The 72,089-nt window shown below is 44.6% G+C and overlaps 4 protein-coding genes across 4 annotated transcripts; 2 read left to right on the top strand and 2 right to left on the bottom strand.

Moving 5' to 3' along the window:
- Window positions 1–44,254: 44,254 nt before the first annotated feature.
- On the bottom strand, window positions 44,255–46,178 carry LOC124677151 (reticulon-like protein B8). Its single transcript, XM_047213155.1, has 6 exons — window positions 46,019–46,178; window positions 45,437–45,628; window positions 45,144–45,324; window positions 44,885–45,026; window positions 44,728–44,797; window positions 44,255–44,626 (listed from the first exon to the last, which is right to left on the bottom strand). Exons 2-6 carry the CDS (start codon window positions 45,615–45,617, stop codon window positions 44,457–44,459), a joined length of 744 nt encoding a protein of 247 aa, XP_047069111.1. The 5' UTR covers window positions 45,618–45,628; window positions 46,019–46,178; the 3' UTR covers window positions 44,255–44,456.
- Window positions 46,179–46,905: 727 nt separating this feature from the next.
- On the bottom strand, window positions 46,906–51,866 carry LOC124674590 (U4/U6 small nuclear ribonucleoprotein Prp31 homolog). The gene is made up of 9 exons (XM_047210630.1): window positions 51,674–51,866; window positions 51,093–51,148; window positions 50,929–50,991; window positions 50,703–50,840; window positions 49,217–50,109; window positions 49,008–49,078; window positions 48,817–48,919; window positions 48,125–48,200; window positions 46,906–47,630 (listed from the first exon to the last, which is right to left on the bottom strand). Exons 2-9 carry the CDS (start codon window positions 51,093–51,095, stop codon window positions 47,523–47,525), a joined length of 1,455 nt encoding a protein of 484 aa, XP_047066586.1. The 5' UTR covers window positions 51,096–51,148; window positions 51,674–51,866; the 3' UTR covers window positions 46,906–47,522.
- A 1,015-nt stretch (window positions 51,867–52,881) lies between these two features.
- Window positions 52,882–56,234, top strand: LOC124672382. Its single transcript, XM_047208619.1, has 3 exons — window positions 52,882–53,069; window positions 54,920–55,061; window positions 55,638–56,234. The coding sequence occupies exons 1-3, from the start codon at window positions 52,882–52,884 to the stop codon at window positions 56,232–56,234; spliced, it is 927 nt and encodes a 308-aa protein (XP_047064575.1).
- A 7,170-nt stretch (window positions 56,235–63,404) lies between these two features.
- LOC124670144 (oxygen-evolving enhancer protein 2, chloroplastic-like) lies at window positions 63,405–64,583 on the top strand. The gene is made up of 3 exons (XM_047206644.1): window positions 63,405–63,669; window positions 63,757–64,040; window positions 64,139–64,583. The coding sequence occupies exons 1-3, from the start codon at window positions 63,432–63,434 to the stop codon at window positions 64,397–64,399; spliced, it is 783 nt and encodes a 260-aa protein (XP_047062600.1). The 5' UTR covers window positions 63,405–63,431; the 3' UTR covers window positions 64,400–64,583.
- Window positions 64,584–72,089: the final 7,506 nt, after the last annotated feature.

The raw sequence follows: 72,089 nt of genomic DNA, 5'->3' as shown, positions 1-72,089 counted from the left end.
CTTATTGGGCTGTTAGAAACTAAATAAAGATCCTAAACTAGCCGGTAATAAGAGGTTGCTGCAATTAAGTTCTCTAGATGAATGGAGAAGTGAAGCTTATGAAAATGCTAAACTCTTTAAAGAGAAAGTTAAGAAATGGCATGATAGAAGGATCATCAAAAGAGAGTTTAATATTGGGGATAAAGTCCTATTGTATCGGTCTCGTCTCAGACTCTTTCAGGGAAATTACTCTCGAAATGGGAAGGACCATATGTTGTTGAGGAGGTGTATCATTCAGGAGCAATTAAAATTAGCTCTCTCCAAGGCAATGCTACGCAAGTGGTGAATGGACAAAGACTCAAGCATTATATCTCGGGTGATTCTTATAATGTTGATGTTGATATTATTCAAGTGGAAACACCGGAGGCTTTCATCAAAGGACAAATTGACAGTCCGCCAGAACTCGACTTTGAATAGGTAACAATACTGGTAATGAAAAGTTCGCAATTTACTTTCCGAACAATGTTTTTGCTGTTTTTGGAAAATATGAAAAATTACGAGATCGAAACGGAGTGGAGGAGACGCACGAGGGCGTGCCCCCATAGGCCGGCGCGGCCCCCGCCTGGCCGCGCCGACCTATGAGGACACCGCCTCGTCGCCCCTTTCCGACTCTGGTTCGACCTGGTACTTTCCGTTTGTTCTAGAAATTTTTACTATATAATCCCCCGAACCCCTGGAGGTCCGTATATCGTTTTCTCGACGTGTTTTGTTTCGAGCTGTTTCTGCCAGGATCTATTTTCAATCTAGGAGCACCATGGCCTCCGACAACAAAGGCAAAGGGCCTTCGAAGGAAGAAGTGAAAAGGGTGTCGTCAAAACAAGAGCAACAAGCTGTTGGGAGTAAGCAAGTCTTGGTGGGATGCGTTGATACTCGACGTTCTTTCTCTCACAACTTGCAGTGGACCCTTACCACCTGCTCTTGGCCTCGACTCTTTCCCTGTGCTCTGGAAGAAGCTCTACGGACTACCGATGAGTTTTGTGGTCAATACCGGGCTCTAAGAAGAGAAGTGGAGATACTCAGGGAGGAGAATTACCGACTCCGTAGAATGTTGGGATATTACTTGATGCCCGTCACAGGGTCGCCATCGCCGACTTCAGATAACAATGAATCTCTTCGAGACTTAGTGCAGATTTGCCAAGCTGAGAAGCTGAAGCTGAAGGAGATCTGTAAGAAGCGCATGAGGAATTCATCACCACCACCGCCAAAGGAGTAATCCATCATCGGTATTGGCATCCCCTTGGTTTGTTCCAAGCTTGGGGGAGTGCCGCGGTATCACATCATCACTACCTTTTACTTTTTACTATCAAGTAGTGTCATATCATGAGTAGGGAAGTTATCGTATAAGATGGGTTGCAGTGTGGAAGTATCTCTCCTTTAGTTTGTCTATGTATCCCTTGGTGTGAGTTATCGTTATGAAATATTAATGAGAAGTCTTATCATTTACATATTGCACACTTTATTTTAGTTTGCAATTTCTACTATATGATTGATCTTGATTTTAGTATTGGTACCACTTTGGGAGCATTGAGTAAATCTATTTGGTTTTGGCAAACTTAGCAATGGTCAATAGTAACAACACTTTGAGTTCAAGAAGAATAGAGGAAATACATGTAGAAGATGTTATTATCTTTCTTATCAGTTCTTAGCTTAGTATTCTGAAGTTAAAACTGTTTGTGCTTACAAGTAAGATGCATGATTGTTTCTATCACATGTATATTTGTTTGTTTCCCTCAACTCTTATTCTTGCTATTTAACCTTGCTAGCCAAAGACCTCGTACCGAGAGGGAATACTTCTCGTGCATCCAAACCTTAGCCCAAACCTATGTCATTTGTGTCCACCATATCTACCTATCGCATGGTATTTTCTGCCATTCCAAGTAAATACTTCATGTGCTACCTTTAAACAATTCAAAACTTATTACTCTTTATTTGTGTCAATGTTTTATAGCTCATGAGGAAGTATGTGGTGTTTTATCTTTCAGTCTTGTTAGGCAGCCTCCACTAATGGACTAGTGGATTCATCCACTTATCCTATAATTTTGCAATAAGAGCTGGCAACGGGGTTCCCAGCCCCAATTAATCAACTTTCATTAATAATTATCTTCACGTGTTTTGCTCTGATTCATCAGTAAGCAACTTAATTTTGCAATAGACACTCCTCCATGGTATGAGATTGTTGGAAGGCACCCGAGGATTCGGTTAGCCATGGCTTGTGTAAGCAAAGGTTGGGGGGAGTGTCATCCTTAAATAAACTAAAGTACATGTGTAAACAAAAGAGAAGAGGGATGATATACCTTGCTGGTAGAGATAACGTCCTTCATGGGAGCCGCTCTTTGGAGGTCTGTTTGGCAAGGGGGTTAGAGTACCCGCTACCATTCGTTGACAACAACAAACACCTCTTAAAATACTACTTTTATTCTCTTTATATGATTTCAAAACTGAAAAAGCTCTAGCACATGATTTAATCCCTGCTTCCCTCTGCGAAGGGCCTGTCTTTTACTTTATGTTGAGTCAGTAAACCTATTTCCCTCCATCTCAAGCAAGCATTTGAGTTGTTGTGATCAAACCATTATATTGTGATTTGCTTCATCATGTCTTTACTCTTTCTTGTTTAGTACAAGTTTTACCTGAATGAATAAAGCTTTGCAAGTTATCAATGATCATTATGATTGAGTTTGCAAGATAAGCCACATAAGCTTTAATATGAGAGCGCTGCTCAATAGATAAGTATAATCTGTTAACTGTTCTCTGACCAAGAACAAAGTTTGCCATCACCAATTATGATTTCTTATGCACCTTTATTTGTGATTACCTTATACTTGTTTCAAGTTGAGTTATATGAGGAAATTGTTTACTATAATGTCTTGTGTGAATGAATGTGATGCTTCTTGTCCGTATTTTATTTATCGACTCTTCACTCCATAAACATGTGGTCCTGTTTACCGAGTTCAGTTTCGCTTGGGGACAAGCGAAGTCTAAGCTTGGGGGGAGTTGATACGTCCAATTTGCATCACTATTTTATATCATAATTTGCTCGTTATTCATTGATATATTTCATATTGGGGCACAATACTTATGTTATTTCATCTATTTTGCATGTTTCATGATTATTTGGAGATCGCGCACCGGAGCCAGGATTCTGCTGGAAAAAGCACCGTCAGGATGCAATATTTCGGAAGATCAACTGTGGAAGGAAATTACACCAAAAATCCTATTTTTCCAGATGACGGAGAAGGCCAGAAGGGGGAGCCGAGAAGACCCAAGGTGGGGCCAGACCACAGGCCGGCGCGGCCCATGGCCTGGCCGCGCCACCTTGTGGTGTGGGGGCCCCACAGCCCCTTTCGCCTCCTTTTCTTCGCGAAACCCTTCGTCCCGAAAACCTAAGCTCCAGAGGGTACGTCGCGAAGAGTCACAGCCGCCTCTGGTGGGGCGGAGAACACCGAGAGAAAAGAGCTCTCCGGCGGGCAGGAATCCGCCGGAGAAATTCCCTCCCGGAGGGGGAAATCGACGCCATCGTCACCGCCATCGAGCTGGACATCATCTCCATCGCCATCACCATCATCTTCATCATCATCACCGCCATCTCCACCGCAGCACCTCGTCGCCGCTGTAACAATTTGGGTTTGATCTTGATTGTTTGATAGGGGAAACTCTCCCGGTGTTGATTTCTACTTGTTATTGATGCTATTGAGTGAAACCGTTGAACCAAGGTTTATGTTCAGATTGTTGTTCGTTATCATATCACCTCTCGATCATGTTCCATATGATGTCTCGTGAGTAGTTCGTTTAGTTCTTGAGGACATGGGTGAAGTCTAAATGTTAGTAGTGAATTATGGTTGAGTAATATTCAATGTTATGATATTTAAGTTGTGGTGTCATTCTTCTAGTGGTGTCGTGTGAACGTAGACTACACGATACTTAACCATTTATGGGCCTAGGGGAATGCATCTTGTACTCGTTTGCCAATTGCGGGGTTGCCGGAGTGACAGAAACCTAAACCCCCGTTGGTATATCGATGCAGGAGGGATAGCAGGATCTCGCAGTTTAAGGTCGTGGTTAGATTTATCTTAATTACTTTCTTGTATTTGCGGATGCTTGCAAGGGGTTTAATCACAAGTATGTATTAGTCCTAGGAAGGGCGGTGCATTAGCATAGGTTCACCCACACAACACTTATCAAAACAATGAAGATTGATCAGTCGTATGTAGCGAAAGCACTAGACTAAAATCCCGTGTGTCCTCGAGAACGTTTGGTCATTATAAGTAAACAAACCGGCTTGTCCTTTGTGCTAAAAAGGATTGGGCCACTTGCTGCAATTATTTCTCTCGCATTTTACTTACTTGTACTTTGTTCATCTGTTACATCAAAACCCCCTGAATACTTGTCTGTGAGCATTTACAGTGAATCCTTCATCGAAACTGCTTGTCAACACCTTCTGCTCCTCGTTGGGATCGACATTCTTACTTATCGAAGATACTACGATACACCCCCTATACTTGTGGGTCATCACGCGTCAAGGGTAAAAATCTCACCCCTATGTACCTAGGTTTTTTTGTGGGTCTAGATCACCAAGTCTGTCGCGATACCTACACTACAAGAAAAGTTCTGATAGACAACGTCTCAAAATCGTCCGCTAAGGGGTATTTTTCGTCGCCTATGGGCCTAACCCGACGATATGGGTTCTGTTTGGAAACTGCGTCAGGCAAAGTCCAACGACGTTTTTTTCGGTCCGTCGCGCTTGGGCGCCCTTCCGCCACGGAAAATCGGACCGTTGCGCAAGTGTTTCCGGGAGCCCGTTGACCGCCGACGTCATGCAAGCCGACACGTGGCGGACGCCGTTAACCGGCGCTAACGGCGTTAACCGGCTGAAACCCCGCGGTAGATGGTAGGCCCACACGAGGCCTCGCCACGTCTTAAGCGGGCCGGGCCAGCCGACATAGTTTGACCGGTCAACTATATAGCTGGGCTGGTCCATTAGTTACGTGGGCCGGCCTAACCTCTAAGGTTGACTGGTCAAAACTTAAATGGGCCGGCCCATTTAACATGTGGGGTCCACCTTACAGCAACTGGGCCGGCCCAAGAAGCAAGTGGGCCGGGCCAAAACACAGGTGGGTCCCACTTTCCTGTTAAAGGGCCGGTCCATTTAGTGTGTGGGGTCCACCGTATAGCATGTGGGCCGGGCCAAAAACATAGGTGGGTCCCACTTTCCAGTTAAAGGGTCGGCCCATTTAGTATGTGGGGTCCACCATATAGCAAGTGGGCCGGCCCAACAAGATAGTGGGCCGGGCCAAAAACACAGGTGGGTCCCACTTTCCTGTTAAAGGGCCGGCCCATTTGGTGTGTGGGGTCCACCATATAGCAAGTGGGCCGGCCCAACAAGATAGTGGGCCGGGCCAAAAGCACAGGTGGGTCCCACCTTCCTGTTAAAAGGCCGGCCCATTTAGTATGTGGGGTCCACCATATAGCAAGTGGGCCGGACCAACAAGATAGTGGGCCGGGCCAAAAACACAGGTGGGTCCCACTTTCCAGTTAAAAGGCCGGCCCATTTAGTATGTGGGGTCCACCATATAGCAAGTGGGCCGGCCCAACGAGATAGTGGGCCGGGCCAAAAACACATGTGGGTCCCACCTTCCTGTTAAAGGGCCGGCCCATTTACCATGTGGGACCACCATATAGCAAATGGGCTGGCCCAACAAGATAGTGGGCCGGCCCAATAAGCATGTGGATCCCACTATCGTGTAACCGGGCCGGCCTACTAAAGAAGTGGGCCGGCCCAAAATGAAAGTGGGTCCCACACTACTGTAAGTGGGCCGGCCCAATCTGTTGTAGTGCCCTACTTGTTTGACTAGTCAACTTGCATTAAATTTCATGAGCCTAAAATCTGATATCAATGATACACACAATTACATACACAAATAAAACTAGTAGGAAAATTACAAGGCAATTCATGTGCCCAAATAAAAAAATTACATAGAATCATTGAGGACTTCTATTAGCATCATCAATAACACGTTGACATTTGGCAATCGCCTTGATTGAATCTTGTGTACTCTTTGTCAACATATCGACTACGGATCTTAAAGCAGCAATACCATGTCTTTTATAAAGTACGACCTTGAGATATTTACTCGTTTGATGAAAGAAATGGTCTAGGTTGACGGCTATGAGAAGATGCATCGAAGAAATATCGAAGTTTTTGTGGGCCTCACTTCTAATGAAGATTGCTTCATCACAACCGCATTCCGATAATAATGCAAAAAGAGTTAAACGATGAACTATGCAAACATTTATTATGCAATGTAGATATAAGATAATAACAAGTTGCATAAATAAGACAATGTATGGAACTTGTACTAAGCACAAACTTACATCATAATGTTGCACGAGGTCGCTACGGATCTTTTTTTGGCGACTATCTTCTAATGATGACTCGCTTCATTAAAACCGCATTCTGGTAACATTGCAAACATAGTTACAACAATTAACTATTCAAACATGTATTACGCAATGTAGAGATCAGATAACAGCATGTAGCAGAAATAAGCACAAGATAAGATAAGATGCATGTACTAAGCACATACTGGCTCGCTGCAGGTCCTTCTCCTGCGTGCACTAGTCGTGGTCAACATGCCTGTCATTTTAGGTTCAGCCATCAAGTGAAATGCTAATCCTCCTGCTCCATTGTCCTTAATCTGTGTTTAGATATCACATTTAACACCAAGTCAGCTGGTTTCAAATAACAAAAAACTTGAGCTGCCAAATGAATAAGCCAGTATTTACCAGATATCAGATTAAAACCAACTAGATGTTGCTTTGCATGAGATACGAATTTCAGACATTCAGATTTAGAGTAGGGTAATGCCAAGGTTTTCCACATAAAGTAAACTGGCATTAAGAATGACCAAATGTCGGGTTCAAATCACCTTCGCAGTTTCTCCAAGACAAGCATATCAAATAGGCAGAAACATAGTAAAGCATGAATGGCATTGCTATGGCAGGGTTCCAAGTGTTAATCTCTTGCATAAGGAACAATGCATATAGGTTACAGATAATAACGGAAGTAAACTGCCAAAATTACCAACCAAGAACTCAGATTCCAACCTTCCCTAGGGTCCCCGCTGTTAATGTTGGATGTTCTAATAAGTGGTTCGCATGATCAATCCCTAGGAAAAATAACATTGACAAGTCAGTCTACGATAATACAAAGACCAGACATGCACGCAGCAATAACTATATAAGCTAAAGACGAGGTATAAGAGCAAGCAGATTGGAAATGCACATAGCATGATTATAAAAGCGGTGTGAGAATAGCAGACACGAGAAAACAACTAGCAGCCTAGCGTGAGCTAATGACGTGGTATAAGAACAAGCAGATTGGAAATGCCCATAGCATGACTATAAAAGCAAGTGCGACAATAGCATGCAGTACAAAAACAATTGGCAAGCAAATGAATGGGTATAAGGCTATAAATATGTGGATGCACACAGGTGTCGATAGAATGAACAGGATGGTAGCGACCGGATAATGCTTTTGTACTCGTACAATATTTAAACAAACTTCATGCGAAGCAACACATCAAGAAAGTTAACGGCATATGAGATCCGCAAATAACTACACAAAACATGGCTAAAGAAACACCGCGATCTAACGGGCCAGCGTACTAACCAAGCTGCGGCGGGGTGGACGGGGCGGCAACTTGCATTCCAGGCGGCGGCGAACGCGGGAGACGATGAATCGCCCCTGTTTCAGTAGAAGCGGGCGTTAGTGAAGCAGATCTGGTTGGCTGGCAAGGGATTCGGTGAAGTTGATATAGCCGCTGCACCGAGGTAGTCGGTGGCGAGGTCGGCGGTGAAGCAGATCCGTCGGTGGTGAGGTCGGCGGTGAAGCAGATCCGTCGGTGGCGAGGTCGGCGGTGAAGCAGATCCGTCGGTGACGAGGGCGGCGGGGAGTGGATCAGGTGGGTGGACAGCCAACACGATCAAGGCTACGCCGTGGAGGAGTATGCCGGCGGCGAGCGCATCTAGTACCGTAGAGAGTCGAGCTTTGGCGTGTGAGAGTATTTTTGAGCTAATGGGGCGAATGGTTGGTGGGTGGGTGTGGGCTCGTGGGGAGGGTTCGGGATCTAGGCAAGATATTTCATTGTTACCGAATGAGCCCTCCATGGTCGGTGGGTTGTAGCTTCCGGACCGGGGTTAAAACGGTAAAACTGGTCACGGGATTTTCGAATGGATGCGGCGGGATGATTTGGCGCGCGGCCGAAATTTTCAGCTTCAAGCTGCAGCGTAACGACAAAAATAATGTTCTTCCCCGGGGAGCTCTCATTTCTTCCTCTTCTCTTTCTCTCTCGAGTCTCTCCCACTCCCCGGCTCCTCTCCCCCTTCTCTCCGGCGGCCTCGCCGGCCGGAGACGAGGCCGACTTCTCTCTCGTATATTGTACACCCTCCGAACTAAATTAATTGATTCAACTTTCCTTAGACGTGTATGTATCTAGAGTAAAAACATGTGTGGATACATCCATATTTAGATAAGCAAAGTTGAGTCAGCCTAATTTGGATCCGAGGGAGTTAGTGTTGTTGTAAGCTTAGATCCAGGTGTTTCCCATGAGCGAGAATGGCGCAATGGAGTCGGGGATCTCGTCATCGGCTTCGGATCTCGCCTATGGTGAATCCGGCGGATCTTGCCGGCCAAACCCCGATCCGGTGCCATCAATGTGATGGCGCTAACGGTGAGGCTTGCTTTGGTCGATGCTTCGGATCCGGCCAATGGGGAAGTCAAGCCGCTAAAGTTCACAAGCTCGGGGCATACGAAGGCGTCATCCGTCTTGCCCGTGCACATCTTGGCCTTTCAGCGGCCCTTCTCAGAGCCAATATGCCGTTGCTGAGGCCCTTCTTCTCCTTCGTCCTGGCGACTACCCGCGACTCCGTCCCAAGTGGTGCGTCCCCAGCGACGGAGTTGCTGGAAAGGATGCGGAGCAGAGATCTGATGTGCGGTCGAGAAGGACTCGATTGATTTTCTTCTATATGTTTTGGGGTCCTTTTTGTAAAGTTGCAGGTTCTATTAGTTATTGTCTAGTACTTTTGGTCCTCTATGTAATTGTTTGGACTAGTTTCCATTGGCACTGATAAACTTGAATTTTGACAAGTTCACAGGGAAAAAATTCCTTTGCACATATGGCCTATCATGTATAAACATTCTTGAGATTTAAACTATATGTAATGTGCCATGCATTAACCCTAAACCATATATATGTAACTAACCCTAGCTGATCAAACCCTACTTAATTAAAACAAATAACCCTAAACTATACGCATGCACTTTATGCGCAAAGGCGCGAGTGCCTCTAATAATGTGTGTGCGCACTCGATCGATGATCCCTAAACCTTATACAACCCTGAAACCCTAATCCCTAATCCCTAAACCCTAAACACCCTAAACACTAAACCCTATACCCTAAACCCTAACCCTAACCCTAACCCTAAACCTAAACCCTAATTAAACCCTATATATAGGCCAACGACACTTAATTGTGCATCAAGCAGGCCAGGGGTGCCTCGCGGTCCTCTAATTAAATTAAATGTGCCATGCATTAACCCTAAACCATATATATGTAACTAACCATAGCTAATCAACCCTACTTAATGAAAACACATAACCCTAAAGTATACTAGCTATAACCCGATCTAATAAAAACATGCTCTATATATAGCAGCTAGCTAGCAAACCTTAGATTAACACCAATTAATATATACATGGCCTATATCGATCATGTTGTATAACATATACCTGAGATTCATTAATTATTTATATAATTATCGTGATAAATTAATTAACTCTAATTTTGACAAGTTCTCTCGAATGAAAACACATTTGATTAAGTTGCCTCATAATATATATATATAATTAGTGTGCATGCATGTCCTACCATGCATTCGTGCATATATTTTCATGTATATTTGAACATATTCTTGGGGATTTCAATCTCTCTCTCTCGATCATCTATATATCGTTGGTGGCCAAAAAACACACATATATATGCATGCAATTTATGCGTAAAGGCGCGGGTGCCTCTAATAATTTGTGTGTGCACTCGATCGATGATCCCTAAACCTTAAACAACCCTAAAACCTTAAATCTATAATCCCTAATCCCTAAACCTAAACACCCTAAACACTAAACCCTAAACCCTAGACCCTAAACCCTAACCCTAACCCTAACCCTAAACCCTAGCTAACCCTAAACCCTAATTAAACCCTATGTATAGGCCAACGACACTTAATTGTGCATCGAGCAGGCCAGGGGTGCCTCTCGCGGTCCTCTAATTAAATTAAATGTGCCATGCATTAATCCTAAACCATATATATGTAACTAACCCTAGCTAATCAACCCTACTTAATTAAAACACATAACCCTAAACTATACTAGCTAGCTATAACCCGATCTAATAAAAACATGCTCTATATATAGCAGCTAGCTAGCAAACCGTAGATTAACACGAATTAAAATATACATGGCCTATATCGATCATGTTGTATAACATATCCCTGAGATTCATTAATTAATTATATAATTATCGTGATAAATTAATTAACTTGAATTTTGACAAGTTCTCTCGAATGAAAACACATTTGATTAAGTTGCCTCATAATATATATATAATTAGTGTGCATGCATGGCCTACAATGCATTCGTGCATATATTTTAATGTATATTTGAACATATTCTTGGGGATTTCAATCTCTCTCTCGATCATCTATATATCGTTGGTGGCCCAAAAAACACACATATATACGCATGCACTTTATGCGTAAAGGCGCGGGTGCCTCGATCTAATAATGTGTGTGTGCACTCGATCGATGATCCCTAAACCTTAAACAACCCTAAAACCCTAAATCCCTAATCCCTAAACCCTAAACACCCTAAACACTAAACCCTAGAACCTAGACCCTAAACCCTAACCCTAACCCTAACCCTCTGCCCTAGCTAACCCTAAACCCTAATTAAACCCTATGTATAGGCCAACGACACTTAATTGTGCATCGAGCAGCCCAGGGGTGCCTCGCGGTCCTCTAATTAAATTAATTAAATGCGCCATGCATTAACCCTAAACCATATATATGTAACTAACCCTAGCTAATCAACCCTACTTAATTAAAACACATAACCCTAAACTATACTAGATATAACCCGATCTAATAAAAACATGATCTATATATAACAACTAGCTAGCAAACCGTAGATTAACACCAATTAAAATATACATGGCCTATATCGATCATGTTGTATAACATATCCCTGAGATTCATTAATTAATTATATAATTATCGTGATAAATTAATTAACTTGAATTTTGACAAGTTCTCTCGAATGAAAACACATTTGATTAAGTTGCCTCATAATATATATATAATTAGTGTGCATGCTTTGATTCTTAGAAATAGATCGATCTATATGCTCTAAATCCATAATACTTTAAATGGATAAAAGAGATACGAATCTTCCGCTCAGCTCAAATTGTAATTGTATCCTTTTCCTTCTGCTTGGACAAGAAGAGATATGAAATATTTGACTAAGACTAGATTTCATTCCACTTTCCTATTTCTCAACAACAACTTCTCTCATCAGCTATTTCGAATCATTGCTATTTGACTCGGACCTGTTCTGAAAAAGTCGAGGTATTTCGAATTGTTTGTTGACACGGACAAAGTAAGGGAAAACCTCTGAAAGAATTTCCATATTGACCGGCCTACAATGCATTCGTGCATATATTTTAATGTATATTTGAACATATATATTCTTGGGGATTTCAATCTCGATCTCTCTCTCTCGATCATCTATATATCGTTGGTGGCCCAAAAAACACACATATATACGCATGCACTTTATGCGTAAAGGCGCGCGCGGGTGCCTCTAATAATGTGTGTGCGCACTCGATCGATGATCCCTAAACCTTAAACAACCCCTAAAACCCTAATCCCTAATAATCCCTAATCCCTAATCCCTAAACCCTAAACACCCTAAACACTAAACCCTAAACCCTAAACCCTAACCCTAACCCTAACCCTAAACCCTAGCTAACCCTAAACCCTAAACCCTAGACCCTAAACCCTAGACCCTAAACCCTAACCCTAACCCTAGACCCTAACGCTAACCCTAACCCTAAACCCTAGCTAACCCTAAAACCCTAATTAAACCCTATGTATAGGCCAACGACACTTAATTGTGCATCGAGCAGGCCAGGGGGTGCCTCGCGGTCCTCTAATTAAATTAAATGTGCCATGCATTAACCCTAAACAATATATATGTAACTAACCCTAGCTAGCTAATCAACCCTACTTAATTAAAACACATAACCCTAAACTATACTAGCTAGCTATAACCCGATCTAATAAAAACATGCTCTATATGTAGCAGCTAGCTAGCAAACCGTAGATTAACACCAATTAAAATATACATGGCATATATCGATCATGTTGTATAACATATCCCTGAGATTCATTAATTAATTATATAATTATCGTGATAAATTAATTAACTTGAATTTTGACAAGTTCTCTCGAATGAAAACACATTTGATTAAGTTGCCTCATAATATATATATATATATATATATATATAATTAGTGTGCATGCATGGCCTACAATGCATTCGTGCATATATTTTAATGTATATTTGAACATATATATTCTTGGGGATTTCAATCTCGATCTCTCTCTCGATCATCTATATATCGTTGGTGGCCCAAAAAACACACATATATATGCATGCACTTTATGCGTAAAGGCGCGCGCGGGTGCCTCTAATAATGTGTGTGCGCACTCGATCGATGATCCCTAAACCTTAAACAACCCCTAAAACCTGAAATCCCTAATCCCTAATAATCCCTAATCCCTAATCCCTAAACCCTAAACACCCTAAACACTAAACCCTAAACCCTAAACCCTAACCCTAACCCTAACCCTAACCCTAAACCCTAGCTAACCCTAAACCCTAAACCCTAGACCCTAAACCCTAGACCCTAAACCCTAACCCTAACCCTAGACCATAACCCTAACCCTAACCCTAAACCCTAGCTAACCCTAAAACCCTAATTAAACCCTATGTATAGGCCAACGACACTTAATTGTGCATCGAGCAGGCCAGGGGGTGCCTCGCGGTCCTCTAATTAAATTAAATGTGCCATGCATTAACCCTAAACAATATATATGTAACTAACCCTAGCTAGCTAATCAACCCTACTTAATTAAAACACATAACCCTAAACTATACTAGCTAGCTATAACCCGATCTAATAAAAACATGCTCTATATGTAGCAGCTAGCTAGCAAACCGTAGATTAACACCAATTAAAATATACATGGCCTATATCGATCATGTTGTATAACATATCCCTGAGATTCATTAATTAATTATATAATTATCGTGATAAATTAATTAACTTGAATTTTGACAAGTTCTCTCGAATGAAAACACATTTGATTAAGTTGCCTCATAATATATATATAAATAATTAGTGTGCATGCATGGCCTACAATGCATTCGTGCATATATTTTAATGTATATTTGAACATATATATTCTTGGGGATTTCAATCTCGATCTCTCTCTCTCGATCATCTATATATCGTTGGTGGCCCAAAAAACACACATATATACGCATGCACTTTATGCGTAAAGGCGCGCGCGGGTGCCTCTAATAATGTGTGTGCACACTCGATCGATGATCCCTAAACCTTAAACAACCCTAAAACCTTAAATCTCTATGAAATTGTGGTGTGTTAGTACCTCCAATGAATGCTCACAGTGACAGCGTGGGGTGTTCATTAGTACTTGGGAATACATCTTTAAGGTTTGCTTTTGCATCCCTACACGGTGAATTAGTGTTCGTTATCCTGCCAGAGAGTAATTCAGAATAGCATAGTGAAGTGCTTATATTTATATTCCTTTATGATAACATTGTTGAGAGTGTCCACTAGTGAAAGTATGATCCCTAGGCCTTGTTTTCAAATATCGAATCACCGTTTATTTACTGTTCTACTGCATGTTTACTTGCTGCCATATTTATTTCAGATTGTTATTACCACTCATATTCATCAATATCACTTGTATCTTACTATCTCTTCGCTGAACTAGTGCACCTATACATCTGACAAGTGTATTAGGTGTGTTGGGACACAAGAGACTTCTTGTATCGTAATTGCAGGGTTGCTTGAGAGGGATATCTTTGACCTCTACCTCCCTGAGTTCGATAAACCTTGGGTGATTCACTTAAGGGAAACTTGCTGCTGTTCTACAAACCTCTGCTTTTGGAGGACCAACACTGTCTACAGGAATAGAAGCGTGCGTAGACATCATCTTTCTTCGAGATAGGGCCGATGATTAGAATGTTTGGTCACCGTACACTCTAGGGTGGCGTAAGTGAGCCTGGTAAGATAGCACAAATATCAATCTCTTGTGCATCGGACTTGGACTCGCGTAGGCCATCCCTGAGTGTTAATATTTGTTTTGACCAACAATGTATGAGACATTTATTTATTATATCCTAGTTGGCTCTTATTTGTATTGGCCTTCTTCATTCATTTTGGTCTTCCTTCCATTTTAGCCACTACTACTCGCGGGCGGTGCAAGCGAGCCTAGCTAGCGGGTGAGAGGAGGGAGTAGAGGTCAAGTTGTCCCAGGCTATTCTATTGACACGATCTGATCTACGGCCTGAGTTGGTTCGTTCCTTTGCCGCCTTGTGTAGATCCCGAGTTCAAATCCCATAGGTGGTAAATTAAGCCCACCTTTTGCTTTGTTTGCCCAGCATCATCAGCGAGATGGGCCTCATCCCGCACCGTCAACCACGGCGCGACTTCAACTTCGTCGACCATGGCAACTTTATCTTGTAGTGATATTAAGTGAATGATATGATCATGTCCTCAAATTGTATATGTGCTCTTTACATGACGTGATATTAATACTATATCGACATACTGATGAATCGTATATAATATGTTATATATGTATGTATTATCTATTTTGCTACGATAACCCGTCACGTGTGCGTTCCCACAGGCGCCGCGCATAGGACGATCTACCTTCTTCCGCCGCCCCTACCTCATTTCTCTCCCTCGCTGGCGTCGACGCTATGCCCGTGGCGCGCGAGGCCACGGCGCCAAAGTGCATCGGGGTTGTTGGAGGCGGCGACTGAGCTATGGCGCGCCACGGAGCGATCCTTCGGCTTCAGCATGCTCGGAGATCTAGGGCGGCACCGCCCGGATGCGCGGCGGCGGATCCTGCACCTACGGCCTGCGGCGATGGATGAGCGGTGGCGCCGCTACTAGATGCTGGTGCCCGCCGAGATCCATCGTCGGCTTCTGCCGACGGCGCGAGGAAGGGGGCGACGATGTGCGCGGACGAGGATGGTGTGGTTGCGGCTTCCGCCGTCCACCGAATTCTCCTTCGTCATCGTTGGTTAGCGGATGGCGGTGTGGGGGCCTGGTTCGTCCGCTTCGGGTTTGAAGGTGGTGGTCCTAGGGTTCTTCTTCTCGCGACGATGAAGACCTACCGGATGTTGATCCTCTTCATCTAGCCGGAGTGTTGAGTTCCGGAAGGCTCAGTCGGCGAATGCAACAGCGCATCTTTTGCATGTAGTTTGATGGATCGGGTGGTATTCGGTCGCGCGCACCCATGCTTTTATTCCGACCGTTTGGTTCGAAGGGAGCGACGTAAAGCTCTTTTTCTGTGTTGACATCAAGTGACTATGGATCCATGATGAAAGTCGAAGAAGAGAATTTCATGAAGGCCGGATGGGAGGACTAGCTAAGGGAGGTTCAACTCTCCGCGCTGTTGAGGGACTTGCTTGGTGTTCCGGGCTTCACAGCAGCGGTATGAAAGTGGGGGCGACAACACAGGTGAAGTTCAGACTTTAGAGCCCTAACTTTCAGGGTGAAAACCCAAGATCTGGACTTAACTGGTTGTGCCTGGCAATGACCTTGTTAGAGGTATTGTTTTGAGAGTGTGGACTATCTTCAGGGTGAAAACCTAAGATCTTTGATCGGACGACAACGGTGCTAGAGCATTGTTCCCTTCTTGAAGGCGTCTGTATTTCAGGTGTTGTCTTAGTGGTGCATGTATTGCCGTTGTTAGGCCCGAGATACTGTAGCGGGACTTTTATTTCTTAGTTTTCTTTTCTATTCTTTGGTTGTGTGCATCCGTAGTGCCATTAGGGTAGTGCGTTGTTGCAAAGGCTGCGTGTAATTGGTATCTTTTGATATTAATATATTCCCTTTATCGAAAAAATTTATTATCTTTTACTACAATCGCGTGTGAGTCCACGAGTTTGAGCACCACTTCCCTTCGATCAGGCCACTGAACAAGCTAACTTAGAGCATCTCTAATCGCACCCCTAAAAAGACATAGAGGAGTTTTTTTTCCTTAACAAGCTAAAATGGACTGGAGCCGAAACCCTAAAAAGGCATAGGAGACTATATAAGTAAATATAAGAGACCGGTGATAAAAACTTTCCCCACTTCTCCTATATTCGAGCGGCCGCCGACCGATGATAAACACTTTTTCCATCGCGCCGCTGCCCACCGCATCAGCTCCGCCCACCGCCAAATCACCCACCGCCACCGCGTTCGCGCCGGAGATGGCCGGATCTTCCCACCGCCGCTCTCCACCACCCATCCGTAGCGCTAGCCGCAGCAGGGGCAGCTTGCGTCGCCGATCTACCGCCCCCACAGACCTCCGGTCGCCACCGTCACTACTAGGAAAAGGCCTAGCCGTAAGACTGCCAGCAGTGGCGCACCATGACTGTCGTGCGCCACTACTACTTAGCAGTGGCGCACCACAAAACGGTGGGCCACTGTTACAAAAGTAGTAGTGGCGCACCTCGATTGTGGTGCGCCATAAGTAAGTGGTGACGGGAGGCCAGCTCCTCCCCAACCTAGTAGTGGCGCACGTCTCCGGGGTGCGCCATCGCTACATTCCTTACCTATGGCGCACGTTGGAGAGGTGCGCCACTGCTAGGAGGTGTCCAGAGCCCGTTTAGAGATGATAGGCTTAGCAATGGCGCACTGCTGTGGTGCGCCACTGCTACATAGGTTACCTATGGCGCATGTCATTAGGTGCGCCACCGCTAGGGGGTGGCCAGAGCCCCTTTAGAGATGAGAGGCGTAGCAGTGGCGCACCACTTAGCAGTGCGCCATTGCTATGTCACCCTAGCAGTGGCGCACGGCTATGTGGTGCGCCACCGCTAACTCTGGGACCATTTCCCGCTTTTCACCCTCCACTCACATGTGCCACCCACTTTCCCCAAACACTCTTCCACCACCACCTCCCACCAAATCTGGATCTGGTCGTGTTGCCCCTCCTTCCCACCTCATTTTCACCTCTTCATTCACCAAAATTAAGTTGGTAAACTTAATTTTCTTCATAGGTAAGTAATGGTGAAGCTTTCTTAGCTCAATACCCTACTCAATCTCAACTTTTGACCTCATCCAACACTCTAGGTCTCGCCGTATCGGTAACTTTGTTGGTTTTATGCTTTGTGTGTGACCGGTTCCGATCGTCTTGCACACACGTGTGTGTGCACATATATATGTTATGCGAAGCTCATGTGTTGTGCGCATGCTCGAAAAGCGTCTCGATCACGTGCATGTGTGTTGTATGCGAATCCTCCACATGTGTTGTATATGCAAAGCCTCCGATCCACACATGTGTTGCATGTGTTTGTTTGCAGGGATTTGAAATGCGATGGAGTTGCCAATATTTTGCCGAAACATTGATTCATTTCCGTTTCGGCGAATAGTGGGCATACTACGCATATACATATGTCCTATTTTTAGGGAAGGTCATGCCAAAATTTTCTTTTGGTATGCTAAGATATCCATTTTCTCTATACCCGCAGGTGACCATGGTCCGCATGATGAGCGAAGGCGTTGTGGCTAGGTTTTTGAAAGCCGCGACAGCCGAGATGATTAGAAATAACCAAAAGGAGATAAGATGTCCGTGTCGAAGATGCAAGCAGACGAGCCTTATGGACCCTAAAGCCGATATGGTGCGGGACCACCTTCTCATGCGTGGTTTCATGGATGGCTATCGGTGGGAAGGCGACGAAGATGATTATGAATTTGTCCATGGGATTTCAACAAGAAATAAGGAAGGAGGTGATCAAGATGTAGAAGATCTCGGGCATGATCGGGATGTAGAAGATCCCGGAGATGATCATGATCACAATGTAGGAGATCCTGGACCCGATGATGAGGAAGATCAAGATGGAGGTCATCATGACGATCATGAAGATGAAGACGATGGACCATCGTCGATGGACTGGGTGCGGGACCCTTATCTTCAAGAGCTGCTTCTCAAGCGGACGAGTAACACAAGAGCTGCCGCCCGAGAGAAAGCCAAGATGGATCAAGCTGGAGGTAGACGCGGTTACTCCATTGTATGAAGGATGCAGGCCGGAGGATACCCGCCTGAAAGTAACGCTCATGGCATCGGAGATGAAGGTAAAGCACAAAATGACCGACACATCCTTCAACGACAACATGTCATTCAGCGAGGAACGTCTTCCCAAAGGTAACACGTGTCTGACTAGTATCGAGGAGGCCAAGAAAATCGTGTGTCCTCTGGATTTACCGCATGTGAAATATCATGTGTGCTTGAACGATTGCATCATTTATCGGAACGAGCACGCGGGGTGTACCATATGTCCGGTGTGCGGCGTCATTCGGTACAAGAAGGGGAAGAAAGCTCCTCGGAAGGTGGTGTGGTACTTTCCGATCACTCCTCGTCTGCAGCGGTATTTCGCGGATCCTAAGCAAGCAAAGCTAATGCGGCGGCACGCGGAGATGAGGAAGGTAGAAGATGACGCGGATGATCTGGACAAAAAGAAAAAGGACAGGATGTTGAGACACCCTTCGGATGCTAGCCAGTGGAATGCGTTGAACCTCGAGTACCCAGAATTTTGGGACGATCCTAGGAACATAAGGCTGGGCGCGAGCACCGATGGAGTCAATCCGTTTGGCAGCCAGAGCAGCACGCATAGCACCTGGCCCATGTTTGTGTGGATGTACAACCTCCCCCCTGGTTGTGCATGAAGAGGAAGTACATTCAAATGAGTATGCTAATTGAAGGGCCGAAACAACCAGGGAACGACATCAATGCGTATATGGGGCTTCCGAAAGAGGAGCTAGCCACGCTATGGGACACGCCGGCCAATACGTGGGACGCCGCCGCGGAAGAATATTTCCCTATGAGAGCCGCACTGCTCACGACGGTGCACGACTTTCTCGGTTACGGATATGTCGCGGGGCAGGTGGTCCACGGATTCAATGCATGCGTCAGGTGCATGGACGACACAACGTACCGCCGGCTAGATAGAGATCCCGGGTCCTCGAAAACGGTGTTCATGGGACATCGAAGGTGGCTTCGCGAGGACGACGCATGGAGGAAACGCAAGGATCCGTTCGATGGTCAAGACGAACCCCGAAGACGGCCACGTACGAGAAGCGGCGAGCAAATAGACGAGCTATTGAAAAATTGGAAAGAGTGCCCACCGCCGGGAAAGAAGCGAAAGGCGCCGGAGCCGCTGCTTAAGGTATGGAAGACGAGGTCTGTTTTCTGGGACTTGCCGTACTTGGAAGATCCTCCGTGTGCCTCACAGCCTTGATGTCATGCACATCACGAAGAACGTGTGCGAGAGTCTGCTTGGTACCCTCCTCAACATGCCAGAGAAGACCAAAGATGGGCCGAAAGCAAGGTACGACTTGCAATCAATTGGGATCAGGGAGGAGCTTCACGCGGGACGCCCTAATGATGATGATGATGATGACGATGACGATGATGAGGCGGAGGACACGCAAAGTCGTCGCAAGGGCAAAAATGCCAAAAAGATTGAATATTACTGCCCCCCGCGTGCTTCACTCTAAGTCAGAAGGAGATCGAGCAGTTTTTCGACTGTCTCCTATGAGTAAAACTTCCCTACGGTTACGCGGGGAAGATAAGAAGGTACCTAGACAAAGCGAAGCAGAGGTTCAGCGGGATGAAGTCTCACGACTGTCACGTGCTGATGACGCAGATACTTCCGGTTGCAATCAGTGGGATCATGGACGCGCACGTCCGTGAAACACTTTTTGGCCTATGCAACTTTTCGACGTCATCTCTCGGAAGTCTGTTGGCGTGAGGCAACTTAGAAGGCTACAGGAAGAGATCGTGGTGATACTGTGCGAGCTTGAGATGTACTTCCCGCCCGCTTTCTTCGACGTTATGGTGCATCTGCTGGTACATATCGTGGAGGATATCATCCAAGCGGGGCCGACGTTCCTGCACGGCATGATGCCGTTCGAAAGGATGAATGGTGTCATCAAAGGGTACGTTCGCAACAGGGCACGTCCGGACGGAAGCATAGCCAAGGGCTTTCGACCGAAGAGTGCATCTCCTTCCGCACGAGTTATCAAGAAATCGAGAACCCCGTTGGCCTGCCCGTAAACGGGCATCTCGGGAAGCTCGCTGGATGGGGTCACCGCGACGGTAGCCGCGAAATGCATGTCGACTTCAAGGGTCGAATCGCCGACTTTGAAAGAGCAAACCTAGTCGCGCTACAACACATAGACGTGGTCGATCCTTGGGTGGTAGAGCACAAAACCTTCATCGCAAAGACGTACGGTGATCAGGGCCAACAGAGGACGGACGGAGATATAATCAAAGAGCACAACTCAACCTTCACGCGGTGGTTCAAGGACAAGATGCTGACGTACCCTATAGACGAGGATTCTTCGGCGGAAGAAAAACTCATATTCGCCTTGTCACAGGGCGCCGAACACAACCTGATGACATTTCAGGCGTACGATATCAACGGCTACACATTCTACACCGAGGAAAAGGACATGAAGAGCGATTATCAAAACTCCGGGGTAATGATGGAGTCCTACACTGGTGACGTCAAGCAGAGATACTACAGAAAGATCGAGGAGATCTGGGAGCTGAGCTACGCCGGAGAGAATGTGCCGATGTTCCGTGTCAGGTGGGCCAAGAACGTCATAAAAGAAGACCGGCATTTCACCACCATGGTTATACCCGAAGCCAAATCCAAGACAGCGGGCGCAAAGGTCACCGCGAAATACGAGCCATGGGTACTAGCTTCCCAAGTGGACCAATGCTTCTTCATTACCGACCCGCAAAAGCCCAGCCGTGTTGTCGTGAGGAGAGGCAAAAGGAGCATCATCGGAATGGATGGAGCCGCCAACGAGCTAGACTTTGACCGGTACGGCGATCCGAAGATGGAAGATGACGACGACGATGATGAAGAACCATACACAACAAGAAGAAGCAGGACCACCCTACCTAAAGGCCGTCCATTCAAGAGAAGAAGTCAAGGAGTTCCGGGGCTAAATTATTCAACCGCGAGAAAGAAGGGCAAGAAGATTGTGAAAAGATAATTATGTATCATTTTCTTGTATGAATAATGGATGTCATATTGTTAATCTACACATTGTACCGATCAAAATAGACATATAATTTATATTTTTGGATATTTTCTAGATTCTATAGTATTTTAAATATTCTACATAATTATAATTATTTATGCCTTTTATTTTGGTGTATTATGCTATTTTGGATGTTTATTATAGTGTTAAATCAATTTAAAAAGAAAAGGAAAAAAATTGGGGCCGCCAGGGTTCGAACCTGGCCGGCGGGGTTTGGCACAAACCAACCAGGGACAGAGCCGGTGCGGTAGTAATCGGAATATGTCAAATCCCCACGCGTTTTCGCTTTTGACCTAGACATAAAGTGGTAGTGGCGCACCCCTAGAGGTGCGCTATTGCTAAGCCTCATAGTGGCGCACCACTAGAGGTGCGCTATTGCTAAGGGTGTCTGGGACTTAGCCAAAAATCCCCCGTCCCGACCATGCATCCTCCATTCCCCATTCTTCCCCAGTACCCCTCGATCCTCTCCGACGCCGGCGGCCGCCCCTCCCCCGAACGACGCGAGCGACCCCGGCGACGCCCTCCTCTCCTTGCCACCCCGGTGACGCCCTCCTCTGCGCATCGCTCACCGACGCCCTCGATCTTGATCTCCGGCGTGCCGGATCCCCTCGATTTCCCTCCTGCCACCGGCGGGTGCCTCTCCTCTGCATCGTCACCGACGCCCCCTGCTCCTCCACATCGGCGCCTCCACAACGGAACCTTGCTCCTCCACATCGGCGTCCTCGGCTGCGAGCTCGTAGGCGTCCTCGTCTGCGACCTCGTCGGCATCCTCGTCTGAGACCTCCACCACAACGCCATCATCTTCGAGGGTGAGCGACGCCTCCTGCCCCATCTCCCCTCTCCCCTGCCCTCTCCCCGCTAGCGGTAGGTTCCTCTCCCCCCCCTCTCCCCTCAGTAGGTTCTCTGTGAATTAGCTACTAGCTAATGTTCTCTAAAACTTTGCAAATGAAATATTCGAAATGTTTCAAATTAAAAGTGGTGCTACTGCTAGCAGCAGGTTCATTTAGTTTCATTGCTACTACTAGCAGTAGTTTCATTTAATTTGGTGATATAGAAATAGCTAGGATTTGTTACTGCTAGGATTTGTTAGCAGTTTCATTTAGTTTAGGTGGCAGTAGCAAATTTAGGTTTAGGAAATTTAGGTTTAGGTGGCAGTAGCTTATGTTCATCCATTGCTTAAGTTAATATATGCTCTTTCAGGTTTCATGTAATTCTAGGAATATGTTGTTGCATGAATGTTTGCATTCATGCTAGGTAACTCTTTTATTTTTAGAGTTCAAAGCTTACTGGTGCTTGCTAGGTGTTGCTGCTGCTACTAGGTGCTTGCTAGTTGCTTCCTGGTGCTTGCTATCTTTTGCTGCTGCTGGTGCTTGCTGCTGCTTGCTAGTGCTTCCTGGTGCTTGCTGCTGCTAGGTTGTTAGGTTGCTGTTAGTTGCTAGGTTGTTAGTTGCTAGGTTGATTGCTGCTGCTGCTAGGTTGTTAGTTGCTAGGTTGATTGCTAGGTTTAGGAAATTTAGGTTGATGGTTGCTGCTGCTAGGTTGTTAGTTGCTAGGTTGATTGTTGCTGCTGGTAGGTTTAGGAAATTTAGGTTTAGGTGGCAGTAGCCTATAGCTTGCTTGCTGCTGCTGCTATGTGCTTACAATTTAAAGCAGTTAGTTTTTTTAGCTTACTGGATGAAAGCTTGATATTCTTGCTGCATATGTGTATCATTTAGTTCATTGAGCCCATCCTTTATTTTGATGTTTACATGTATATTATGTGATTTTGGGAAGTCTATGGTTTTCCCCACATATGCTACTTGCATTGCTGTTTCTTGTATTTATAGTTCCATATATCATATGGCTCGAAAGCATACAAGTGTCTTGTACTGTATGTGTTGGAGTTCATAGGAATGCAGCTAGTTCTTTGTAGTTCATTTTTAAAATTTATTTTGTCTATGCTATGTCTCTGGTTATATGCATATCATAAAGGCAGCAGCATTTCCATTGATCTTGGACTCTTGGTAGTGTAGCAAGAAAGGAAGGGGGGGAAATCATGGAAAAGCTGTTTTTGTTCCAACTGTCCATACTGTGTGACTTTATTTTTAGAGGTGCTACCTAGGCTGCTGCTAGGTAGCTCTTTTATTTTTAGAGGTGAGGTGCTGCTAGGTGCTGTGCTAGGTAGCTCTTTATTTTTAGAGTTCAAAGCTTACTGACTTTTTTTATTTTGAACATTTGCAAGGCTGAGACTTGGAGAAGGAGCAGGAGAAGCACGCCGCGCCGCCCTCGACTGCTAACGCCGCTGCAGAAGACCTCACCTCTCGACCCGGAGCAACACCTCACCTCTCGGCGACTCCCCGCGACTCACGGTGAGCAACACCTCACCTCTCTCCTGCTTGCTGGTGCTATCTGCTAGGCTGTTGTAGCTCTTTTATTTTTATAGTTCAAAGCTTACTGACTTTTTATTTTGAACATTTGCAAGGCTGAGACTTGGAGCAGGAGCAGGAGAAGCACACCGCGTCGCCCTCGACCGCTGAAGCCGCCGTAGAAGACCGCCGCCGCATCCTCCAAGGTAGCCCTCGATGCTGATGGTGCTTGCTGCTGCTGCTTGCTATTGCTGCTAGCTTGTTGCTTGCTGCTTGTTAGCTGCTGCTTCTTGCTAGCTGCTGCTTGCTGCTTGCTAGCTGCTGCTGCTTGCTAGCTGCTACTTGCTTGCTACTTCTTGCTAGCTGCTAACTGTTGTTGCTGCTAGCTGCTGCTTGCTAGCTGATGCATGCATATACCTAGCTGATGCATGCTGTTGAGTGCTCAGCTGGTGGAGGATCAACTGTATATGTGCCATGGTGTATATGGAGGAACAATTGTATATGTGCCATGGTGCTCAGCTGGTGGATTGTTTTCCTGGTGTATTTGTGTCATATTCTTGTGCAGGGATCGACAGAGTTGCCCATTATCGCCGAAATGTTGATTCATTTCCGTTTCGGCGAAAATGGGGCACTCATATGTCCATAAATTAGCATAGGTCATGCCCAATTTTTCCGTGAAATCTTGCGCTAATTTTATGCATTTTTTCCTACTTAGTTCGAACATGGCCAACAACGAAGAGGCCGGCGGCAGCGGCAGCAAGCCGTTCCGGATGCTAACCGATGAAATGGAGGTGATGGAGTCACAACCTCGCCGCGACGACGGCGAGGATGATGGCACCGATCCAGAGTACCGAGCGGACGATGCCGCCGAGGATGACACCACTGATGGTGCCGCCGAGGATGACACCACGGATGGTGCCGCCGAGGATGACACCGGCGCACCGAAGAAGCTACGGAGGGAGCATCGCCCGAATGTGCTCAGCACCGTGAAGCAAGCATTCACCGAAGTGAACGCCAGTGGGCATCCAACGGTGCCCCCTGATTTAGTCAAAGGGTACTCTGCCCAACTCGGGTGCATCCTCCGGAGCACGGTCTCGATCAACACCGAGAACCTCAGGCATCCTGACCGAGCGAATTTGCGCACCCTCCTCTTCAAGAAGCCGCACGAACGATACGAGTTCCCGGTGGACTGCTCAGAAAAGCGTCTCATGCGGAACAAAGTGCACAATGCCGCCCTCACGAAGATGAGCACCGCCCTCGCTAGTTGGAGGACCCGAGTGAAGAAAATGATTAATAGTGGTGAGAGTTACGAGAAGATCAAGGAGTCAAATCCCTCGATCACCGAGCAAGACTACGCTGATTTCAAGATCAAGTGCGAGAGCGAGTCAACGTCGGATTCTAGTCAGTGGGGGAAGGACATGCGAAAACTGAACTTAGGCACCCACAAACTTGGTCCTGGCGGTTTTAGGGTGGCGCAACCGAAATGGGATGCCGCGGATGAGGAGCGTGTGAAGAACGGCCTCGAGCCCCTCTTCCCGCAATACAAAAACAAGCAAACCAGGAACTTTCTCCTGGCCCGGTACCGTATTGACCCGGAAACAAAGGAGCTCACCACCACTCCGGATGTGAAGCAGTTTGAGGCTCTTCTGGTAAGGAATGCACCCGCTTAATTAGCTCCTTTGTGGTTGCATTCTTATTGATGAATCCAAATTTCTAAATGGTTCATGCATGTTCCTCCCGTAGGCTAAGGAGGTCGTTGCGGAAAGTGAAAAGGAAGCTAGTAGCGGCGCGGGGTCCACGAGCTCCTCGCAGTGTGCCCCTTGGGACAACCCTTTAAATAGGGCGTTGAATGCCCACAAGAAGAGGGATCCATTGAGTAAGCCGACGTCGGCTGGTCGTGTGGTCGGCGAAGGATGCTCTATGAAATGGTCAGAATACTATAAGTCGGGAAAAAGGAGAGAAAGGCCACCATCGATGAGAAGGAGGTCGCACAGCTCAAGGCACAAGTTGCGCAGATCCCGAGATTGGTCGAGGAGCAAGTGCGGCAACAAGTGCAACAAATCGTGGAGACCCAACGAGAGGACGCAAAGACAGCAAGTGGAGGACCAAGTGGGCACGACGCTTAGCTCCATCATCCCTACCTTGGTTGCCGGTCCGGACGCGTGGTATGAGGGAGGAAAAAGGGGCCTCCCCGGTTCCCGGTTTCACGGGCAGCAACTCCCACAACGTGGAGCCATCGGTGAGTCCGCAGGCGGCAACAATGGTGTCTCCGGCGGCGCCAACATTGGTGGCTCCGGCGGCGCCAACCTTGGTGGCTCCGGCGGCGCCAACCGTGGTGGCTCCCGCGGCGCCAACCTTGGTGTCTCCCGCGGCGCCATTACTTCAGCTCAATGCACCCGTCGCTGCGGATAATACGCCGCCCGACACCGCGCCAACAAGCGGCCACTCCATCGATGGCACGCCCGCCGCCGGCGGTGCCTCGACCTTAGCCGAGCCGGACGCCATCACGGTAACCAACCTCTTGGCCAATGACTTCCATATCCTTGCCTTTGACTACGCTAGCCATCCCTAACGCCCTACATGTTTTCCACAGAGCTCCGCCGTCGACGTCCCATGCACTCTCCTGCAGTTTGTGAACGGCGAGTTGATCGATGTTGCCAATGCCAAAATCGTTCAACCGAGCAACCGTCAGTTACACGGTAGACCCATGCAACCCGACGTGTATAGGATTCAACTGGTTCGGGTGCTTAGCGGCTACGACGACGTGCTACTGAAGGAGATATGCCCTAGAGGCAATAATAAAGTGGTTATTATTTATATCTTTATGTTTATGATAAATGTTTATAAATCATGCTATAATTGTATTAACCGAAACATTAGTACATGTGTTATATGTAGACAAGAAAGAAGTCCCTAGTATGCCTCTTAAACTAGCTTGTTGATTAATGGATGATTAGTTTCATAATCATGAACATTGGATGTTATTAATAACAAGGTTATATCATTATATGAATGATGTAATGGACACACCCAATTAAGCGTAGCATAAGATCTCGTCATTAAGTTATTTGCTATAAGCTTTCGATACATAGTTACCTAGTCCTTATGACCATGAGATCATGTAAATCACTTATACCGGAAAGGTACTTTGATTACATCAAACGCCACTGCGTAAATGGGTGGTTATAAAGGTGGGATTAAGTATCCGGAAAGTATGAGTTGAGGCATATGGATCAACAGTGGGATTTGTCCATCCCGATGACGGATAGATATACTCCGGGCCCTCTCGGTGGAATGTCGTCTAATGTCTTGCAAGCATATGAATAAGTTCATAAGAGACCACATACCACGGTACGAGTAAAGAGTACTTGTCGGAGACGAGGTTGAACAAGGTATAGAGTGATACCGATGATCAAACCTCGGACAAGTAAAAATATCGCGTGACAAAGGGAATTGGTATCGTATGTGAATGGTTCATTCGATCACTAAAGTCATCGTTGAATATGTGGGAGCCATTATGGATCTCCAGATCCCGCTATTGGTTATTGGTCGGAGTGAGTACTCAACCATGTCCGCATAGTTCATGAACCGTAGGGTGACACACTTAAAGTTGGATGTTGAAATGGTAGAACTTGAATATGGAATGGAGTTCGAATATTTGTTCGGAGTCCCGGATGAGATCCCGGACATCACGAGGAGTTCCGGAATGGTCCGAAGAATAAGATTCATATATAGGAAGTCATATTCCAAGTTTGGAAATGATCCGGTGCATTTATGGCAGGTTCTAGAAGGTTCTAGAAAAGTCCGGAAGAAATCACCATGGAAAGTAGAGTCCCGGAGGGACTCCACCTTGCATGGCCAGCCAACCCTAAAGGGAGGAGTCCAAGGTGGACTCCCCTAGAGGTGGCCGGCCACCCCACCTCATGGAAAGGTGGGAGTCCCACCCTAAGTGGGATTCCCACCTTGAGTAGGTTTCCTACATATGGGAGGTTTCATTGTTGGGGTCTTATTCGAAGACTTGGATACCAACACTTGGGGATTTCCACCTATATAATGAGGAGGAGAGGGAGGGGCTGCCCACTCTTGGCCGCACCACCTAGGGCTGCCCTTGGCCGGCGCCCTAGCCTCCCTCTCTCCCCAAACCCTAGCGGTATCTCTCCTCCACCACATCCCGCACGCTTAAGCGAAGCTCCGCCGGATTTCTCCACCACCACCGACACCACGCCGTCGTGCTGTCGGATTCAAGAGGAGCTACTACTTCCGCTGCCCGCTGGAACGGGGAGGTGGACGTCGTCTTCATCAACAACCGAACGTGTGACCGAGTACGGAGGTGCTGCCCGTTCGTGGCGCCGGAAGCGATCGTGATCAAGATCTTCTACGCGCTTTTGCAAGCGGCAAGTGAACGTCTACCGCAGCAACAAGAGCCTCATCTTGTAGGCTTTGGAATCTCTTCAAGGGTGAGACTCGATATCCCCTCGTTGCTACCATCTTCTAGATTGCATCTTGGCTTGGATTGCGTGTTCGCGGTAGGAAATTTTTTGTTTTCTATGCAACGTTATCCTACAGTTGGTATCGAGCCGTGTCTATGCATAGATGGTTGCACGAGTAGAACACAATGGTTTTGTGGGCGTTGATGCTCTTGTTGTCTTTAGTTTGAGTACTTTGCATCTTTGTGGCATAGTGGGATGAAGCGGCTCGGGCTAACTTTACATGACCGCGTTCATGAGACTTGCTCCTCGTTCGACATGCAACTTGTATTGCATAAGAGGCTTTGCGGGTGTCTGTCTCTCCTACTATAGTGAAGATTCAATTTACTCTTCTATTGACAACACTAGTATCACCGTTGTGGTTCATGTTCGTAGGTAGATTAGATCTTACTCGAAAACCCTAAACCACGTAAAATATGCAAACCAAATTAGAGACGTCTAACTTGCTTTTGCAGGGTTTGGTGATGTGATATGGCCATGATGTGATGATGAATATGTATGAGATGATCATTATTGTATTGTGGCAACCGGCAGGAGCCTTATGGTTGTCTTTAAATTTCATGTTGAGTAGTATTTCAAAGTAGTTGTAATAGTTGCTACATGAGGTGAACAACCATGAAGACGGCGCCATGAACCTTGACGCTACGCCGACGATGATGGAGATCATGCCCGTTGATGATGGAGATCATGTCCGTGCTTTGGAGATGAAGATCGAAGGCGCAAAGACTAAAGGGCCATATCATATCACATATGAATTGCATGTGATGTTAATCCTTTTATGCATCTTATTTTGCTTAGATCGCGACGGTAGCATTATAAGATGATCCCTCACATTAATATCAAGATAATAAAGTGTTCTTCCCTCGTATGCACCGTTGCCAAAGTTCGTCGTTTCGAAGCATCTCGTGATGATCGGATGTGATAGATTCAATGTTCATATACAACGGGTGTAAGCCATGTTGCACACGCGGAATACTTGGGTTTGCTTGACGAGCCTAGCATGTACAGACATGGCCTCGGGACAACGGAAACCGAAAGGTTGAACACGAGTCATATGGATGATATGATCAACATGTTGATGTTCACCATTGAAGCTACATCATCTCACGTGATGATCGGTTTTGGTGTAGTGGATTTGGATCGTGTACCACTTAACAACTATGAGGGATGTTGTATTAAGTGGGAGTTCATTAGTAATAAGATTAGAACATGAACTAATTATCATAAACATAGTCCGAGTAGTATTTTGAATTAATTTTTGTAGTATTGGCATCCGTTTTCTACTATGCGCTAGTCTTGTTATTGAGATAGAAATACTTGTTAAAATCTGATAAGAAACTTTACGGATTGGTACCGTATTGTTAATGAATCAAGAAATGATTAAGTCCTATTGCAAACTTTTAGTAAACCTCACATTTTTGATTCAAAGAGCTATGGTTTCAATTAGTACCTAAAGTTATCTTGTCTCCGTCAAACTTGAAGTTCAAATTTGTTTGAAAAGTAAGGAGCTGAAAATTTAGTTTTCAGAAATAATCAAGGTATGAGATATATGAGATATCTAAGACCTTATTGCAAGATGATAGAATATTATATGGTGAGACTACATAAACTCATAAGTTTTATGGGAATGTATGAAGGTTGAAGACGCCAAGGCGTCACAATCCTCCAACTATTGGGGCACTAACGATATTCGCATATCCATGAAGTGTATCATCCTTAGTATGCACCGTTGCTAAGACTCGTCGTATCGAAGCATCACGTGATGATCGGGTGTGATAGATTCTACGTGTGCATACAACGGGTGCAAGCCAGATTTGCACATGCGAATACCAAGGTTAAAACTTTATGAGCCTAGCATGTACAGACATGGTCTCAGAAAGTTCATCATGAATACGATGGATAAAATTATGAGTGAAATTGTTCATCATATTACAAGGTTACTAATAAGTGAAATCTAGAACACTTATCATATGATGATCAACTTCAAAGTAAGAACCTCAAGGTTATTGGTATTTGACCAACAAACCTAGAAGTTAATGATGTTGAAGTGTTTTTCGAATAATGAGGAAAGCTAAAAGAGAAACTGCAAAAGATATTTTGGCAAAAGAAAAGAAAAGACTAGAAAGTCTAGCTCAGGTGTATATAAATGATATACATGTTATGGTTGTATTCCTAGTTAAGTCACACTATGAAATTCTTGGGTATTAGTACTATATTGGTTGGTATGAAGTGTCATACAAAACAATGCAATACAAGAATACAATGGCCTAAGTGATCGACAAGGAATATGATAGGAATGCACGTCCGGAACAAAATAAAGTGTTATTATGTTCGTCGTTGGCATTCTATCTAGCCCTTAGAATTTATAATAAAGAACTTAATAATTGTTATTTTGCTCTGGTCAAATGAAAACAATGAGTTGTTCAAATTATGACATTACTCCATGTACGATGGATAAGTTATTATAAATCTTAATGGTGAAACACACATACATAACACTGACGCTAAAATGCCATAAGGCAAATGATTTGAATTCCACTTATTTGTGGAACCGCCATTTAGGTCATGTTAGAAAGGAATGCATGAAGGAACTCCATGCAAATGGATTTTTGGAGTCATTTGATTTTTGAATCATTTGGCGCTTGCAAATCTTTTCTAAAGAGAATGACTAAAATACCGTTCATAGGCCAAGAGTTGAACGGGCAACTAACTTAGTGGAAACATACATGATGATGTATGTGGTTCACTGGGCATAGTTGTGTGCGGAAGATTCTTCTACTTCATGAAAACTTTCAAACAATGAATTGAGTATATATATGTGGATATATTCAATAAGGAAGAAGTTTGAAACATTTGAATAGGATTCAAATAAATTTCAGTATGAAGTGGAAATCATCGTAATAGAAATCAAATATCTATGATTGGATCATGGTGGAAATATTTGAATTACGAGTTTTAGCGAACATCTAAGAGAGTTATGAAATTGTTCTACAACTTACGTTTCTTGGAGTATCATAGTGATGATGAAGTATCCAAGAGATATATCCAAACTTTGTTGGATCAATGATGAGATAAAATATTGATGCCATTATATTTTTGTGGATTATGCTTTAGTGACTACCGCTTTTACACTGAATAGAGCATCATCATGATCCGTTGAAATGACACCATACAAGTTATGGCATGGGTATAAACCCTAATAGTCAACCAAAATCGGATGAATGTCTTTGTTGGTTATCCCGGAGATTTAATTGGGAATTCTTCCCACGAGACAAAGACAAAAGTGTTTGTCAATGTTTCTTATTTCCGAGAAATTGTTTCGAGTGAAGTATTTGAGTGGGAGGACAATATAATTTGATAAGGTTTATGAACCTGAGCATAATGATCAGAGTAGCGCAACATCGGAATTGGTTTCGGAAGCGGCCACGACGATCATGGCTCTCATGACTACAAAGTGTTTTAGCCATGGAGATCGAAGTACATATTGAACCTTGTAGGTATGGTTTACTTTGTGATCAAATAAATGATTTGTGGACAAAGGATTGATTTTGAACAATGATAAACCAACTACAAAACAAAGAAGTTATGATGGGCCATGACTCCGTTAAAATGGCCATGCGCCATGAAATCCAAGATAGATGAATACTTTATGAAAGTAAATGGATCTATGAAATTGATAGACTTGGATGAAATATCCTTGAAGAAAGCTTGACTTATCGAAAAATTGTTTACGACAAAGTTCAAAGAGTTGAATACGATAAGATTAGATCTTCCGTAGCAATGCTTATAGTCTATGTGGATTATTCTAGTAATCACTACATATTTCTTTTATGAGATATGCTAGTAGGATGGCAAAATACACTACTTAACGATGTAGTATGTATACAAGATACAACCAAGAGTTTCTGCTGGTCCGTGGAATACTAGATAGGTATACAAGCTTCAATTGGATGAAGTAAGTATCACGGAGTTGGAATCTTCACCGGATGAAATAGTCAAAGAGTTTTTGATTTCATCGGAGACGATGAAGAGGCTTGCATTTGCAAGAAATTAAGTGGGAGCGCTAAGACACATTTATAATACTTTATGTAGGTGACATATAGTTGGTTATAAATGATGTAATTATATACTTGATTAAAAAGGTTTCATTGAGAATTAACTTCAATGAAAGGATATGGACTGAAACAAATTTAGTGTCAAGATCTATGAAGATAGATTGAAACACATAAATAAGTTTAAGTCAAAGTACATATGATGGATATTGAAGTAGTTCAATATAGAAATATTAAGAAAATGTTCTTGTCATGTGAAGGTTTAACAAGACTTGAGTGTATATGACACTCAATGAGTAAAAACACATGAGTGATTATAGATCACGAATAATATGTACACAATCAGATATCATGTGCTATAAAGTGTTATGAGCATATACCAGAATGATTCATATGATGATCATTGGACGACGAGTAAGAATATCCTTGAGTACTTTAGAAGAACTAAGGATATATATATATATTTATATTATATTTTAGTATGAAGAAATGACAAACAAATCGCTGTAAGGTGTTACACCGATATTGGTTTTGTCACATATAAAATATAATTTCAATCTCAAATTAGACTAAGTGTTGTTTAAAAGGTAGCACAATGAGCTAGAAGTTGTCTATGCTAGATTTAGAAGAGTTCTAAATATTGTGACGGATTCTACAAAAGAAGGCGAGTATGTCATTATTTTGACAATGACAAAGGATGTTAAGTCAAGAGGTTCTTTGAGAACTTGGTGTAGTTCCGACGAGTCGAGAACTTTGAAGCTATATTGTGTGTGACAATATTAGTGACATATTTCGGACAGACGGAATTAAGGTTCCACCGGAAGATCAAACATATTTAATGCCAACTCATTTGGAAATGAGTGATGCGTTGAGACGCAAATGAATTACAAAATACATACGTTTACGAGCGTGTCGGATCCGATGACTAAAAACCTCTCCCGTGAGCAATACATGATAAAGCACCGGAAGGCCAAGGTGTTATATCTTTACAAATGTAAACTAGATTATTGACTCTAGTGCAAGTGGGAGACTGAAGGAGATATGCCCTAGAGGCAATAATAAAGTGGTTATTATTTATATCTTTATGTTTATGATAAATGTTTATAAATCATGCTATAATTGTATTAACCGAAACATTAGTACATGTGTGATATGTAGACAACAAAGAAGTCCCTAGTATGCCTCTTAAACTAGCTTGTTGATTAATGGATGATTAGTTTCATAATCATGAACATTGGATGTTATTAATAACAAGGTTATATCATTATATGAATGATGTAATGGACACACCCAATTAAGCGTAGCATAAGATCTCGTCATTAAGTTATTTGCTATAAGCTTTCGATACATAGTTACCTAGTCCTTATGACCATGAGATCATGTAAATCACTTATACCGGAAAGGTACTTTGATTACATCAAACGCCACTGCGTAAATGGGTGGTTATAAAGGTGGGATTAAGTATCCGGAAAGTATGAGTTGAGGCATATGGATCAACAGTGGGATTTGTCCATCCCGATGACGGATAGATATACTCTGGGCCCTCTCGGTGGAATGTCGTCTAATGTCTTGCAAGCATATGAATAAGTTCATAAGAGACCACATACCACGGTACGAGTAAAGAGTACTTGTCAGGAGACGAGGTTGAACGAGGTATAGAGTGATACCGATGATCAAACCTCGGACAAGTAAAAATATCGCGTGACAAAGGGAATTGGTATCGTATGTGAATAGTTCATTCGATCACTGAAGTCATCGTTGAATATGTGGGAGCCATTATGGATCTCCAGATCCCGCTATTGGTTATTGGTCGGAGTGAGTACTCAACCATGTCCGCATAGTTCACGAACCGTAGGGTGACACACTTAAAGTTGGATGTTGAAATGGTAGAACTTGAATATGGAATGGAGTTCGAATATTTGTTCGGAGTCCCGGATGAGATCCCGGACATCACGAGGAGTTCGGAATGGTCCGGAGAATAAGATTCATATATAGGAAGTCATATTCCAAGTTTGGAAATGATCCGGTGCATTTATGGCAGGTTCTAGAAGGTTCTAGAAAAGTCCGGAAGAAATCACCATGGAAAGTAGAGTCCCGGAGGGACTCCACCTTGCATGGCCAGCCAACCCTAAAGGGAGGAGTCCAAGGTGGACTCCCCTAGGGTGGCCGGCCAACCCCCTCATGGAAGGTGGGAGTCCCACCCTAAGTGGGATTCCCACCTTGGGTAGGTTTCCCTACATATGGGAGGTTTCATTGTTGGGGTCTTATTCGAAGACTTGGATACCAACACTTGGGGATTTCCACCTATATAATGAGGATGAGAGGGAGGGGGCTGCCCACTCTTGGCCGCACCACCTAGGGCTGCCCTTGGCCGGCGCCCTAGCCTCCCCATCTCTCCCCAAACCCTAGCGGTATCTCTCCTCCACCACATCCCGCACGCTTAAGCGAAGCTCCACCGGATTTCTCCACCACCACCGACACCACGCCATCGTGTTGTCGGATTCAAGAGGAGCTACTACTTCCGCTGCCCGCTGGAACGGGGAGGTGGACGTCGTCTTCATCAACAACCGAACGTGTGACCGAGTACGGAGGTGTTGCCCGTTCGTGGCGCCGGAAGCGATCGTGATCAAGATCTTCTACGCGCTTTTGCAAGCGGCAAGTGAACGTCTACCGCAGCAACAAGAGCCTCATCTTGTAGGCTTTGGAATCTCTTCAAGGGTGAGACTCGATATCCCCTCGTTGCTACCATCTTCTAGATTGCATCTTGGCTTGGATTGCGTGTTCGCGGTAGGAAATTTTTTGTTTTCTATGCAACGTTATCCTACAGCTACCTCCCTTTCAACCCCATGGTGCCGACGAAGATGAGGTCCTTACCCTCCAGCATTGCTTCAATTGGTCCATGGTTTGGCCAAAGAGCCAGATTCGTTTGGGGGCGAGGGACACCACCCCACAGACAGCACCCCCAGCCGTGCCGACGCCAAGCCATGGCAAGACCACCCCAACGGTGCCGCCATCAGCTGATGTGGACATGCAGATGGCACAGGATCCGAACGATGGTCCGGACGAGGACAGTACGTTCGCCAACCTGGACTGCAACTTCGATTTTGGGGTGATGGACTACGATCTCAGTAGCCAACCCTCTCAAGCTGCCGCCGAGGGGAAAACCTATTGCAACAAGCGGCGCCTATTCTGTTCTCAGGAGACGCCTCCAGCTGCCGATTTCACCGAGACTCAGCCGATAGCCGAGGTGAGAAGTGTTATCAGTCCTAACACACTGAAGAAGGCTTGCGAAGAGAAGAATGCAGTCCCAGTAAAAACGAAGCCGAAGGGACGGAAAAGAAAGAAGAAGGATGACAAGTCTGCCAGCCAGCCGGCACCTATCCGTGCTCAGGACGGCACCAGTGCCCAAGAATATAGAGGCGAGGGTGCATGTGTCGGGTCAGCGGATGCTAATTCAAAGATTGTACGATGCTGCACCCGGTCCTATGCGATCTCTCGGTTGACGGTGTTATGTTTATGGAGGAGCGGCGTCTCAGGGAGAAAGATCATGGATACCCAGTGTATGTTGCCAAGGTGCCCTCGGGCCATGGCTTTGTCGATAGTGGCTTCGCGGAGAATATCTTCCTGCGGTATGATGACATCTTCGCCATGCTGAACAGTTATCCGCTGCACTACACCTTCATTCGCCTATACTCGCTCAGCAAGGCGATGCGGATCATTAGACACAACATCCCGGACATCGCGATAGCCGACCCCTTCTACATGCGTGCCGTCCACTTAGCCACCGCCGGAGACCGGGCAGTCGCGAGTGGATACCTCAAAGACTTCTTTCTAGCGAACCGGAAGAAGTGTAACATCCTCCCTGCCTGTATTTCCCGAGTAAGTCACCCCCTCACCGTACCGGTCTTAACTCGTAATTTTTTTAGATTTCAATCGTCATGTTCTTAAACATTATGTGTTCTACGCAGAGACAAAACCTGCACACTCATCTCCATAACCCCGAAACATTCCGTGGCCACATACCTCGATGCGGACGGTAAGTCAACCACGGACTACACGAATGTCAAGGCCGTACTTGATGATGCTCTCAATGGCTACGTCAAAGCGAAAGGCAACATGCGAGAGGCCAAATGTTAGGTACGGGAAGCATGTGTTCAAGCACCAAACAAAGTTTCCCTGCATCAAGAAGCCGCCTTCTAGTAACAAGGATGCCTACTACGCCCTCTATCACATGGATAAGTTCATACGGGACCAGCAGCAGCTTACGCTACCTGAGCATCTCAGAGACTGGGCCAACAAATTGGCGCGGGTCCCTGACGACGGCATCAAGCAAGACTTCTTCCGCATCCAAGTAGAGTTTTGTGAAATCATCCATCAAGATGTCGTTAGAAGCGCGGGGGAGTTCTTCGCCGGCTATCAGCCGTCAAACAGATGACATAGACACAATGCTCCAAATGCAGGGTGACGACTACCGCTCATGGATGTGCTTGAAGAAAGGCGGCGGTTTTATCCACGCTCCGAGAAAGTCTTGATGTGCGAGCCTAGTTATGTAGTTGTGAACTAAAGACGAGCTTCCGTTGTAATAAACTTTATCCAGCACTTTACTTGCTATTAATTACTAGTTCGGCTATGTTTGTGAACTTATATATATGGCTCTGTCGTTTTCCGCACTTGATTTGGTCGTTAATTTTGTTTACATATGCCGATGATTAGAATGGTTGGTCACTTGTACACTCGGGGTGGAGCGAGCGAGCCCGGTGTGATGGCACAAATATCCATGTCTTGTGCATCCTACCTGGCCTCGCTCACTCCATCCCTGAATGTTAAAATTTGTTTTGACCAACAATGTATGAGGCATTCCATTTAGTTCATAGTAGCTACTTATCTCTTGTTTGAGTTGGCACTTCTTAATTACATTTGGCCGATGATTAGAATGGTTGGTCACTTGTACACTCCATGGTGACGTAAGCGAGCATGGTGTGATGGCACAAATATCCATGTCTTGTGCATCCTACCTGGCCTCGCTGACGCCATCACGGAATGTTAATATTTGTTTTGACCGACAAAGTATGAGGCATTCCATTTAGTTCATACTAGCTACTTATCTTCTTATTTGAGTTGGCACTTCTTAATTGCATTGGCCGATGATTAGAATGGTTGGTCACTTGTACACTCCGTGGTGACGTAAGTGAGCCTGGTGTGATGGCACAAATATCCATGTCTTGTGCATCCTACCTAGCCTCACTTACGCCATCACGGAATGTTAATATTTGTTTTGACCGACAAAGTATGAGGCTCCATTTGTCACTTCTTTCCATTTGCTTTCGTATTTCAAACATGCCGATGATTAGAATGTTTGGTCACTTGTACACTCGGGGGAGGGGCTAGTGAACCTGGTGTGATGGCACAAATATCAATCTCTTGTGCATCCTACCTGGCCTCACTAACGCCATCCCGGGATGTTCATATTTGTTTCGACCGACAAAGTATGAGGCCCTTGTCATTCTTCCATTTGCTTTCGTATTTTAAAATGCCGATGATTAGAATGTTCGGTCAACTGTACACTCCGGGGTGTCGCTAGTGAGCCTGGTATGATGGCACAAATATCAATCTCTTGTGCATCCTACCTGGCCTCACTAACGCCATCCCGGGATGTTCATATTTGTTTCGACCGACAAAGTATGAGTCCCTTGTCATTCTTCCATTTGCTTTCGTATTTTAAAATGCCGATGATTAGAATGTTTGGTCACTTGTACACTTGGGGGAGGGGCTAGTGAACCTGGTGCGATGACACAAGTATCAATCTCTTGTGCATCCTACTTGGTTTCACTAACCCCTTCCCTAAATGTTGATATTTATTCCGACCAACAATGTACGAGGCATGCCTTTTAGTTCATACTACTTGGATCGTTTTTGAGTTTGCTCTTATTCGTTGCAAACATCTATGAGCGTGCACTAATGTTTCTTTGGCTTGTTCATATATGTGCAGATATGACGTGGTATGTCGTGTACAAGGGCAAGGTTCCCGGAGTCTACAACGACTGGAAGGAGTGTTGGAGGCAGGTTCACCGTTTTAGCGGTAACAGCTACAAAGGGTACACCACTAGAGCGGAGGCCGAAGATAGATACGCACGCTATTTGGCGGGAGAGAGGAGGGAGCGGAGGAGGAACCGGATGAAGACCACTATCATCGGGATGGTGCTAGTAGTGACTCTAGCTCTCTTCTATGTGATTGCTACTTTAGATGATCGATCTTGTGTAACCACTAGCTCATTTGCGACTTTGTAACCCCATAACTTGCATTGTAACCTCGTAACTTCTCTAATGTGAAATCTTGTGAATCATGTGGGGCTAATGTGAAGAACTATGTATGGATAAGCTGTGTTGTTGTTTATATGTGTTATATATCATGTATTGTGCTTGTGATATACAACCTGTATAAATACCTGCCAGGATACAAAAAAAATTCGAAATTCGTAGCAGTGGCGCACTAGTGGCCCATCAGTGGCGCACGTCCACTAAGTAGTAGTGGCGCACTGCCCTGTGATCCCCTCCGAGACTAGCAGTGGCGCACCAGGAATCTCATCTGTGGCGCACGTCCTGGAGACAGCAGTGGCGCACGTCCACACGCAGCAGTGGCGCACCACCTCGCTGAAGCGATGGCGCACGCAAAACGGTAGCGGTGGCGCACCTCATCTAGACAGTGGTGGCGCACCGCCTGCGACCAACGGTGGCGCACCACTTTGGAGTAATAGTGGCGCACTTGCTGGACATGTCAATGGCGCACCATGCGGTGCGCCACTAGTATCCAGGCTAGTAGTGGCGCACCCCTAGTGCGCCACTACTAGGAGTTAGCAGTGGCGTGATAGCAGTGGCGCACCACTAGTGCGCCACTGAAGGCTATATGTGGTGCGCCACTGATTGCCTTTTTCCTAGTAGTGCATATACCCCTTACCACGGCATGTGGCAGCGCTACTAGGGCACTCGGGGTGTCTGAGATCACCGACCAGAACACCGGCCGGCGTATCTGGCTTCGCACCTTCCAGTCGGTGGCGCATGCGCGTGGAGGCATGGCGTCGAGAATATCCGCCTCCATAGCAGCGACTGCAGAGAGCTCAACTTCTTGCTCGGTTGCAAGGAGCCCGTGTTGGAGCTCTTCGCGCCGCCTAGTCGCGGTCGAGCTCGTGAGGGAGGACCGCGAGCCGTGGGAACGCCTGGAGGCCAAGCGCGCCGGCGAGGAGTACATGGCCAATCTCCGCCGGCTCAACCCCAAAAGCTTGGCGGAGAAGGCGGCAGCGTACGAGAGGTGCCGCGGAGGATGTACAATGACGCCAGTGACCTCGACGGAAATGGCGACAACGCTAGGCAGTTAGAGGCTAGTTTAGCTTAGTTTAAGTTTAAGTTTACGTTTGAAGTATGTTTAGGTTAAATTTCAATTATGCTTTAGTTAAATCCAATGAACTATGTCGAAATCGTATCAAATCATGTGAAATTTTTCCAAATCGTGTGCTCGTATTTGGGGATCGATTCCACCGGCCACCGTCTAGAGGACTAATTTTTTTCTCATCTATTTTAGTCCGCTATTTTGTCCTCTAATTTTTTGTCTTTTGGTTAGAGATGCTCTCAGTAGTCCATCTGTTAGAATTTATAAATACATACGTGTCCAAAAAAATAGTAGGATCCTGCTCAGTTTTTTATTACCTTTTTTGTAATAGGTTCCGATGCTCCACACGCTTTAGAGACGATCATAAACGGGGCATACCGAATGGTTGGAGGATTTTTCATAAAGAGAAAACAGGAAAACTGCATGATTGAAATGGCATGTCTTCTTCAATCCTATGGAATTAGGAAACTACGGGATTTTGGACCCACAAGGCGTTTGATTGCACATATGAAACCAAAGAAATTGTAAAAAAATGGTTGGAGTGAAGGAAAAAATTCCACCAAAACATAATGCAAATAAATCCTTTGTAGGATTTCAAAGAATTACCTCCTGTTAATCAAACAACCTCTGTAGGAAATATGCATCCAAAGCGTTTGAATCAAAGGAACTTTAGCTAGAAACCTCCAAAAGTACAATAACATGATCAGTTCTGCGGAACCCTTGAAAAAGGCTTTTGTTTTTCATATTTACTAACATTATCTGCATAACTCAGGTTTAGATAGATACCGTGATACACTCGAGATTCGTAGACCAGCACTCCTTGGTTTTGCAGATAATGTTAGCGCTTACTATTTACAAGCACTCTTTGGTTAACTCGTTGCGGTGGTATCATGTTCATTTGGGAATTTAATCAGAGAAAAGCTTTATTACCTGATCTCAACAGAGCGATAAAAATCCCTTTATTGGTATCTATTACATGAGACATATATACTCAGTAGCATAGTATAACTGGCATGCATGACAGCATGAGCGTACTTTATACAGAGAAGCCATCTACGGTACTCCGTATATAGTTCATGCACTCATCAGTCATCACTCGCGGTATATTACATGCAGGCGCAGAGATGACCGGCCACATACCCAATTTCTCGATGTTTTATACGCTGCTGGAGCCACATCGGGGTCGTCATCGTCGTCGTCGCCGTCAACACCAGCGCCGCGGCCGCCTCCCAGGCTGTTCTCCGGGAGAAAGAGCAAGGCGCCCCCTTCAAGGCGATCACTCTCGCACTTGGCCACAGCCATGAATCGCCGGAAGTACATACGCACACCGGCCATGTCGCCTGGTAGTGAGTAATTGACAGTCACCTCCGCTGGCTAACTAATAAGTCGTATGAAGCTAGTAGATATATAGATCGAGGGTTGATGAAGGGTTTGGGAGAAGGCAAAGCGCTATATTTATAGCTGCCATAGCTAGTTTTCAGATAGTATGTAGCTGCTCGGCGTTTGTGCATGCCACGTCGTAGAAAATAAACAACCATGCGTTCTAGCTATAGTACGCACGGAGTTAGTACTTACTAGTACAGTACTACTGTACTACTAATCTAGGCAATTGGCTGCTTGATTAGTCTCCGGCCTGAAAAAGATCATAGCTACCTACGTACTGTATGCATCAGGTTTGAGGATGGAAGACGCGAATGGTTTACCTTAAAACTGGCTAAAGCACAGATGCCCTGCCCGGCCAGCTCTGCGCCTAGGAAGAAATGCATGTGGGCTCACACGATAACCGGACGTGGCTACACGGTGTTGGATTATCTGTGCATTTGTAAAACTGTATAGTTGTTTAGTGTACGTGCTTGAAGTGAAAATTAGGAGTTGCACACACACTCGATTTTAGGCCTTAAGGAGTTTTCATCATAACAAGTGCACTTCGCATTTGCACAATCTCGCGCGTTCGAGTACAAATTATGCATGTGTGTATGCAATGCTAGTTTGTCTACCAGTAAGGGCATTTTAAGCGGGTCGATACATTTCGAACACCGAATGTGTATTTTCGATGATGTTTGGATCAGTTCGCAGGCAGGAAATGGTGACTTGTCCTACTCTAGTCTGTTTGGGGTGGCGCGCAAACCCAACGGGTCAACACAGGCCTGGATGAGGACGGCTTCAACGGCCTCGAGGACTTTGACGATGAGGTCATGCCGGTGACGAGCAACAAGCAGCGAGCTCTCCTCGCATGGTTCGAGACCGCCCGCCAGAACATGTATGCCCGCCAGCTCATGGTTGCAGCGCCGAGCCGACAAAATTTAGGTCCCTGTGCAAAACTCTAAAATGGGCCCTATAGCACTACAAAATTTTGAATTCTCAACAAATATAACATACATACCCGAGTATCTTACATAGAAATTAGATATATCAAAAAACATACCTACTAAACTTCCGGTTGAATTAAATTTATTTGAACAACATCATTTTTTGAAATAAAATCTTCAATAATATCCTTATAATCAATTTTCTCCAACACTTCACTCTCAATTGCTATTGTGGCCAAATTGTGGAGCCTTTGTTGGATCATCTTAGTAGGCATATAAGACTTCATTAGCTTCAATTTAAAAAGGCTTCATTCTGCCGATGCAACCATCACAGGAATGGTCAACAATACTCTATATGCAATACAATTTAACAAATTTGGGAAATGAGATTGAAGAACATCGTAGAGTACCGCCTTAGGCTGAAGGGCACCTACTAGAGAAAAACCGGGCAAAAAATAGCAGAACAGATGTCAGAGAAAGGATCGCTGCACCTGTGGGTGATCAATGGGGATCGATCGGAATCGTGCGAAAGAATCGGCAACAGCGCCGCGGAAAGAGGCGGAGGCCGGCAGACGAACTGACGCGTCGGGGCGTCGGGCGTCGCTTCGCGTCTGGCGTCGGCCGTAGCTTGATCATCGAATCATTACTTTCTCAGCCTTTCTCAGATTGATTCCCGTGAGGCCGTGACACGAGCCAAGAAGTCCGGCCGTTTTGGGCCATTACGTTCCAAACTTCCAAGGTTAGACCAAGCGTTCAAGTCAGTTTTGATTTTTTATAGGTCAATATACATAGGCTTATACAAAATTTGGGGCCCTGCAAAAAATTGGGCCCTGTGCGGATGCACAATTGGCACTCCTGCCCGCTCGGGCCTGATGGTTGCTGAGCAACTGCCTTGGTGGACATGAGGGCGACCAGACGCAAAGCGTCGCGTGGTTCCATGGCAGCAGTGCACCACCAGGCGCGCAAGGCGGTGGAGGAGGCGAGGAGGAGGTGGACGTGGAGAACCGGGAGATAGAGGAGGAGGCGGGCGCGTAGGCGAAGGCGTTATGTTCGAGGCAGTGGCAACTAGCGAGGGATAGAGCCCACTCCGACACCAACATGGAGGCGGTAGCGAGGTATAGAGCCCGTTGGAATGACAAAATGGCGGCAACGAGGCAGCGCCGGAAGGGGAGGAGGAGAGTGATAAAACTCACGATATGCCTAGGATTCAGTGGCACCTTGGCAGCGGCGCGCCCGGTGCTGGAGGCAAACCTCGACGAGGCCGGCCACGCTGGGGTGGAGAACGACAGTACGTGAGTAGACGCGGCCGCGTTGGACACATCACGAAGAGTTGATACGTTCATCATAGTTTCGGTTAACTCCATGTAAAGAGATATATATTTTATACAGTGAAGTGGAAATTTTATTTGATTAAGTTTGGTTTAAGGGCCTCGTGTGGACCGGGGTGGTCCACTCTGCCATATTTTCTGCTTAAAATTGTGCCAGAAGTGGTCGATTTGCGTGTGGCGGTCTATTTGAATCGCGCCGTTGCGACTTTTTTTCATGCCCTTTGCCTGAGTGAACTAAAATGGATCGTTTTGATTTGTTTAGGTGAGTCCACTAAACATAACCTTACTAGCTGGAGTGTTCCATCTGAGTACACTCGTCATATATGAAGTAAGAGAAAGAAGTGAAAAATACAGTTATTATCACCATATACAAAGAAGTGTGCCACATGCGGTCGAAGGAGCAGGAGATCCGGACGCCCGGAACCGGTGGTCACCGGCGTCCGACGTGGCGGCCGGGGCCGACGCGATGCTCATGGCCGGCTACAGCCACCTCGTGCAGACACCCGGCCAGGCTCGTGCCTGCCTCCCCTGCTCTCGTGTCGACGCGCCATGGCGGGTGGAATCTGAGTCCGCGCGACGAAGGAGGAGGCTGCTAGGGCTCATTGCCTAATCGGCCCGTGCCTGCAGGATCGAGCTAGTCATGGGCCTCATATGTCACCTGGACCACGGGCCGTATGACAAATAAGCGAACGCCCATCTTGTTGATACTTGTTTTTCACGGCGCAACCGCGCAACCGACAACTTTTTTTTTTTTTAGACAAGTCAAAACTCTAGTTCATTTTGAGTAACATGACAGGTTTTACATTGCACGCGGGAAAATACATACACTGCTACGAGCTCTACCATACCATCCACCCTTTTCATTCCATCGTGTAGCTAAAAGACAGCACAAAATATGTTCTTCGGTACCATGGATCTAAAAATAAATCAACAGGCGTTCCTCCTCTCCTTTGCAGGGGAAATTAAAAGGTAATCTTCGCTGTACACAATCTTAGTATCGACATCATCTTTGTTCATACCAACTACACAGCTTGGAATCAAGCTACTGGCTCTTCTTGAACTTGAGGCTCCCTTTAGGTATCTTGCTCAGGACGCCCTTGTCGAGCTTCTGGTACTGACTCCCGAGCAGGCCAAGCATGTTGTAAAGCATCTCGTCGATTTGATCATGGTACTTCTCGTAGATCACCGGTAGAGTGTGTGCACTCACAAAACCTGAACCAGAGCACCAATGTAAATGGTAGTTAGAAAGAAAAACAGAGAGATTGTCCTGATGTCAATCCCCCAGCAATATCGAGTGAGATCATTGTTTTTACCGATGTAGATGACACTTATGAGATTGAACCAGCTCCCGATGAAAGAGGCGACGACGAACCCGGCAATCACCTGAAAGAAGTTTCGCTAGTGCTCACTTGACGGGACAAACTGATCGGAACGGACTTCGTCTCATAAACCGAATGCATAGCAACATACCATGAGGAACTGCTTCAGGTCTCTTCCGCAGGATATATCCTGAAGGCTTCTCAAGAACTTGTTCACCTGGGCGCCAATAGCGGCACCGATGTTCGCAAACACCTCCTCTGGTAACTCCACTCGTGGCACGTTGGAAGGAGACCTGAAAATTCAGACACCATACAAAAATCTTGCTAATGTAACCTGCCGACCAAAGTTCAGGTATCGACCGCGAACACACAAAAAATGCAGAATTTTGTTGGAGGTTTTGCTTATGTACCCATTGAGCATGCCTGCGAAGCTGGACCATCCAAACTGAATAGCCATGCCAAGAACAAGCACAAACGATATAATCGTCAGGAAATGGTAGTCAAGCCATTCGAAGAACACCCAGGCAGCCGTTGCGCCACCGAGAACACTTGAAGATATCTTCTTGTTCCTCCACAGCAACACGTCGGCGGCTGCAATCATCATCGTCACAAGAAATTAAGCAATAATCCAGCAGCAACAGCATACCAAAATAATGGAATATAAATATAAATGTTCTCAAAAGGCCGAGTGTATGGTTCAGACATTTTCCGCCACCGAGGATGTGGTGGACGGACTTGTCGCCCCCGAACAGCTTCTTGGCCTGGCTGGAGATGGAGCCCTCTTCACTGAACCTCACCGACTTCTGCTTGGGGAGCTTGTCGGCGATGGCGTCCATGATGCCGCTTACCATGTTCTCCGCCGCGTTCTCTGAGTGCTCCGGCATCGTTCCCCACCCTGAAGAATACAGTTATTAGGTAACACCTCTCCATCTGACATGAAAGCAGCTGATGCTTCATTAATTTTTTGAGCAAGAATATGTAGCTTTTCAGTGTCTTCCACAAAACTGTTGGAAGCGAATCAGATTGCTCAAGACACTTTGCTAATTACGGAAAAGAATCTTGATGAAGAATCTTCGGATATGAATTTTATTTGTACATACAAAATATATTCTAAGATCGCTAACTAGACAAGCTCCTCTTTCGTCTAAGCAGACGAGCAAATCCTGTTCTTTAAGCATGGAAAAGGTAAAGCAAGGTGCTGCATATCCCGATAATTTACAGGCAGCAACCAAGAAGAAGAGGGGAAAAGATAAAGCATAGAAGCTACAAAGAAAGATGAACTCACCGAGCAAAAATCAGTAGATTAATTAAAGTTGCTGATCTCCTGACGATGAACCCAAGAGGCAGGAATTGGCGTGGTAGTCGATTAGAGAAGACGGGAAAGCTGGGGAAAGTTGGGAGGAAAAGTGCAATTTCTTCTCATTTCACTTTTGGTGGAGGAAGAAGAGCAATTAGTATAATGTTGAATGAAAGGGACAGGTGGGCCAGTAGTCTTGCTCGTAATTGGGCTGTGACCCACTGCCTTATTGGAGCAATAAGTGTGATCCATTTTGTTTGTCCACATTAGCTTGGAAATTCCCTGAACTAAAAGAACTTGAAATATTCTCTGCCTTGCTTCATGCTCACAGTTTTTATTTGGTTTTGAATTTCTACTTGGAGCTGTGGCTCCCGAACACCGCGACACGTAGTATCAGCACCATCCAAACGCGTGTTCTCATGTTTTCTCCCAGACACGGACAAGGCGTTTTTCACATAGAGTCGATGCTCCTGTTTTCTAATAGTTAATAAATTCTGATAAAAAAATATCATGCATACATCTTAACGTTTGCTTGCAAAGTCGTTTCACAAAAAACCAATATTATTTGTGTCATGTGTAAAATGATAAAATTGGTGCTAAAAAATACTTCTTTCGATCCCTTTAAATTGATACCAAATTCAAGTCAATCAAAAAGGATTGCAGAGAGTAGCTCTTAATGAGATATTTTTTATTTCTTTATCTTTTTAACAGAGGACACAAAAAATGTTGAATTTTCACAAAAATTGGGCGTGCACATATAAAATGTCAACATACATGAGCAAAATTTATGTTCGATTTTGTTTGAATTGTTTTAAAAAATTGAGTGGCAGGATCATATACACCTGGGATCAAAAGTCTATTTCCGAATCATACTCTTCAAACAAGAAAAGGACAACTATTTATGTTGAGCTCAACTTGCGGCGTACAGTAACTGCATGCTCCGAACGCATGAGTTGCATACAAGACAGCTCAACAGCTCAATTTCCAGTATAACTAGAAAGATTATACAGGTTCGAAACATAGTTAATGTTCTGTTGTGCCTCACATTAGACATTGTGATGTTGTAAAGCACTAACTGTAACCTTGCGATACTTCCTGAAATTTGTGCATAGACCCAGAAATAAACTCATAATATTACAAACTTGTTTTGTGTTGGTGCATTCCAAAAGCTGTCAACTACAGTATTCCAGCCCTAGCAGCAATAATACTTTCACCACCAAGACAACATCTGAACTCCAGGCTCTCCAAAATCGACACAGTGCACAAGCGCTTTCGTCGCCGATCACCCTAAAGATAGTCCTCGCTCTCAAATCAATGCCTTCAACAAGATTATTGCGAGGCACAACCAGTTAAAACCAGACCTTGGATTTTCACCCTAAAAATTAAGACTCCAAACTTCACCTGTGCTGCCGTCACCACTTGCATATTGTTGAAACCAGGGGCCTACTATACTCTCTTCTAAGCTCGGGTCTTCTGATTTTGACTTGTAATCTCAGGGCCTACTGATCTTCGAGAATGTGCCGGTCTCAGAGAAATAGGTGCTCTGGGTTCCACTTCCAAGGTGGTTTCCATGGGCCTGTGGGTTCGACAGCTCTATTCCCTGTATGAGCGGAACCAACTGTATATTAAAAAAGATGGAACAATAACAGGGATTCTATGTGGTTAATCTACCAAAAAATAAACATAGGTAGGACTGGAGAAGTATAAACGTGTCGAGATGCATAAGTACCTACTGATTTACACACTATAGCAACCCATACAGTGCCCGATTTACAAGAAAGAAAGATAACATGCAATGCTATGCGGCAGCATGGGGTAGAACTAACATGTTACATAGCAAAATGTTCATGATGAATTCGAGGAAGCAACTCTACGAACTTGTAGTAAAAAAACAATATGGTTGCACTACCTTTTCTGATCCCTCAAACATGAGAAATTAAACAACTAAGCAAATGCAACATAAAAGTTCCATAGCTAGGTAGAGTTGGTAGCACCTTAGCGGCCATAATCCAATGCCCCACAACTGGACCGGCCAAAGATCATGCACACCAATTACCTATCTTGAAGTGAACCAAAGAAAAAACAGAAGCTCACCTGAACTGGTGTAAAGGCCAAACTAGATGTCAATCCAGATGTCGTGCCACTGCTACCATAGCTCTTCTCCTTGAATCTGATATTGGAAAGCAATATGGAATCAAAGAGAGGTTGCAGTGCTTGATACCATGAAAAATGCCAGGAATAAAATATAAAGAGGGATGTGAAGATAAAGAGAGTTACAAATGAACTCTTACAACACTAGTTACTTGGCTACTGGAACCGGTACATGGTGCAAATTATCCTTAACAATAAAAATCCGTGCAAGCTAAACGACCTAACAGTCAGGGAAATATACATAATGATGGTATATAAAGCATAAAGCACTACGTTGAAAATATCAAGCTATGGGAATTAGGGATAATATATGAATAACTGAATACAGAGCTGTGCGAAACCGTTGTAACTTCTGTACAGTTGTATTTATATCTTAAAATTGAGGATCACCTAAGTTCCACTATTTTGGACATTTTCTTCTAGTACTTTGAACCAGGTAGTGTCGAACTTAAAAGAGTCGGAAAGAACAAATTCCAGTATTCCACTACATCGTATACTATGTTTTGGGGAGCAAAGGTCAGAAGACCTGCATTGCAGAACTAAGTAACTGGCGTGTGATTAATGCTTTAACATCTAATGACAAAGAACAAAAAAGAGCAAAACAAGATACTGTAGGAAAACAAAATAAAACATACTTTTTGGCCACTTTAGCAGCAAGTTTGTTTTGTGCAGCTGAGACACGTAGTCTCCCACTTCCAGCCTGCCCGAGCATGCCATAACCTTCTCCCAAGCCATCACCTGGTGATAACAAGATGTGCTCAAGTCAATATTAATTCATAGTGCAACTAATTAACAAAATGTTGCCATCCTGTCAATACCAACTGACCTAATGAGCTCTCTTCCGGGATACCAAACTGCATCCGGTTCGCAAGCTTCATCATATCAGTCACCGCATATCTGCAGAATGAAGTTCCCAAAATTTAGGCAAGAAACAATACTGTCTATGTAGTTAATAATTTTTCATCAAACAAGACAAATAAGTAGTTTAAGACAATAGTATGAGGCTGCTCAATATGTATATCTGAGAACAATTACCTTTCTTTCATTTTTCGAAGACGGCGACCGCCTCTCTTCTTTTTAGGCTCAGAGTCTGGAACAGGAAGTGGTTTTGGAAGCTTTGCAGGAGGTGGTTCTTGCCACTTCTCAATCTTCTTACGGATTTCTTCTAACAAGTTCCGACCAGCTTTTCCAGTTGGATCGCCTCTAATTGAATCAATCCTTGCTGCTAGAGTTGACTTTGCAGCTATAAGTCTGCAAGCACGTGTCCTCAGGGCTGGAGGGGTGCTCTGAAATACTTCTGTATGTTCAAGATAGCCAACACGAAACTGAGATGTGGCACTAGAAAACCCAGCAAGATTTTTCTTTTTTGCTCCAAGTAACTGAACGTTGCAAGCAGGCATTTTTGCAAGTGCTCCCAAACCACCAGCAATTCCCATCAGCTTTGCAGCAACAGCACTGCCAGCAATGGCAGAGAGGTTTGGTGCAATGTAACCCATTCTACCCTCTACAAAATCAAGCACCTTCTTCTTTGCGGCATCAAGATTTAGGGCTCTGTCACATGCTTCAACTGTTTTCACCAAATTCTCCTCAGAAAGAGGCTTCCCACTAGTTGTTGATGCTGTAACGGAGACAACCATTATAACTGCAGAAGGTAAAAGCCCTTCCAGATCTACCAGGGTTAAATCCATCTCATTTCCAATCTTCTTAACAACACGGGCATAATCAATCGGATGATGAACAAGGGATTCCAGCTCAGGAAACTTCAGCCTATACTTGTCGCGTATGAAATTGTGGATTATAATGAGCTCATTCTCAATATCTACTGATAAAGCATTGCAGTCAACAATAAGCTGGTACTCTGGATCCTCCTCTAGAATGAATCCTTGATTAGATAAGTCTATGTTTTTCTCAAGTGCTCCTTCGACTTTCTGCAAAAAAGAACTGTTTATTACTAATATATTGTCATGGATGGGGTGAGTGGAAGATTTTTGCAGCAATGCAGCCTAAGGCTAAATTGCGAATGAAGAGCTGCATGCCCTACAGGATAAAATTCAATGGAAACATTATTCCTGCATAAACCATTGCAACATTGAGCGCAGACCGAGTGTTTTTCAGTTGTCTAGCAACACGAGCACACAAGCTGCCTGCACATGACTCTTGCTATAAAAAAGGTGCCAGTGTCTAGTCCCTGATTGGTCTATTCATTTCATAATTGTAACATTGAGCACACTAAGATTTTTCATTTGCACCCTAACTACATCTAAAACAACATTCGTGGATCAGATATGAAAATAACAATCAACTGCGAGTGTCCCCAAAAATAAATACTAGCACATATGTTATGTAAGGTTTTTTCATAAACTAGTAAACACTGTTCTGGTGCGAACATGGTGCAGCATCTTATAACTGGATGATTACTCTATCAGCACGAGTAAGACTTCACTTTTACCAGATAAACATAGATCTACGCAATAGAGAGGTATTTGAATGTTAATGGATATTTACGAGTTTGATAACATACTTGTATTATGTCAATATAACGTTGCGTCTTCTGCAGCTTTGAGACGCTGTCTAGATCATCATAATTTAGGGCCTCAAGGTCAAGCATGTCATCATCACCATCCTCATCCACACCCGCTGCCTCAGCATTGTCTTCTTCCTGAAAAGTTTTGAGAATAGATTAGGAAAAATTCCCGAAAAATATATTCTTAAATATTGCAACACAGCAGACACATCAATCAACTTACAGGATAGGCTTCATTGTCTGACAGGTCGTCAAGATCGGCCAGGAAAGAATCAGCAAGGTTTGCCTGCAATGGTACAAGACCATTCAGAAACATGAGACAACTTGGCCACATCCGGATAAAAATTGCAATTTAAAACTGTTTAATAGGAGCTGAAAGAAACTAACCATGATTTCTGCCCAAGCTTCCCCGGAAACAGCAAGAGCTCCGCTCCAGGCTAGACCTAGTAAGTCAATGAAGAGGATGATCAGGCTTGCACTTACACCGAATACTTATGTAGTAGCCCAATGGGCAGCGGAATGAAGTACAAGCATAGCGTGATATTGCTAGTAAAATACTAATCTAGAACAAGGATGACTCATTATGGACATTAGCACAAACAGAAAAACTGTTGTCACAGTTTAATTTGTACACTTTGGTTTACTTTGTCTGGACTGCAGCCTAGCAGCACATATGTCTATACCAGTGCAATAACTCTATACCAGATTACCAGTGCATGTTTTGTTTTGTTTTGAGAAATTCTTCCATTAGTAGTTCATCACGCAGCAACAATTTCGGTAAAAAAAAATGCGAACGAACGATTTCGGTAACTAAGTGGATGGATCCGAGTATCCACTTTCCAGGACAGAAAACGTCCGGATTAGACTGCTCATAGCCAGGGGGCGGATCTAGATGATGTGCACAAACCAAAAGAATTGTGGATACTAGCGGGATTTAAGTCATCAACTAGATGATAAAAGCATCATACCTCAGAAACCAATGGCGCCGAGGTTGCAGACGGGGTGGCGACTGCAGGGACGCGGCGCCGCGCGTGAGAAGCGGAGGAGTTGGAGGTGACGCGCCTCGCGTGAGGGGCGGAGGAGCTGGGGGTTAGGCGTCGGCGGTGAGACCAAGCTACGGCACGGCGGCAGCTCTAGGGCAAAGCTGCGGTCGAGAACCGCATTAGGAGAGGAAGGGGAAAGAGATTTCTCAACACAAAAAAACAAGGGGAAAAGAAAGAAAAGACGGTGGAGGGGAAGAATAACTCGCCAACGGGCCGGACCCCTCTCTCAACGGGCCGACCCACTGTTATACCGCGGTACCTTTTGTTTTCTTAGTAAATTTTTTTGAGTTCCCTAAAAAAAACTAAAAAAATAGTGTTCTTTTTTTTATTTTAGGAGATTTTTTTAGTGCTCTCCAGCAACGATTGCTCATGATATCGGAAGGGGTAGGAAACTATGTGCTACTTCCAATGAATAGACATTAATTCGGAAAATCTTTTTCTCTCAACAATTGTACTAAATAGTTTGAAAAGAGATTAATACACTATTATACCACTAGTCTCAATAGTTGTCATCCACTTGTAGTATAGTCCTAATAGTTGTGAAATGGGATAGAGTAGTCCCAAGAGTTGTCCACTACATGCAAGATTAGTCCTAATGATCATGGTGTGGACATGTCGCACGTGATTTTTTTTTTGTTGCCAAAAGCATATCTAACCTTGTTGATGTATTACCTATTAGGGCATCTCCATCCGCGTGACCCATTCGGTCATGGCCGTCTGAAACGGTTTGCGTGGACTGGTGGACAAGCCATGCAAGCTTCGGCGGGCCGACCCAAACAGATCGACTTGCGTGGGCCCGACCCATCAGTCCACCAAATTTGGGTCGCGGATGCGTCGTGACGGACAGCGCGCGTCCTCCCGCACCCTTCCCTAGACCACCTCGGTCCCTCCCGCCAGTGGCACATATATCAGTGGCGGAGACAGGCCCCAGGCTACAGCAGCCTTGGCCCGGGGCGTGAGCGAGGAACGCAAACTTCACTGTACCAAAAATCGCACTGTAGCATCACTGTAGCGCACTGTAGCACAAAGATGATCTGGGGCGTCGTCGCATCCTGGCTCCCACAGAAATCACTCCATTTCCTCCACAAAAAACCTCTACCAAAATTTGGCCGATGGGAAAGGAAGCGGAAGCGATGGATCTCGTCGCCAATGCCAAGTATCGGCTCCTCGAGGCCAAAGCCAAGGCTAGGCTCATGGACGATGATGCCAAGTATAGATTCTTGGAGGCTGAAGCCAAGGTCATGGCCGAGGAGAACCAGATCATGCTCATCGACTTGGACACCATCTCCGACGCCGAACAAAGGGCTTGGATCGAGAAGAAGTAAAATATAATCCGAGCTCGCGATGTTTGAAGGGCAATGGCATAGATGATATTGACATTTGGGAGAAACTTGCCACTTTTTAGGAAAAAGTAGCCACCTTTTGGACATATTTATGATGTTGTCTCATTTTACACATTTGGAAGGAACTTGCCATTTTGTTGGCGATGCATGTAGGGCAATGGCGCATGTTTGCAACTTTATTTAGTTTCCAATTTACATATTTATGTTGTAAATGCGAAAAGAATTAACAAACTAGCTAGGTCTAGCTAAAATAGCCAGCACTGACCGAATGGGTCGAATTGTTGGAAGCACCTGGCCTGAGGCCAGACCATGACCCAAATTATGTATGCGGGCCAGCCCAATCAGATGGAATCGGATCGAATGGGTCACTGGTTTGGGTCACTCTGCTGGAGATGCCCTTACTGATAGGGCCGTTTCCGCAAAAAAAAACCTCTGCCACATGTCCACACCAGGATCTTTGGGACTAATTGAAACTACTCCATACCATTTTGCAACTATTTGGACTAAATTGCACAAAGAGGACAAATACTGAGACTAGTGTTGTATTTAACTCTTTAAAAAATTAAGCTATGCCACTAGAATGAGAATAAATGCAACTCACAAGTTCTAATGCCACCTGTCATCAAAAGCATATGTCCACATGTTGGACATATGCTTTTAGTTCGCAAAAAAAAAAACATTTGTATTTTAGTTTGCAAAGAAAACAGACCTAGTTAATCGGGCCTACTACTAAACATTGATTCTTTCTCCTAACAACTCTTACTCCGCATCATAAAATGTTGTGAGCCAATATCTAGGCTTTAATATCACTGCTGACCAAAAGCATCGGTCAAGATACATGCTGGGTAAACACCTGTTATGTGGGCATCGTGTTTTAGCTCATAGGTCTAGACGAATCTATTAGAAAAAATATTTTAAATCAACTTAAAATGTTGAAAAATACCGACAAAATTTGTGGGTTTACATTTGGACATTCTATGTTTGCTCACAGAATTTGGGCGGAGAAAAGACATTTTGTGTGTTCTACATAAAAAGATAAAAAAATTGTTTCATGAAAATCTATTTTGTAGCACAAAAAATGTTATTTTTTCACGAAATTTTGTGTGCGAACATATAACGTCTTGATGTACCCCCAGATATTTTTTCCGAAATTTTTGAACATTTTGAAGCATGATTTTTATGCAATGGGTGCATCAACACCTATGACCTGAAGTGAATATCCGTTGTTATACAGTTCAGTTTAGTTAGTACCACCTGTTCTGATCACCAAACATGGATGACAAGACATACAGATTGTTGTGCGTCCTGGACTCTACGTTGTCCAGCGTATCCTTGTCATCTGATTCTCTCGTGCGTTGCTAGTAGACACAACTTCATGATACATTCATATGCTTTCTCTAACTTCTTTGTCTTCCATGCACAAATACACCCCTATCTGTGTTGTCTCTGCATATCCTTCGTAGCTAGCTAACTGCTGCTCTACAAAATCCCATAAGCACAAGTGCACAACAAAGACCGTGTATCACTCTCGAAAGTGCTAGAGCATAGAAATAGCATGGATCCCTTTTTTAAACCGTGGCCTACGTTTTCAAGACATTGCTACATCTATGTTTGGCATGGAATCAGCTGGCTGGTAAGTACACTGGGATTCATAACAAACTGGGACACCTACATTTAGCTTGAGTGCTAGTTAACCATGTGTTTTTTGCTACATTTAGGCTCCCCATCTCACTAAATTTAGTATCTTGCTTAGTCAGATCCTTGTCGTATATATAGCTGCAACAGGTCATCGCCTAGTTCTTGCAAATTTTTCTCTAAATTTTGCCAGGTCTGGGATCCTCAATTCCAAGGGGGGAGACACCATGAGATATCTATGCTTCGTGACTTCCCTAGCCATATTGTTCATCAGCAACGTGCGACTTGGTGTGACCGCGCGCCTCCTGGCTGAAATTCCGAATGGTGCTCAGCCGGTGCCGGTTCCTCCCGCCGGCCAGCCGCGGAACATCCTGGTGAACCTTCCCGTCAACATTATTCCGAATGGCGAGCCAGCTACACCGGCGCCCATTATTCCCGCCGGCCTGCCGAAAAACGTCCCGGCCAACCATCCGGTGAACATCCCAAAGGGCCAGCCAGGTCTACCAGCGCCGCTTCCTCCTGCCGGCCTGCCTGCAAACATTCCGGCCAAGCTCCCGGTGGACATCCCGGCCAACCTTCCAGTCAACATCCCGAATGGTCAGCTAGGTGCACCGGCGCTGCTTCCTCCACCCGGACTGCCGGGAAACGCTCCGGCCAACCTCCCAGTGGACATCCAAGCCAACCTTCCCGTGAACATCCCGAATGTCCAGCCAGGTGCACCAGCGCCGCTTCCTCCCCCCAGACTGCCAGGAAACGCTCCGGCCAATCTCCTAGTAGACATCCAAGCCAACCTTCCCGTGAACATCCCGAATGTCCAGCCAGGTGCACCGGCGCCGCTTCCTTCCCCAGGACTGCCAGGAAACACTCCGGCCAACCTCCTGGTGGACATCCAAGCCAATCTTCCCGTGAAGATTCCGAATATCCAGCCAGGTGCGCCAGCCCCGCTTCCTCTTCCCGTTCTGCCAGGAAACACTCCGGCCAACCTCCCTGTGGACATCCCGGACAACCTTCCCGGGAACCTCCCTGCTAACCTGCCGGGGAACCTGCCGGCGAACCTCCCTGCTAATGTTCCACCAGGGATGCTTGCAAACGTGCCACCTGCGATGCTAGCCACTGTGCCACCAGAGATGCTAGCCAAGCTCTCTGGCAATGTTACGCCGGAGATGTTGTCCAAGATCCCGCCGGACGTTCTGGCCAAGATCCCGCCGGGCCAGCTGCCGCCGGACGTGACGCCAGAGATGATTGCAACGCTCGCCTCGATGAAGCAGCAGCAGCAGCAGCAAGGGCAACCTGCTGCTGGTGCCGCCCAGAACAACGCGGCGGCGGCCGGCACAGCGGGGTTGCCCATCCCCAAGATGCCGGACTTCGCGGGGCTGGCCAACATCTCATTCCCACCGATGCCTTCGGCGTCGCTACCGCAGATGCCGGAAAACGTCACGCTTTTCGGGTTCGACGTGAAGATCCCTAAGTTCATCAACAAGATGGTCAACGAGCACACCGAATCCTGAATGAAAGGCAGCTTCTTATCCGGGTGGCACATGCGCGAGCACGACAGACTGTTGATCCAAGGTTGGGTTCTCAATGTTGCCGCCGATGTACTTGTATATGCTGTGATCCAAAAGTTGTTTGGTAAACTCACCGATCTTGCTACTCGGGAGCAAGGTTATGACAAAAATTAGATCATGGGTGGGGCTGCACTTTGTGCATGTGTAGGAATTCCGTGTTGTATATACATCATACTAGCTCATTTGTTAAGAACCACCTGCTACTTCACAGTATTATGAACAGGTGTGGATCCATGTAAGTGGATTCATTCATGTAAGGCTGCAAGCATGATCATGTCATTAGGAACACGCACATGGTGCGGCTGATCGGGGCGGAGGTGATATCACAACCACTCTTTCTATTCAGGTTTCCTCGAGATTCGAGTCAATGGTTCCTATGTGAAAAAGGAATCTACAGCTGCCATGTGTGCAAAAACAAAAGTACTCTTGATAGTATTGCATGTACATTCAAACAAACTTGGAAGGATTTTATGAAATCAGTACGACATATGGCAGGACTACATGGACATAGTGTCCGGACTAGATACCCAAATAATAGAGAACTCTATAGATACAGTTTACGAAATAATTTTTAAAATATTGAATATTAGACTCATTTTTAAGAGCTCGTTGCGAGGAAGTCAAATATGAAAGAAAAACTCATTTGCATTTATTACGTGAAAGTTGTGCTAGTTTTTCATTTAATAGTGCATTTGAAGAAGGAAAACTTCTAAAGTGAGTAGTCAAATATGTGGGACCCAGGAATGGACATCTCTATGTCAACTCTGACCCATATCAGCTTCACGGATGCATTTTCGCATGTCATGGCCTTTTCATATGGCTCGTTTGCTAGTTAGTAAGATACTTTGCACTAGGTTTAGGACTTCTATGTAGTACGTAGATTTTGATATTTGACTAAGTTTCATATTAGCATTCCATGGCATTTTATGTTGCATGGAACATTCGACAGGAGCGGCTTATTTTAAGGCGAAGCAATTCCGCTTTGGAGATGGCGCAACTGATCAGAGATGATCTCGATATTCTAAAGAAGGCCTTTTCCGCTAATTAGGCTGTTGAGTTTGCCTTGTTTCCCATAGTATATTGTCTGTGAAGCTGGACCCTTTTGTCCATATTAATGCCCAAACAAAGGTGATGTTCACACAAATAGATGAGTTAGTTCTCAGTCAAGTCTATCATCATTCATCCCATTACATCGCGATTCGTGCACATATGAGTTACACATTGGATTGCAAACTGAGTTTTTTTCCAGATGCAAATGGAGATCCAATTAAGAAAAATAATTTGAACGGTTTGTTTTGTGATTCGTGCTAATCATGGGTTTCAACTAAGATTTGATGATGTCATCTAACTGACAACTAAGTTAGTACTCAGCTGACTATAAGAACTAGTCACACCTTAAAAAAAGTTAAAGCTTGGGTCACCAAATTCCTCTGAAATCCATCTTTTGACCAATATTTCATAGACACCTCAACATGAGTCTGAACCTTGTATAATATTTTCTTTGAGAAATCAAATGGGCATGAACTCTATCTCTCTCTACTCTCCCTCCTCAATGCTCTAAATTGTTTTTATTTTATATGCACCATCCAAACAAAGATTTTTAGAAAATTCATGTGTTTACGATCATATGGGAATTCATAGTACGTCGCACCTCAATCCTTTTTATTTCCATATATTTCCAAACTCGCGTAACAAAAATGAAGTTCTTAACTAGGAAGAATCAGTAATCATGTGTGTTGTGGAATAACTAATCTTACTTGGATATCGTATAGTCCTACATAGCATTTAGGTGCCAAATTGACAATATCAAGAAACTAGTCATGGCCAGCAAGTAGAAGTACAAACAAGAGTTAAGAGAAAAGATCAAAGAAAGAAGGCTCAAGAGTCAAGATGAAAAAGAACATTTGGCAGTGGAATGGTTATATGTAGACAAGTCTATCTTGAACCATGAACTGGTGGACAATTAACATTACCTCAACTTCCCTTCCTACCTATCACTATAAGGATAGCTTTGGTCATTTATTAATGACCCCTAGTATATCAGTAGTCTCACATGAGAATATTTAATTTACTCTCACTTGAATAAAATCAAGGGACGTTAGGATTGAGTATGGGGAGTTTCTTATGACTAGGATCAATGTCGAGGATGGGCAATTTGAGTCCTCCTTGAGGAGTTGCATACAACTTGAGCATTCAACCAAATATCCCCGGACTCCTTCCTAATATGCATGTATAATTTAGGTTGTGCTCCAATGAAGCAACCATGACTATTAAGGAAACATCGGCGTGGCAATTCTTTTTATGGATCATGTATAATTTGGGTTTATCTATCCTTCAATATGCCGATGACACAATTCTTTTTATGGATCATAATCTCGAAAAAGCTCGTAATCTCAAATTAATTTTAGCAGCCTTCGAGCAATTGTCGGGATTGAAAATTAATTTCCATAAGAGTGAATTGTTCTGTTTCTGTGAAGCCCAAAACGATATGACTCAAGTACACCGAGTTGTTTGGTTGTGGGCAGGGCCATTTCCCTATTCGGTATTTGGGTATCCCGATTCACTATCGGAGACTTACCCTTGCTGAATGGAAGATTGTGGAAGAAAGATTACGTAAACGCCTTAGTAGTTGGAAAGGCAAATTGCTGTCCATAGGAGGAAGATTGGTACTCATTAACTCGGTACTAACAAATATGGTACCGTATATGTTATCATTCTTCCTCCCGCCGAAAGGAATTCCGCATAAACTCGATTATTATCGATCCAGATTCTTTTGGCAAGGGGACAAGTGAGAAAAAGAAATATCGATTGGTTAAATGGAGTATAGTGTGTAGTCCCAAAGATCGTGGCGGACTTGGAATTCATGACCTGGAGGTTAAGAATTCTCGCTCTCGCTAGGTAAATGGCTTTTTAAGCTTCTTACCGAGAACGGGACTTGGCAAACTATTCTCCGGAGAAAGTATATTGGCTCGAAGACGCTCTCCCAAGTGGTTTGGAAACCCGGGGACTCTCACTTCGGGCTGGTCTCATGGCAACGAAAAATATTTTCTTTCGTCATGGTACTTTTTCTATTAAGAATGGAGCACGTATACGTTTCGGGAAGATGTTTGGTTGGACAATGCTTCCCCGAGTGAACAATATCCTGCTTTGTATAGTATTGTTCGTCGCAAAGGTGATACCATTGCTACCGTCATGGCTACCTCACCTCCGAATGTGACGTTCGTACGGGTTTTACTTGGACAAAGGCTAACAGCATGGAATGCTCTAGTTCAGCGGTTGGGTGATATTCAATTATCACCCGAACCGGATGAATTTAGATGGAATCTCCATGTAGATGGCTCTTTTTCGGTTAAATCTTTATACAATGCAATCCTCCATTCTCGATTTACCAACTTGATAACAATAAGAAAATTTGGAAGATGAAGATACCATTAAAAATCAAGATTTTTGGATGGTACCTTCGTCGAGGAGTTATTCTTACTAAAGATAATCTTGTTAAGCGGAATTGGCACGGAAATTCACGGTGTGTTTTCTGTCATCATGACGAAACCATCAAACACCTTTTCTTCCAGGCAGCTTTGCGAAATCTATATGGTCACTCATCCAAGTAGCGTCTACCCCGTATCCCCCGACTAGTGTGGCAAATGTCTTTGGCAATTGGCTTCATGGTGTTGATTCAAGGTTTAAGTTGCTTCTTAGGGTGGGGGCGCTTGCAGTTATCCGGGCGCTATGGCTATGTAGAAATGACAAGATTTTTAACGATAAAAACTGTTCTTTGTTGCAGGTCATCTACGGATGTACAGGTATTCTCCGTTCATGGTTACCTCTTCAGCGGGCGGAGAACCGAGACCTATTTACGGAGGTCCGTACACGGTTGGAGGCTACGGCGAGGGATACTTTTTCCCGACATGGGTGGCAGCATAGTCTACGGATTGAAGCTCCACACTCGGCTTAGGCGTTATATAGTTTATCGTCTCGATATGTATTTCGCCTTTTTCCTTTTATTACTCGTTCTGGACTATTGAAATAGCTGTGTGCATCCTGGTTATGTAGAGGCTGGATGTAATTGCTTATCTAAGTAATAAAACATCCTTTATCGAAAAAATCGGCGTGGCAATTTTGTTAGTGTATGGTGAACTTTTTTTCATAAGGTTGACCCCATGCACACCCTCCATTAGCTTTGTGTTGCAACCACTCGACGATTCACATCTAGCTCCATGTTGTATCCACGACATATCCCATGTCATTCATTATCGTGTATAGAAAAAAAATTATATTGTATGTGTAAAAAAATACCTCAAATTTGTTATGTATTACTAGCCTAAAAATGGGAAAATTTGATGGTCCTCAGAAGGTGTAATTTGCTCATAATTCAAAGTTGCACTATGTTCATTTGCTTTTGGTACGAAAACATAGTATGGTGTTTTTAAAATTGCATTTTCCGTGCTCGGTTTGTCGAAGGCACACTAGGTGGTTTGTCTTCATCAATTGTTTCACACACATACCGACAAAGGCATGTGATGTAAAAAAATATATTTAGTTTATGTTGATATTTTATATTTTACATAACGTCATCCCTTATTTGTTCCCCTAACATACTTCTCAGGGTCTCTTCAATTTGGACCCCTGAACTATAAATTAGAATTGCAGTGTGCATAATCCGACCTTAATGTTAAATATTATATATGGTGAAATTGAGTTTACATGAGGCCCAACTACACCAAATAAGGGTGTGCATAACCCAACACAAATTAAAAATTCGAAAGGGGGCCAAATTGGTCATTTTCTTATTTTGGTTATGGTTTCAGTTAGTAAAACAACTCATCGTTAATAACCTAAAACCTATTGGTTAGACTAAAAAGTATAGTAAACTTCCACTAGGCTCAATATTTGTTGCATAGTGGCATGTTGCTCAGTCCAACACACATCGCTTCACTCGCAGTCGGTCTATGACGCATCATTGGTCATCGCGCATACGCACCTCGTGTATTGTGACTTTGAGCCTCACACTCCTTCTAATTGTGTGAACTTTTTTATTATGTTTATGGATTATTTGGGTTATTAAGGAATAGATCTTTTAGTTTTATTATAATCACCTTTGGTTATTTGGAATACATGGTCGTCAAAGGAAACACTATTTGAGAACTCGCGTTGAACGGTTATCACGAAAACCATGGTCGTCGCTGAGGGTGTGCATGTCCTAGGCGACTATAGATCAGATTCGGGTAATGGATGAGTTCATCCATTGGCACATTGGTGAAGAAATACCTGCCATATGGGCCTATTTAGCATAACGGTACGTGCTAGTGCGGCTCAACGAAGATTGGTCAAATGAGGTACTTGTGCGACTCAACCATACTTGGACAAAGTCCAAGCCTATCCCCCCCCCCCACCCCCACCCACCCACACACACACAATTCCACAAACTAGAATGACAAACAACGATGTTGTGCCGCCCTAACGGTGGAACCTGCGTGGACATGCAGCGCTGGTACAGTTCACTAACATGATTTTACGCGTAAGGAAATCAAGAAGGGCAAGTGCGCGCGAAGGGGGAGATATGAAGGGTGGGCTATGAAAATGACGTACGACCAGCGAAAATCTAATGGCCTCCCACGAGGTTGCAGGTAAGTTGTAGTTAGATGTGAATTGGACCGGTTAATGAAGGAAGAAATGTACATGAGTAAATAGTTCTTTGGTAGGAAAATTGGTAAACACTATAATGTATGTACTGAGTAATTTCAATTCAATTTCTTCTCTAGACTAAATGTTCAATGTTGTAGCCTTTCCACAAGCCTTAGAAGATATGAATCATGAATTCTGCTGTAAAATGTTCAAGTATGTGTATTGTACCATTCATTTAATTTCATACTTTGAGTACTTGAATTGGTCGTGCTTGACCTGACGTTTGGAAATTTAGTATTAATTTGCTAGTTTGTTGCGTGCTTGTTGTGATCATATGAACCATCAATTACAATGTTAAATTATCCATACAATTTATTTATTCCTCTATTGGTCACTTGTGGATTATAGATTTAAGGATATTAAAAAAATTAGAGCGAAAAAGTGGAGAAGAGATAGGAAAGCCTTTGCGGCATGAGTGAGGTATTTCTTCATGTCTTATAAAACAAAAATATTACTTGGTTCTCTACTTTTTCCTCTTTAGAGCCTCCATCTTGCATTTTGCATCGATCCTCCAATTCCTAGAGACGACGGAATATCAAAATTGATTTGTCAATACCGAAACCATGTTGTAATTATATACAAAATGGTATGGACCAAAGTGTTACAACAATATTTACCTTTTTTCGAAATGGGAGCATCGCCCCGGCCTCTGCATCAATAGATGCATACAGCCTTTTATTAAAAGTTTTAAAATTTAGAATTCATACAACTCATGGATCACATAAAGTGTACACAAAGATTAACCAAAGGAAAACTTATTTATCAAACCAAACTAATCAAATGTGCAGCCATGCAATACACTTGATTCCCCGAGCACCACCTTGTTAATTACTAGTTCCTCTGTTTCAAATTAAGGTTTTGTCAAAGTCAAACTTTGCCAAGTCTAACAATTCTATGTAAAAAATATTATAATAACATAATGAAATGCATTGTCATATCATTTACATTTAATTTTATCATAAAAAGTTGATCAAAGATTAGTAGATTACAAAGCTTACTTTGACCAAACCTTATAGGCGGAGTAATAATAAGAAAAACACGGATGGAGTATGCCGCTGCTTGTGGTACGTTCCTTAATTCGTTCTGTTTAATAATGACCACGAGCTTCCTCTTCTACACCACCTTTGACGTAACCACGGCGTCATCTTGCTGCGACAGGCACGGATCATTCGATTCGGATCGAGAAATTGCGTCGCGGTCGCCAGAAGCCGCGAGGGGGAGGAGGAGGTAGGCGACGAATGACGGGGCTGCATCTTAATCCGACGTGGCCCAATGGTGCGGCGTGGCGCCTTATCCCATGGCATCGCGCCTCATCCCAACTTCATCCACACACACACCACAAGAACTCTCCCGCATCCCGACCCCACCGATCTCCTTAGTTAACGCGACACACACCCTACCCACGCGCACGCACACTCCTAAGCTAAGCTAAGCACACAACAGATAGCAGCAGCAATGGCGTCCACCTCCTGCTTCCTCCACCAGTCCACCGCGCGGCTGGCCGCCTCGGCGCGCCCCGCGCCAGCAGTCGGGCGCACCCAGCTGCTCGTCTGCAAGGCGCAGAAGAACGACGAGGCTGCATCTGACGCCTCGGCCGTCGTCACCAGCCGCCGCGCCGCGCTGTCCCTCCTCGCCGGCGCTGCCGCCGTCGCCGTCAAGGTCTCACCGGCCGCCGCCGCCTACGGAGAAGCAGGTACGAAGAAAGAACGCCTATTCAGACGAGGCGGTCTCGTTTCGGGTGACTGAAATATGCATGCATGAATGTTTGATCTGTGTGCAGCCAACGTGTTCGGGAAGGCGAAGAAGAACACGGACTTCAAGACGTACACCGGGGAGGGGTTCAAGCTCTTGGTCCCGGCCAAGTGGAACCCGAGCAAGGAGCGTGAGTTCCCCGGCCAGGTGCTCCGCTACGAGGACAACTTCGACGCCACCAGCAACCTCTCCGTCGTCATCAACCCCACCACCAAGAAGACCATCACCGACTACGGATCCCCTGAGCAGTTCCTCTCCGAGGTCGGCTTCCTCCTCGGCCAGCAGTCATACGGCGGCAACACCGACTCCGAGGTACAACACTCTTTTCTTCCTCCTCTTTCTCGCACACTCCCGCGCCTCAGCAACGTGCTCATCTTGTGACTTGTGAGGATCATCGATATATGCTGCAGGGTGGGTTCGAGTCAGGCGCCGTGGCCACGGCCAACGTGCTCGAGAGCTCCGCGCCGATCGTGGACGGGAAGCAGTACTACAGCATAACGGTGCTCACCAGGACGGCGGACGGCGACGAGGGAGGCAAGCACCAGCTCATCACCGCCACCGTCGCCGACGGCAAGCTCTACGTCTGCAAGGCGCAGGCCGGGGACAAGAGGTGGTTCAAGGGCGCCAAGAAGTTCGTCGAGAACGCCGCCGGATCCTTCAGCGTCGCATAAATATGACCCCATCGAATTTAATCGAAATTTGCTCAGGGATGCACCGTACGTGTACAAGAGGGGCATGTGCATGTGTGTTTCTTTGATTGTACATGAGGAATGGATGAACAAGAGGTCGATTTCCCTCAACCATTCATGTCTGGACAGCGATTAAGAAATCTTAGCAGTAATAATGTTTTTTTTTTGTATCCCCCTCTCTTTATAAGAAAGTTCACGTGTGTGATGCGCAGCAACAAACTCTCTTTCCATCCACGGATTCACCCACGCTCTCTACCACACATGTTTGGGATCATGCTAAGTCTTCTACGGAGTATAACTAAATAGAAGACGCCATTGATGAATTGTTGGGAATATGCCCTAGCTAGAGGCATTATTATTACTAGGATAATACCCATGCGTTGTTACGGCGTCTCATTAAATAAAATTAAAGACAACTCATGTTTAAATTAGAATGACATGTTTTTATACAATGCAATAGTGAAAATAACAAAAACGTCAATCTCAAATGTGCAATAGAGAAAAAGACATGGCATCAATAGGGAAACTGCTTTTGGCTCTCGAGTTCCAGTGCTCTTACCATTTAAGAAAATTAAGAAACATATTTACAAGTTATCAAAAAATCTGAAAATAATTCCGAACATTGTCCGTGATACATCTCACATTAATGCAAAATCTCAACCCGAAATTCTTTTGTTTATGGGATTGAAAAAATTATGAAATGTAATATGTTTTGGATATTTGAAAATGTATGACTCAGGTATTCAATTTTGTCATTTTTGTGTAGCCAAGAATACATAATATTTAAAATTAATATTTTGCACGTTTGTGAAATACATCATTGCCTATATGTGGACTTTTTCAGAACTTATTAAAACTTAATAAAGTTAATTTTTTGATTTTTAAAAAATGAGATCAGGCGTGTGAAACAAGAAGGAATGAGAGAGTTTTGAGCTCAGAGTCTACGGACATTGTATATGTACTCTTTTGCTCAGCTCGTCCGAGTCAGACTGATCCTAATGCCCATCAAATCAATTATGTCACAAGTATGGAGAAATAACACCAGACAATCGATTGTACTCCTCAAGGGAATCCCTCCAAACCTATATAGATGCAGGAAGAAGTTTAAGGATGAGTTATCTCTCCTTTTGCATAAAGCCACCAGGAAGTCTTATGGTGGCTTTCGAAATTGGGTTGAGAGATTTCGGTAACCTGTGCCATTTCTCTTTTCTTTTACTTTAGGTTTGGAGCCTGTAGATAGATGCTGGTTGCTTATCTCTAGCAACTCCCCTTTTTGTATTTGGTTTTTTATTCAAAAATCAATAAATATAACTCAGTGGGAAAACCCACTGATTCAGCCTCAAAAAAAATCACTGTGACTATCCATCAAAATGTTACATGAGAAACTCAAAGAACACAGTTACACAGGACCACGCACGATTTTCCTTTTCAGAAAAAAAATCATCAAATACATGCTCTGCTGTCAAAGCAAATAAAATAGGGCTGTCTCTACAGAGAAAAAAAATCATCAAATACATGCTCTGCTGTCAAAGCAAACCTCATTCGCAGGTTGGAAACATGGTGGAACCGTGGAGGGCTGCTCCAAGTGGTCGCCGGTAGAGAGCTGCCAGCAATCCACTCAACATAAGTAGGCCGTGATCCAGCGCCGGAATCATGGGGTTGAGGAGGCCCAAATCGTATGTTTTTTTCTTGGAAGCGCCTCGTCGGGTCCTCCGTTGTTCGCATCGATTCTTGGCAAAGTCCGTCTGTAATTGCAAATTATTTAGACCAAACCACATGCTCCACTCAATCGGGAGCCCTTTCCCACACCACAACCGTCATTTTCTTCAGCCCGACGAGCCAGCCTTAATTTCCAACCAAAACACCTTTCCCCTTAAGAGTGCTCTATAATCCTTTCTCTTTGTTTTCATTCCCCCCATCCGAGCCATCTAAGTATTTCGCTCTCACTGATTATTAGCTCTTAGATCTGCTGCTTATGCTTTCCTCGGCGACATGTTGACATCCACGAAACCTGAGTATATAAACAGGCAAAACTCCCCATAAAGAGGCGAGGTGGTACTAATTTAGGCATCTCTTTAGATTAGATATTTATTACGTGGTTATTCATGGGTGGGATGCGGAGCTGGAGCCAGGCCAGCAGCACAGCTCGTGGCCCATCATGGCCCAAGCGGTGGTCCGGTTCTGAACATGCCAGCGACCAAGGAGCGATCGACCCAAATTAAACCAAGAGAACGTTTCGACACTCACGGTGATGTATTATGGGATTTGGTGGGAGGGCAAAACGGTCCAAAAAAATGTTGTTGACAAAACTTTTTGCCCGAAACCTTAGCTCCTTTATTATTAGGTATAAATTATTATTATTATTATCAATATATTTCTTATTTATGATATATGTATATATTCCATGCTGGAAATGTATTAACCAAAAACATAATCCATGTGTGATTTCATAAACAACATTGTGTCCCTAGTAAGCCTCTACTTGGCTAACTCGTCGATTAACGATGGTTATTGTTTCCTAACAATGGATATGTGTTGTCACTTAATAACAAAATCATGTCATTACCAAAATGCCATGATGGATAGGCTCATCCAAATAAAGCAATTAGATCATAAATTTTCAATTGCCCAAGCTAACGAATGTCAAGTATCCTAATCCATAGACCATGAGATTATGTTACTAGTATTGGAAGACTGTTTTGGGGGCATCAACCATCACGTTGTAGCAGGGTGATCATAAATGTGTCTTTCTGGTACTTCTGAATGTGTTTGTTGAGTTGCATGAATTAAGGCTAGGATTTGTCTCTCCACGTGACAGAGAAATATACTTTGGCCCCCTCGGTAACACATCATCCTATACCGCTTGCAAGCACGTGACTAATGAGTTTGGTACGTGGAATATTGTATTACGGTACGATATTGAACTAGGTATAGTGATCAAGGTGTTGAGAGTGGAGTATCGACGATCAGATCTTGGACAAGTAAAATATCGCGAGACAAAGGGAACGTTAATATGGAATTGTATCAATCCTCGACATAGTGGTTATATTGATAAAGATCTTCGTTGAGTATGTAGGAGTCGTTAAGGATATCCATGTGCCACTGATGATTTTTGATCGGAGAGCTGCTGGTTTGGATCCCATCTACTTCTCTCTCCCTCTCTCTCTTGTCTTGTTGGATCAAGAAGGAGATATCACAGAGTCTTACATGTGTGATGACCCTCAAGTATAGGGGATCGCAACAGTCTTCGAGGGAAGTAAAACCCAAATTTATTGATTCGGTACAAGGGTGTAATGTCCCAGGTTTAGAGACGATCGAGGGGTAGATTTTAGAAAGGGATGTGCATTGCATAGTAAATTCTGGGGAAATTTCGCGCTTTTATACAAAAACTGCATCGAAGGGGGACAAGTTTCTCTCTCGACACCTTACAGGGTTAGGGTTTCGAGAGTGCGACAAACTTGCATCTCACTTCACTAGTTTAGGATTTTGAGAAGAGAGGGGAGAGTTTGCATGATTGAATTCTAAATAAAGTGACATGGTTGAATTCAAACCAATGATGAATTTGAACTTCAACTTCAAATATTAAATAATTACCCTAATATTGAATTGTGAGGAAATTCATTAAGTAAATAATAAATAATCAACAATATGAGCAATTAAAGTAAAGTAAAGCTCATTAGAGAAAAACCTTGAGCTTTATTGATCATCACACAATTTACATTGTCATTACAATATTCATAAGAGAAAAGAAATGAATAATACAACATATTACAAGAATTGCTCAAATAAGAAAAAGAAGATTACAAATAATGACCTATCCTAAATTACAAGTCTAGTTTCATAAAGATGATTGAATCCGATGATCTTCATCTTCACTTGATTACACTCTTGATTCCCTGCACAAATCAAAGCAAAAACAGAATTAAGCCAAGTGGCAAAGCCACTTGGCAAGTTAAAAAGAAATGGAAAATTGTGGATATGGATCAGCTCTGCCGAGCTGATCATCTCCAAACCAAGTTCGAGCATCGAGTGCACACACACACAGCCACACCGCTCACCGGGCAGGTGTGCATGCTCAACAAGCACACACAGGCCGGTGAGTCACCATAAGCCGCGGACCTTGCCGTCGACCGGAGAGGAAGGAGAAGGTCACATAAAAGCCTCCACGAGTAAACCCTAGGCCATATTCATCGACAGGCTTCACGGGGTAAGTCACCAAGAACACAAGAACATATGAATAGCCACTGCTTGTTCAATCCGATAATTCATCACGATGATCGAATCAAGCCACACAAGGTTGCAAGGAGGAGCAGGGGCAAGCACGAGGCTCAATCCCGAAGCAATCCTCTACACCAACAAACAATCTAGGAGCTGGAGTGAGGTATACACCAAATCAACCCGAGCAAAACCAAGTTTTGCTCATAAATAAGCATACAATGCATCACGAGAACACAGAAGGGTAGAATACCCTGTTTGTATCATCATTTGGCTATCGGCCATGTGATGCAAGCAAAACCAGGGTAAAACCATTAGGAATGGATCCAAGGGAACACCGATCAAGCCAACGGTATTAAGAAAAGGACTTAACCAGGGAAATCCGAGCAAGGAACTAATCCCTATTTAGCTACCCGAGATTCACCTAGTAACACACAGCTAGCAAAGCCATCGGATTAAGTGACGGATATATGTCCCAGTATGATTTCAACATCAAATGATCTGGCAGTCTATGAAGGACTACCAGGATTAGTGCACAGAAGCATCCATGAGGTAGGAGCAACCATTTCTAAGCAGACAGAGCCTGCTAGGGTCACAACAGCTACCCAACTAGGGTTCCCAACCAGTGGTTGGCATCCCTCTAGCTACATCAAATTCATCCATATGATCATTACTGATAAACAGTTCACATCATTTATCCATCTAGTCAAGTAAGGAATTACAGATAAATGAAACAGTAAAGTAACTAAAGCATCAACATCTTGCCAGTGAACCAATGGCTCACTGCAAGCATCAGATGATGCTTGGGTAAGCACTAGCACACACCAGCACAAATATAAGTGTCACCCAGACACCAGGTGAAGCACCAGTAAGGCACAGGCAACAAGCAAGTGATGATCAATTGATCATCAGGGCACCGCTAAAGCATGCCGGGACGAGGCTAGAGTCAAACACTGGAATTCCACATGAATTCTATGAATTAAACAACCACGGATAAGCAACACTAGAATTACAGACTAGCACATAACCATTTTTATGGTTATAACCAGAAGCAGATCATCAAGGAATTGATGTACATGAACAACAATTAAGCAAGGCCAAACCTACTATAAGCCAGGACTCAACAATCATAACATAAATAACACAGCCTCTTGCTAAACAGCAAGAATCACTCACGATAATGAGCCGGGGAGCTAGAGCTTATTACAAGCACATGTAAGCAAGCAATAACGAGTGGCTGGTGATGCTCGAGATAAGCATCTAGCCAAATAATAACATGTATAACCCAAGGATGAGCAGAGCCAAGAATCAAAGGAAGCACACGCCACAGCAAGGTTAGCACAAGCATCAGAGCAGCATAGCAGCATACGCACACACCGCAAGTTAGGCGCAGCAGTAGCACAGCTAGAATCATGGCAAGCAGCACACAGCTATAAGAGTAGCTGCAGTGGCAGCAAGGCATGGCGGCATCTCCATCAGGAGGAGGGCCATGGCCAGAGCTGCTGGAGGAAGAAGAGGAGAAGGCAAGAATGAGAGAGAGGAGAGGGTTGAAGAAGGCGTACCTGGAGCAGTAGCGCAAGGCGTGCCATGGCGGCACGGCGGCACGGGCCACCCACGGCAGCGCCAAGCCGCGCCTGGCCTGGCGGCGCCGAGCGTGGACGTCCCACGGCAACACCACAGCAGCACCACGGTGGCACCACGGCGGCGCCATAGCACCTGGAGCGTCGGCGGCGGCAAGAACGCCGAGGCACTCCACGCCAGAAGATCAGAGGCGAAGGGGGCGATGCGAGCAAGCGGCGCAGCACGAATCGCCGCGGAGGATCTGAATCGCCGTCGAGTGGCGGTTCAGATGCGCCACATCTCGCCGGCGGCGATGGCCGGAGTCGGCCGGCACAATTCGGCGAAGGGGCGGCGACGCGTGCGTCGCCAGAGCTCTAGGGTTAGGGTTTGGACACGAGCGCGAGGTGAGGGAGTGAGCGACCGACCGCTCGGGTCGGTTGGACCCGAGCTGGTCTAGTCCAACCCACTGGGCTCCACTGACAGGTGGGCCCAGGGGCAATTCAGTCTTTTCCAAATTTCATTAAAAACCTGAAACTTGGAAAATTCAATAGAAAATTGATAAAAGCACTAAAAAAATAAGTAAAAATATGAAAATTAATCAGCATAAAATTCTCTATCCAAATAAAATATCAAAGAGAATTTTTGAAGACAATGAAGAATAAGTCTTAATTTGATGAATTAAAATAATGGTTTAAGTCACACATATTACTTTTAATAATGAAAATAAGTCCATTAATGCATTTGGACTTTAAAAAAAAAACCTTGACAACATTTCAAGGTTATATTTTACTTTAAATCAAGTATCCTCAAATTATTCTTAGTATCAACCTCCTACATGAAATAATAACATCGGAAGGGGGGAACAAACCCTAAAAATGGAATCATGCATAATTGCTTCTTTAACCATTGCCCTTATCGGACAATGATGCTATTTTTCAGAGACAGAGGACAAGGGTCAGTCCATACCTTCCAAGCTGCAGAACTTTGCGGTGTTCGAGCAAGTTCATCACTTGCTCATGTCATTTGAGTATCTTTATCAAATTACTTGCAAAGTATTATGGTTATCACTATTGCATAAAAATCAAAACCACTACTTTCATAACTATGAATATGACTATGTGGTGGGCAATGGAACCATGGATTGTGTTGATATGGTGGAGGTTCCATTGCACGGGTTTATATCCATCTAGGATTAAACAACAAATGTCGCCAGTGATTCTTGTGCCATAATACCCGTGTTAACCATAAGATCCGGAGTGGGACGGAATAGTCAAAAGTGTTTCCACCTCTCGTTCATCAACGGATGCGCTTTACCGTAGACACTTGTATCTGTCAGGGCAAGCGGTTGGCTGGGGAAGCCTTAAGTCCCCACGGCATAGTCCGTAGACACTTGTCGCTCGAAGTGCAAGCGGTTGGCTGGGGAGGCCTTAAGTCCCCACGGTATTGCGGTCTATGATGGGTTGCAGCTACCGGCGAAGGAGTTTGGTTCGATCCCAAGCCGTCGTCGTGGTCGGGGTCCACCCGTGAGTGGGAATAATGGGACCGGCGAGGACCCAGGGTCGGGGCATGCAACAAAGGGTGGGTGTTCGAGGTAGCGGAGGAACATGATTGGCTAGACCTTATACCGGGCCTCACACCGAAGGAAGTGTGGACGGGAAAGCTGCCGGTTGGCACCAAGGTTAAGATCTCTTATGGGTAAAGCAACACACCTCTCGCAGAGTGTAAAGAATCGTGACTCGTCACTCCTCGTTCCGGGATTGAGGAACTGCGAACGCGGCCGGAAAGGAGCTCCATGAAGTTCTAGTAAACCGGTGAAGGCTGACGGACATAGCTCTTTGAAATAAAAGCAATCTCTTAAAGAAATGTTTAACAAAACTTGCATTGGTATTAGACTTTC

This window comes from Lolium rigidum, chromosome 7 (assembly GCF_022539505.1).
Source record: "Lolium rigidum isolate FL_2022 chromosome 7, APGP_CSIRO_Lrig_0.1, whole genome shotgun sequence".
In the NCBI taxonomy this organism is placed as follows: domain Eukaryota; kingdom Viridiplantae; phylum Streptophyta; class Magnoliopsida; order Poales; family Poaceae; genus Lolium; species Lolium rigidum.
This window is presented reverse-complemented; position numbering and strand designations above follow the sequence as displayed.

Excerpts from the sequence above, each read along its gene's own strand:
- LOC124672382 (XM_047208619.1), top strand. The coding sequence starts at position 52,882 with ATGGATCTCGTCGCCAATGCCAAGTATCGGCTCCTCGAGGCCAAAGCC. Across the intron at positions 53,070-54,919 it reads AGGGCTTGGATCGAGAAGAA|GTCTGGGATCCTCAATTCCA; the intron begins GTAAAATATAAT and ends AAATTTTGCCAG. Across the intron at positions 55,062-55,637 it reads TTCCGAATGGTGCTCAGCCG|ATTCCGAATATCCAGCCAGG; the intron begins GTGCCGGTTCCT and ends CTTCCCGTGAAG.
- LOC124674590 (XM_047210630.1), bottom strand. Across the intron at positions 48,920-49,007 it reads CCCGGAAGAGAGCTCATTAG|GTGATGGCTTGGGAGAAGGT; the intron begins GTCAGTTGGTAT and ends TGTTATCACCAG. Across the intron at positions 48,201-48,816 it reads GCTGCTAAAGTGGCCAAAAA|ATTCAAGGAGAAGAGCTATG; the intron begins GTATGTTTTATT and ends TTCCAATATCAG.
- LOC124670144 (XM_047206644.1), top strand. The coding sequence starts at position 63,432 with ATGGCGTCCACCTCCTGCTTCCTCCACCAGTCCACCGCGCGGCTGGCC. Across the intron at positions 63,670-63,756 it reads CGCCGCCTACGGAGAAGCAG|CCAACGTGTTCGGGAAGGCG; the intron begins GTACGAAGAAAG and ends ATCTGTGTGCAG. Across the intron at positions 64,041-64,138 it reads GCGGCAACACCGACTCCGAG|GGTGGGTTCGAGTCAGGCGC; the intron begins GTACAACACTCT and ends TATATGCTGCAG.
- LOC124677151 (XM_047213155.1), bottom strand. The coding sequence starts at position 45,617 with ATGCCGGAGCACTCAGAGAACGCGGCGGAGAACATGGTAAGCGGCATC. Across the intron at positions 45,027-45,143 it reads TTCGCAGGCATGCTCAATGG|GTCTCCTTCCAACGTGCCAC; the intron begins GTACATAAGCAA and ends CTGAATTTTCAG. Across the intron at positions 44,627-44,727 it reads CATAAGTGTCATCTACATCG|GTTTTGTGAGTGCACACACT; the intron begins GTAAAAACAATG and ends GCTCTGGTTCAG.